Source organism: Dendrobates tinctorius, unplaced genomic scaffold (assembly GCF_039654945.1).
Source record: "Dendrobates tinctorius isolate UK_male_01 unplaced genomic scaffold, ASM3965494v1 ptg000029l, whole genome shotgun sequence".
NCBI lineage: Eukaryota > Metazoa > Chordata > Amphibia > Anura > Dendrobatidae > Dendrobates > Dendrobates tinctorius.
The window spans coordinates 26,714,608-26,786,696 of NW_027361697.1; positions in this window are offsets into that span (position 1 = coordinate 26,714,608).

Sequence of the window (72,089 nt, forward strand, 5' to 3'; positions counted from 1 at the left end):
ATACACTTTATTGTTACAAATTCATAGATAATTGTACAAAATACAGACAAATGACAAAAGTGCTCATACAAGGCTGACATGTGGTAACCGCTAACAACACCCTATATAGCATATTGGGTGATATACATATGAAGCATTGAATCTCAATGTTGCCAATACATTCATATCATAAAGATAATGTATATGCATAGTGCATAGGCCACCATATAGAGAAAACAGAGCTATCACACTCCAAAAGATTAATTTGATAAAACACAGTGAAAGAAGTTAATATCATACCCATAAAGTGACTGCAGGTGAGCGCGGCACTAGAAGGAGCAGCCCCGACGCGCGTTTCGCGTGGGCTTCCTCGGCATAACACAGCCAGCATATACTGACCCTTCTGCATAAACTAGCACACAATTTGTTGAGAAGAGGTTGACTTAATATTATTGGTCTTCTCGTACAGACTAAATGGACCTATTGTGCTCCATAAGGCTAAAGAGCCCAGGGGCAAGTTGCAGCCCTTACACCGTGACCCACAATAATTATGCCCCTACCAAGAGCTAAAACTTTATTTTTCTTCCTATAACCATGGCTTTGCAATAATTTCTTCTTTTGGGAGAGAAACTATTTTTTTTTAATTAAAGTTCATTAAACTTTAATTCTCACTGAAAGACTGGAAGCTGCAATTGTTTTATCCTTTACATAATGTTTTTGCTTCAGTCATCCTTATTTTTCAAGAAAGTTTTCTCTAGCCGCAATATTTGCTTTTAGATGGTCATACCTACTTCTAAAAAGTTTATCGATCAATATTGCTTTCAGTGATTTCTTTTCATAAATTGGCAAAGAAATGTAAATACGGTACCTTCTGTTTGGAGAGATCTGTTACAGCATTGGTTGAGTAAAGTAAGGTATTGTAACACATTGAAGAGCAAATTACTTGAATCTATCATAACAAAAACATTGCAGAATCAGCAAGTCATACACATGTTCAGCGTCTGCTTCCTGTCTTTAGCATTATGATTATCATTGATGTTTTCTTCTAAGGCCTTATATTTTTTTAGTATTTGTGTTTTACTTTTATTACTACGTAGATGCATAATGCAGACACTTGAAATCCCTTTGGAAATGTCTTCAATTTCCTAAGTGTTGCAGCGGTTACGTGTGAGAATAGAATTGCTTTATACCATTTGTATCACTGAAGTTAGCACTCAGCCCGAGATGAGGACTTTGTAAATATACTATACCAGGATTAGAAACAAAGAGACTTTTTTCAACTCCAGTATTTAAATTTAGCAAAGCTTTTTACTTATACCAGGGCTTTCAGCTTTTAGCCTAAAGCTGGTCACATCTTAGGTAGGGCCAATGGCGTAACAAGAGTCTGATGGACCCTGGTGCATACTTTGGACCAAGGACATTCCATTCTGATTATATATATACTGTACATACAGTACAGACCAAAGGTTTGGACACACCTTCTCATTCAAAGAGTTTTCTTTATTTTCATGACCATGAAAATTGTAGATTCATTCTGAAGGCATCAAAACTATGAATTAACACATGTGGAATTATATAATTAACAAAAAAGTGTGAAACAACTGAAAATGTCTTATATTCTAGGTTCTTCAAAGTAGCTACCTTTTGTTTTGATTACTGCTTTGCACACTCTTGGCATTCTCTTGATGAGCTTCAAGAGGTAGTCACCAGAAATGATCTTCCAACAGTCTTGAAGGAGTTCCCAGAGATGCTGAGCACTTTTTGGTCCTTTTGACTTCACTCTGTGGTCCAGCTCACCCCAAACCATTTCGATTGGGTTCAGATCTGGTGACTGTGGAGGCCAGGTCATCTGGCATAGCACCCCATCACTCTCCTTCTTGATCAAATAGCCCTTACACAGCCTGGAGGTGTGTTTGGGGTCATTGTCCTCTTGAAAAATAAATGATGGTAACAATTAAATGTTTCAGATCACCAAACAGATTTAAATATTAGACAAAGATAGCATAAGTAAATGTGGTGCCCCTGAGGGTTCGGTCGCCACAGAGGTACTGCACCTCATCCAGAGGTGTGGCATCCCACCCTCAGGTAAGGAGGGATCACCATGCAGGACTCCTAACACTGCACTCAACACACACACTAGGTAGTCAGGGCACCTGGGCGTACCCTTCGGGAGGATGGCCTCATCCCAGACTGGCTAGGAAAGGGTGTGGGGGGTTAGTGTAGATGGTAGGTAGAGTGGGAGGAGCTTAAGTAGTGGAGTGATGGTTGGGCATCCAATCAGAGTGAGTAAGGTGACAGTTGGTGGGAGGAGTTAGCTCTGAGGTAAAGAGATCCTTCCAGAAACTAGTCAGTCGGTGACAGGACCAGCGAGAGAGCAGGATTGCTGTAGAGGACTGTGGGTGGAAAAGAGAGAAACATCTTAACCACGCTCCTGGACTGGGAAGAAGGGGTCGTAGGGGCACAGGTAGTGCGACTGGCCACCCGTGGTGCCCGCATCCTAGAAGGGAAGAACCAGGCCAGAGCGAGGGAGCCGGCCCCTGAAGCTAGTTGAGGACTACAGGACTCAGCTGGGAAGCCAGAGGCTGAGGTAACTTTAAGTGCCTCAGCCACAGCCACAAGCACCCTCCAAAAGGCAACGGTATGAGTAATGGGCCTCGGGGCCTGACCCACGTCGCCTGAGGAGATCCGTGGCTGCCAGCTAGGGGCACTACTTGTGAAGGCGCAGGGCAGGGAAAGAAAGGAGAATTCAGCGCAGCGACACGGCCTTGAGGGAGACACAAGGAGGAGTCCTGAAAGGTGTACCCAATCTGCCTGGGAGTTTGCCGGACCCCTCCCTCGGAGGACGCAGCATTAAGTGGACCAAGGTGTACACGAAACTTGTGAGTAAAAACCCAGAAACTGCACCTAACTGTGTCCTTGGAGTTATTTTACAACTGCCTGCCTCACACTGCAAACACCATCACCGTCACCGGCTCAACTGCCCTGGGACACAGCTCTACCCATGAAGAGCTTCACCATCTTAGCTGCTAAATCATCATCCCAGGGGGTCTGCATCGCAGCCTTGGCTATCCTAGCCGAGTGCCACGGGTGGGGTCACGATTCCCCTTTTCCCCTATTAATTATCCTACCATCTTCCCCCTTCATCTGAACTTCCATAATTTACATTGGACCCCCAGGGCCACGGACCGGGTCACCATCACCACCGTGACACACTTTCCTTTGAAAGAGCCTGACCGGCCGGGCACCGAGTACCCCCCGGCCCTGCTGGGCATTCCATAAACACAAAAAAACAGTTTTTAAAAGAAGGCCTTTATTATTAAGGGAAAATAATTCCAAACCTGCAGGGCACTGTGTGAAAAAGTGATTGCCCCTAATAACTGGTTGGGCCACCCATAGCAACAACATCTGCAATCAAGTGTTTAATTGGCAATAAGTCATTTAAAACTCTCTGGAGGAATTTTGGCCCACTCATCTTTTCAGAATTGTTGTAATTCAGCCACATTGGAGGGTTTCCAAGCATGAACTGCCTTTTTAAGATCATGCTACAGCATCTCAATTGGATTAATGTCAAGATTTTGACTAGGCCACTCCAAAGTCTTCATTTTGTTTTTCTTAAGCCAATCGGAGGTGGACTTGATGGTGTGTTTTGGATGATTGTCCTGATGCATAGCCCAAGTGCACTTCAGATTGAGGTCACAAACAGATGGCTGGACATTCTCCTTCAGGATTTTTTGGTAGACAGCAGAATTCATGGTTTCATTTATCACAGCAAGTCTTCCAGATCCTGATGCAGCAAAACAGGTCCAAACCATCACAATGCCACCATATTTTACTGTTGATATGATGTTTTTTCATGAAATGCTGTGTTATTTCTATGCCAAATGTAATAGGACATACACTTTCAGAAAAGTTCAACTTTTGTCTCGTAAGTCCAGAGTATTCTCTCAAAGTCTTGGGGATCATCAGTATGTTTTCTGGCAAAACTGAGACAAGACTTTATGTTTTTATTGCTCAGTAGTGGTTTTTGTCTTGGAACTCTGCTATACAGGCCATTTTTCCCAAGTCTCTTTCTTATGGCGGAGTCATGAACACTGACCTTAGCTGAGGTAAGAGACACCTGCAGTTCTTTGGATGTTGTTGTGCACTCTTGGGGTAATTTTGGTCAGCCGGCCACTCCTGAGAAGGTTCACCACTGTTCATGTTTTCCCATTCGTGGATAATGGCTCTCACTGTGGTTCATTGATGTCCCAAAGCTGTACTTCACTTTATCAGGCAGATCCTATTTAAGTGATTTCTTGATTGAGAACAGGTATGGCAGTAATCAGGCCTTGGTGTGGCTAGGAAATTTGAACATCTCAAAGATGTGATAAACCACAGTTAATTTATGTTTTAAGGGGGGGGGCAATCACTTTTTCACACAGGTTTAAATTTCTTTCTCCCTTAATAATAAATACCTTTATTTAAAAACTGAGTTTTGTGTTTAGCTGTGTTATTTTTGTCTAATATTTAAATTTGTTTGGTAATCTGAAACATTTAAATATGGACAAACATGCAAAAGAACAGCAAATCAGGAAGGTGGCACCACTGTATATATGTGTGTGTATATATACTGTATATATATATTACATATTTCCCATCCTGGTATATGTCTCTTATTCTGGACCCATTCTGGTATATACTGTATGTACACTCACTGGCCACTTTATTAGGTACACCTGTCCAACTGTGTGTTAAGTCTTAATTTCTAATCAGCCAATCACATGGCGGCAACTCAGTGCATTTAGGCATGTAGACATGGTCAAGACAATCTCCTGCAGTTCAAACCGAGCATCAGTATGGGGAAGAAAGGTGATTTGAGTGCCTTTGAACGTGGCATGATTGTTGGTGCCAGAAGGGCTGGTCTGAGAATTTCAGAAACTGCTGATCTACTGGGATTTTCACGCACAACCATCTCTAGGGTTTACAGAGAATGGTCCGAAAAAGAAAAAAAATCCAGTGAGCGGCAGTTCTGTGGCCGGAAATGCCATGTTGATGCCAGAGGTCAGAGGAGTATGGGCAGACTGGTTCGAGCTGATAGAAAGGCAACAGTGACTCAAATTGCCACCCGTTACAACCAAGGTAGGCAGAAGAGCATCTCTGAACGCACAGTGCGTCGAACTTTGAGGCAGATGGGCTACAGCAGCAGAAGACCACACTGGGTACCACTCCTCTCAGCTAAGAACAGGAAACTGAGGCTACAATTTGCACAAGCTCATCGAAATTGGACAGTAGAAGATTGGAAAAACGTTGCCTGGTCTGATGAGTCTCGATTTCTGCTGCGACATTCGGATGGTAGGGTCAGAATTTGGCGTAAACAACATGAAAGCATGGATCCATCCTGCCTTGTATCAACGGTTCAGGCTGGTGGTGGTGGTGTCATGGTGTGGGGAATTTTTTCTGGGCACTCTTTGGGCCCCATGGTACCAATTGAGCATCGTTGCAACGCCACAGCCTACCTGAGTATTGTTGCTGACCATGTCCATCCCTTTATGACCACAATGTACCCAACATCTGATGGCTACTTTCAGCAGGATAATGCGCCATGTCATAAAGCTCGAATCATCTCAGATTGGTTTCTTGAACATGACAATGAGTTTACTGTACTCAAATGGCCTCCTCAGTCACCAGATCTCAATCCAATAGAGCATCTTTGGGATGTGGTGGAACGGGAGATTCGCATCAGGGATGTGCAGCCGACAAATCTGCGCCAACTGTGTGATGCCATCATGTCAATATGGTCCAAAATCTCTGAGGAATGCTTCCAGCACCTTGTTGAATCTCTGCCACGAAGAATTGAGGCAGTTCTGAAGGCAAAAGGGGGTCCAACCCCTTACTAGCATGGTGTACCTAATAAAGTGGCCAGTGAGTGTATATATATTACATATTTCCCATCCTGGTATATGTCTCTTATTCTGGACCCATTCTGGTATATAATGTATATTTCCCATCTGGGTACTGTGTATGTGCCCCATTCTGCTGCTGTTCATTAATGTACAGAAAAAAATATATACTCACCAGGGATGAACATAGAAGTCATGGTCCCCATAGCAGAAGTATAATTCACAGCCCATAGTCCTCCCTATAGTGTAATGGACCTCCATATATAATGCACAGCCCATAGTCCTCCCTATAATATAAAGCACCCCTCATAGTCCTCCATACATTGTAATGCACAGCCCATAGTCTTCCAAATAGTATAATGCACAGCCTATAGTCCGCTATATAGTATAATGCACAGCCCATAGTCCTCCATATAGTTTAATGCACCCCATAGTCCTCCATATAGTATATTACATAGCCCATAGTCATTTATGTAATATAATGCACAGCCCATAGTAATCCATGTAGTATGCACAGTCCATAGTTATCCATGTAGTATAATGCACAGCCCATAGTAATCCATATAGTTTAATGCACCCATAGTCCTCCATATAGTATAATACACAGCACATAGTCATCCACATAATATAATGCACAGTCCATAGTAATCCCTGTAGTATAATGCACAGTCCATAGTCATCCATGTAGTTTAATGCACAGCCCATAATCATCCATGTAGTATAATGTACAGCTCATAGTAATCCATATAGTATAATGCACAGCCCATAGTCATCCATATAGTAAAAGACACAGCCCATAGTCATATATGTAGTATAATGCACAGCCCATAGTCATCCATATAGTAAAAGACACAGCCCATAGTCATATATGTAGTATAATGCACAGCCCATAGTCATCCATGTAGTATAATGTGCAGCCCATAGTCATACATGTAGTATAATGCACAGCCCAAAGTCATACATGTAGTATTATGCACAGCCCAGGCAGCGTGACTTCAGTGTGCAGGAGATGGAACTGCATGACATCACTGCTGTATGCCACTGGTCACGTGCATGGCGATGTCAACTGCTAGGCCTCTGATTGCACAGCCCATAGTCATACATGTATTATAGTTCACTACTATAATGCGCAGCCCATAGTCAACCATTTAATATAATGTACAGCCCATTGTCATCCATATAGTATAATACACAGCCGATAGTTATATATGTAGTAGTATGGCCACGAGCACATGTACTCACGAATTAAAAAAATAAACCATTATACTCACATTCCCTGTGCTCTCCCCTGCGTGGCATCCCCTACTGAAGCCAGCAGCTGACTTTAGTAGACATATTTGATGACGTCGGCAGGTCCTTCACCCTTCGGCCTCGGTAGCAGCGGCGACTGCTGTGACCGCGGTCATTACGCCAATAGATAGGGTTCATATAATGTTTGCCCCCCTACATTCAATGGCTCCATAAGAGCTTATGTCCGAACCCCTGCAAAACAGGTTTCAATCATGTGCTCTGTTGGGGCTTTTGACTATTGTGATGCACATGAAGTCACAGTGTGCTCTTTTGCACATCATTTTCTGCTGTATATGCCTATTAAAGGTGGTCAACAATAGTCTAGAGTAGCATGAGAGTAGTCTATGACATCTTGCAGCCCACCTCCAATAGGCGTACATAGCCAAAAATGATGTACGACAGAGCACTGTCTGGATCATTATAGTCCATGGCTTCATCAGTGCATATACTCGAATCCCGTTTTGCATGGATTATGACATAAGCCCTGATAGAGCCACTGAACATAGAGTCAAACGCTTAGCGTTAGATAATTTTCTCTGAGATTCACCATCAATCTGGATTAAGGGGCATTTTGGCGATAAGAACAGAGGTGTTCACCTTGTGGCTATAGGGGCATATCCAGCAATTCCTTCCTTAAAGGGAGTCTGGTGAAAATAAGTTATCACCTCTCCACAGAAGAGCTGATACCTTGTAGGTGCGTGAGGGTCCATCTGCTGTGACCTCCACTGATCGCCAGACCAGGGAACTCTTATCTCCATTAGAATAGAGGTGTGCATGCAGTGGCATGTGCACTGACCCTCTTTTCTAACAAGGATGAAAGTAACCTGTTCTGGTGGTCAGTGAGGTCCCAGCAGATGGTCTCTAACAAATCTATAAGTTATCACCTCTCCTGTGGAGAAGTGATAACTTTCTTTCACCAGACAACCCATTTAATCTACTCCTTTCCTTTGATTTGGTCTCTCCCTGTAATTAAAATTAAAATGAAAATTATATAAAGAAATATTTTCCCATGAGATCAGCCATTTTCCACCTCCTTCTCTAGGATTTTCTGCATTGTCCTAAAAAACCAGTAGCTGTTGTTTTCTGCAGAGATCTCAGTTTCTTTCTAATGTGTTAAAAAAAAATTACTGGTGAATGGCCTTGGAGTTAAGGGTGGGAAGTTATGATCTTTGTGGTTATTTTATACAGAAAAAAGGGGGGAGGATCCTGCTGCAGCCAGTTAAATTACAGATAGATATAGGGCATCTGTAATTTAACTGGCTGCAGCAGGATCCTCCCCTCTTTTTTCTGTATAAAATAACCACAAAGATCATAACTTCCCACCCTTAACTCCAAGGCCATTCACCAGTAATTTTTTTTTTAACACATTAGAAAGAAACTGAGATCTCTGCAGAAAACAACAGCAGCTAGTTTTTTAGGACAATGCAGAAAATCCTAGAGACCGACAAACATTGCACACAACTTTCTCATGTTATACTTTTATTGTTTTTTATCATACATTTCTAAATTAAATTATTGAAATTATTATTATTAATTATATGTTAAAAAAAACATTTTAAAAAATGACCTTACCATGTGATGACTTTTTTTTTTTTCTGGACTGGCATTTTCTGCAGAAATACTATTAAAGGGTTAAACAACAAGGAATTAATACTGACGTGTATCATCTTTCTAATAGGCAGTAAAGACAGATTATTTTCTTTTTAATCTGCTCATAATACTGTTGATTTCATGTCTGTTTTTTTTTTCCTTCAAAGATAGCACACAAAAGAAAAAGTCTTCGGTTACCTTGTTAAAATGCAAGAAACATCCTAAGTATCATTTTTGAAATTGATTTTAAAGTCTAATTAATGCTCATCTTCTCAGGATATATGCAAACATGTATGCTAATAAGCAGAAAAATATGCAAACATATACAATGTTTCGGAATTGAAAAGCCCTAAAAGTTGTAATGAAATCAATATTTTATTCATATTTGGAATCTGTATTTCATCTTCTTACTGTAGTGAGTTTTGTACATGAAGCTTACAATGAACACTTTGCCTGTAAGCCCCCTAACGTATCAGTTAAAAACCAGGTTCTTTGTTGAAATTCTCATCCAAAATACTTTTGTTTTTCTCTTGATTTTTATGAAAAGGGTTTTCTGAGCTGCAGAGAAATTTCTGAAATCATTCTTTATGACTGAAGATGGCCAAGTTGTGACAGTGTGCAATGTGCACTGTCAGAATTCCGCTCCCATTCCTGTGTGACATGTCTGTCATGTGACAGCAAGGACTGGATTTGCTTGTGGTCAAGTGCAGTCTTGATTCTCATTTGCTCCTCTGACTGTTCTTTAATAATAATAAAACAATTGTAGATAGAGAATGGGAAATGTGGAAAAGATCGTTTTAGGGTATGTGCTGTAATAGATCTGCTCACTCAGCTGCTCAAAGAGGTAGCCACATAAACACTTTCCATTTAAGTCATCAACTGGTTTATTAAAATATACTGCAGTTGAATCCAAGGAGCTCCCTGCTGTTCACCTTTCAACCTTCTTGCAGATATCTCAATGCAGCAGAGGTTTCCAGGTTGAGTCCAGACTCGTTTCTAACTTGTGGCAGCTCTGGTTCCGCTCACATAAAAAAATTTTTTCTTTCAGGCCAGAGGGGGTTAAATGCAGTTTTTCCCCACTGGCTTGTTGGTGTTACTGCAGTGCTGCTGGATCAGCTGATGTTGCTGGTGACCACTCTCACATCCTTTAAAAGGTCACCTGATGCATCAGCTGACTGTTGGTGATACAGTTCCTCTTTGGAGACCAACGTTTGCAGAAGCAGCTCTCTGGTGTCAGCCAAGTCCGGTCTTTGGAGTCCTGTTGCTGTGCTATCTGTGGTGTGGAGATAAGCATCGGTGTGCATAAGCTAAGTGTTGTATTTTTGTTACCGTGTCCCTTTGGTGTCTGTCACTTCCCCCTGTGTGTTTTATCTGCAGAGGTGAAGCTAGAGCTCCTTGCCGGCCAGTGCACTAGCCAGGGCAGATCTAGGTGACAAATACGGACGAGGTATCCTGACGCCGGCAGGGGGAAGGACCTGCATAGGGTGTGAACAAGAACAGACTCAGGGTGGAGCTCAGGAGGTGACCGTCCCTGATTCCCTATTGTCAGGGCCTTCCTCTCCCCTATTCCATCGTCGCTGTGTTGTTGTGCCGTTTGGTGACCGACCAACCATTGGGTCATGTCACACTGGTCAGTCACTCCGTGACACTGGAGTGAAAACCAGAGCATCAATAGACAATGACTGAAACACATCCTAAAAACCTAGACCAATAAAAGCTGGTTTAAAGCATGTAGGCCAGACACATGGCAAAAAGAATCTTTTATATCCTATTGATATGATGATTTCAAAATGAGTTAATTAGTCAATCATAACTATCATACCAGTATATCAACAATGCAACAGCCTCTCCCAGGTGTCCCCTGTATTTCAAACTCCCAAGCGCAAGGCACAATGGTGCATCTCTGTGCCGGGCACATTGTTTTAGGAAATTTTAAATTGTAGACTTTGGTTTGGGTAAATTCACATTATCACAGCGCTAATAATTTTGTTTAAATTACACCATCCCATTTGCACAAAAGTAGGGTAAATGCTGCCAGGTGACATCATTGTGTAGGTACTAGTTGTAATGTTAGGCTACGTGCCCACGATCAGGAATAGCAGTGTTTTGGATGCAGCGTATTTTTGCTGCTTCCAAAACACTGCATTGTACAGTACAAGCAGAGTGGATGGGATTTATAGAAATCTCACGCCTACTGTGCTTCTATTTAATGCTGCGTAAACTCCACCTTGGTGTGGGTTTATGAGCCACAGCATGTGAATTACTGCATATTTTCAACAATAGACTATCATTGGATGCGGTAAATTCGCATGTGCGGTAATTAGAATGAAGCGTTTTGGATACAGCAAAAATATGCTGCATCCAAAATGCTACTTTTCCTGGTCGTGGATACGTAGTCTTAAAGTATAGGTACATTTCTTCCTATGTCTTATTCCTTTTTTGCTTTTGTGATTATAAGTAAGGCCACATGCGGCTTATTTCTCCAGTACGGATTTGTCTACTGACAATTTTGTGCAAAATCTGTGTGTGATCCATGCAGACTATGATACACATTTCCTGAAGGCTTGCTGCAGATTTCTACCCAACCTGAGAGAAAAAAAGTGATTAAAGGGGATGTCTGGCCTTGGGGGGGTACAAGTCTGCAGTCACTCCAAGTGACTGCAGACTTGTGACTCCTCACAGTGCACTGTTGGTTTCTCCAGTTCATGTGCAGGGAGTGGGCAGTCATGTGACTGAAAGTATGTGATATGCATACGTCCAGCCACATTCCAACTAGACATGTCCACACTCGCTTAGTAAACTTGTGTGGCGCCCCTGAGGGTTCAGTCACCACAGAGTTACTGCACCTCCTCCTGAGGTGTGGTACCCCACCATCCAGGTAAGGTGGAGACTCCTGACCACACTCCAACACCTGCACCCCACACCACAAAGTAGTGTAGCAAAGTACCTTCGGCGGCTCCCTGCTTGGAGTGTAGCATAGCACCCCTTGGTGGCTCCCTGCTTGGAACACAAAACATGCTGGGAGGTGGGTGGAGTTAGTTCACCTAAAAGAGCGGGAAAAGTTGAGTTCAGTCAGTCCAGTCACTCAGTCAGAGAGTGAAGATTTAGACGGACGGAGTGTGAGACAGAGAAGATCACCGGGAGAGGGATGGAAGAAGGAAGTGCTGCAGCAGGCCACAGTGATCTGGGTCTGCTGGCACAGGAAAGAGACAGAGAAAGGAAGCTTGATTCTCCATTGGAAAGAAGGATTAGCACGGAATGTAAGGAGAATAAGAGAACAAGGACCAGGGTTAGAGGAGAACCCTTTTCAAGTTCTAAGCGCAAGGCCGGGGTCCGGTTCCGAGGTTGTACAGATACTAATGGTCCTGCAGCAGACACCGGAGGAATAGAAGTAGTGACCACTTTATTCCCACACAAGACTTGGGGGCACAACAGCAACATATTAGTGAGCCGGGACTTAGTAGCAAGGAGTCCCCGAAGCAGGCTACAGCTGTCTGCCGTACAAGTAGAGTTCATAGGAACATCTGACAGGAGGCACTCCAGCGTAACTCAGTACTGAGAGTACTTCACTCAAAGACGCTGTAAGAGGAGACGTTCAGAAAAGGCACATATGTTGGCGGAGTGTTGGAAAGGAGTACTTCATCTTGCCAGGAAGTTGGCTGAGCTCCTGACCCGGAGGACACGGCATGGATGCAGGCACCTGTACCTGCAACAGACTGTGAGTAAAGCTTTGGAACGACATGCCCTGGTGTCCTCCGCTTATTCCGGTGCCCACCTGCCCAGCACTGCTACATCCCTCCTGCGCCTGACACTACACCAGTTACGTGTCACTTCACCTACACTGCCCTGGGACTACAGCTCTGCCTGTGGAGGGCTACAACATCACTGCTGCACCACACCATCTGTCCCAGAGGATCTGTCTGCAGCGTCGGCTTACATCTCAATTGCCGAACACCACAGGTGGCGTCACGAATCACTTATAAACTTTCACCACCATAAGCACTCTGAAACAACCCCCTTTGAAATGGAGCCCCAGGGCCACGGACTGGGTCACCGCTGCCATGACGACCCCCCGTTGAGAAGATCAACCGGCCCGATACCGAGTACCCCACGGCCCTGGTGAATGAGGGTGCTCCACTTGCACTGAGTGAGGATGCACCCATCTAATTGGCATGTGATTGCATGTATGCAAATTGTATACTTGCGGTCATGCTCCTGGCGCCGGCACCGGAAAATCCTCACAGAGCGCAGAGCGTGAATTGTGAGGATTGACAAGTCTGCAGTCATATAGAGTGACTGCAGACTTGTACCCCAAGGCCGAACAACCCCTTTAACCTAGGAAAAAATAATTTCCAACTTCCAAGTCCAGACACTCCACAGAATTTTGTACTTTCTATTCAGTACTACTAGTCCTTTTGCAGAATTTGAAATGCCGGTGCTCTCCATATATTTATTGACGATATACACAGCCTATTTCCTCTTCGCTTTCACATGAACACAGTTTCACTATGATTTACACAGTGTCTAATTTAATTAATGGATTGGTTATCCGCTTTGTCCTTTGGGTAATGCATAGTACGAGTGAGCCAAACCTGGTCATGTTTCTCATATAGTCAATCAGTACCAATTTCTACTGAGTGTTCACCCCGAGCAGATGGCAGAGATAATGTTTAATAAAGAGAGAGGATTACTGGGAGCAGGAATATCATTCAAGAAGGGTATCATTTTATTGAAATCCAGGCTTCCTATCGCATTATTTATTCAGACTGTGTCAATATTAGAAAACATGCTACGGTCACCTTTCCCGAACTTTGCCCTTTTTTTTTTAATGAACTCACATAACATGTGCATGGTATATTATTTAGCATCTTTCAAAACTAAACTGGACACTCTACTGTACAACAGGTCATAGATATTAATAAGCAAGTAGATTTCTAACCTCACAAATATGTAGATAGTAGCAGAAAATTTCCTACTTGTGCTTGCGTGTATCAATACTGTGTAGAAAATGAGTATGAATCACTTGCGCTATAGAAATGAATAATTTGTGTGTCTGATAAAACTAACGAATGTGAACTATGGGAATTCACTCATTAAAGAGGTTGTCAGGACTTACCTATTTATGACCTATCATTTTCTAATAGAAAAAGAACCTTGTGTTGCACAGTCCTAAAAAAAGTGGGGACATCCGTTTTTTAAGAAAGTAATAATTTTTAATGTGATTTTTCTCTAAAATGAAAGGATATGTAAAATTATTAAATGTAAAAACTGGTGTAATGTTTTCACTGTTAAGATTCCTCTCTGTTTCACATGCCCAGGGGTCATCACCTATATGCAGTGTACCTACTTGCTCACATACTGACCAGTGCAGGAGTGGACACAGACAGAAAAGGGTTCCTGTGCAAGCAAAATACATGGGTCCTTTTCAGTCCCATAACTCATAATGCACAATTCCACTTATTTTAGAACTTAAAGTGGGCCCCCTTACCCCTTGAACCCCCGTGAAGCTGCACATGTTTCACCAACGGTTTATCCACCGCTAGTACAGTGGTCTCAATAGAGAGAATTGGAAGAGAAAGTTGATGGAAGGACAGTCTTTTATATAATTACTTGTCAAATATTGTCTTTAAGTGGTCAAAGTAGTCCAAGGTTGATGTAGAGGGCAATGTTATATTATTTTACAGGGTCCGAAGTCACAATATCACATTTGGGACATTGAGTTGCCTCTCTATAATCCATTTAATCATAGATTGTAAGCTTGCGAGCAGGGCCCTCATTCCTCTTGGTATCTGTTATGATCTATGTGATTACTGTTATGCTGTAATATCTATCGTCTGTACAAGTCCCCTCTGAAATGTAAAGTGCTGCGGAATATGTCGGCGCTATAGAAATAAAATTTATTATTATTATTATTTAAACATACATTTTGGTGTAGAATATGGCCTGTGAAGGTTATACCAATTATATGCAGTAAGTTATCTTCTATTATCGATAGGCTAGGGGATAGCTTATTTATTTCTGAAAGGCCAACCTCTGAGATTGCACCAATCTTGAGAGTGGGGGCTCTGTAGACCTTCACCTAAATGAGACTGACGGATATAGCCGAGTGCAGTGTTCAGCACTTTCGTGCAGTTCCATCAAAAATGAATACAGTAGAGGTGCAAATTCTCCTCTGCTCTATTAAAACGGGGCTATATTATCAATTTGAGATAACTTATACACTTGCCACAAACCTTTTAACCCAGATTGTAAAATACATTGTTATTGATTCAAAGAAATTTATTTCACATCATTAAAATATTGAAGATGTAAAGAATTATTGCAGTGTAGGGTACTTGCAATCAAGCAATAGTAAGTTTACATCCCTTGACAGGAATCTGCTTTCATCAACCCCTTCTCTATTGTCACATCTCCACCCAAAACTGGTCCTGCAACATCTGGCTCTGTCTAGCGATGCTGGTGATGGATGTCACAGGCAGTTTCTTTGAGTGGCGCAGACATTGTCCTGCCAGAGATTCTGTTACACCCAACCAGGCTAACTGGGAAAGTGCTGTTCAGCAACTTAGCAGAAGAAACTAGCTCTCTGTTGTGGCCAATGGGGCAGCACCAAACCCTACTTAAACTCCTAGAAGTCTGCTGAGAGTTGTCAGATATTGTGCTCAGTTTACCTCTGTCACCTCAGGTGCTATTCCTGTTGATATCCTGTTACTGATCTGGCTTTATCGTGACCTTGTCTGATCTGTTATCACTATTCTAAAGCCAAATTGGTTCAGAGATGAAAATAGTTGAACTCAATTTTGTGAAAAGAAAATGTTCAGCTCACTCCTTAGCGTCCTTGGACAGCAGGATCCACACCGTTGCACGGAGCCGCCCTGGCCTGGTGGATACAAGTCCAAATACACAGTAATCTCCAGTGATCTCAGGCAGGAAGGTAAGTATAAAAATTATTCCTTTATTTCTTTTGTTAAAAGGACATATTACAGGCAGTGGATACCCCAGTGGATGGTAAAAAATCCCACGTGTTTGAACTCAAAAAAGTCTTAATCATGGATTGTGGGGTTGTTGTCACCTTTCTATTGTCTGGTGACATCAAGCCCATGGCTTAGCATTGGAGAGGCATCTATAAGACGCCTATTCATTACTAATCCTATAGTTATATTGTAAATAAACACAGCCAGAATAAAGTCCTTTATATGAAGTAAAAAATACACTTTTACTTTTTTATTGAAAAATAATAAACACAGTTATACGTTCATTACACTGAATCCCACGTGTCCTGTAATAAAATAAAAATAAAAAAACAACCATATCCCTCACCTGTCTGTCAGTCTGTCCCACGCCATAATCCATGTTTGGGATAAACAGTTTTCAACCTGGATGGTGCCAAAATGTGTCCATTCCGGCTGAAAATCACTGAGAACTGAGCTACTGTGAGCTCAACCTCAATGACTAGCATTGATGTCATCAAGGTTACCGCAGGTCACTCAGGCTGCATTCCCAACTGGGCCAGTGAACTGCAGTGACCTCGGTGAGATCACCACTAGCACTGTGAGAAAAAGTCATGGTGAAGCAGTGCAGAAACTGTGATACTTTTTTTTCACTGTGCTAGGAGTGATCTCATAATGGTCACAGCAGTTCAGGAGCCCAACTGAGAACGCAGCCTCAGTGATGTCACCGTCCAGGTTGAAAACTGTTTATCTCGGACATGGATTACGACGTTGAAAGCAACAATAATAATCTTTATTTTTATATAGCGCTAACATATTTCGCAGCGGTTTGCACACATTATCATCACTGTCCCCGATGGGGCTTACAATCCAAATTCCTGTCTTTGGGATGTGGGAGGAAACCCACTCAAGCACAGAGTCACCCTGGCCTGGCATACAAACTCCTTGCAGATGTTGTCCTTGGTGGGATTGAACCCAGGACTCCAGTGCTGCAAGGCTGCAGTGCTATCCACTGTGACGCCGTGCAGCCAATGAACAGGTGAGGGATATGGTTATTTTTTATTTTTTGCTTTTTTACAGGGGACCATGGCTTTAGTGGAATAAGTGTTAGGCAAGTATTACTGTGTTTGTTATTTTTAAATAAAAAAGTGTGTTTTCTTTTTTTCAAATAAATGATTTTATTCTGAGTGTGTGTTTATTTATAATACAACAGTAGGATTAGTAATGGAGAGGCATCGTATTGACCTATTTCCATTACTAAGCCATGGGCTTGATGTCACCGGACAATACAAAAGTAACATCAACCCCACAAATATGAACCCAACTTGCCACCGCCACAGAATCAAGTGAGAATAGTCGGCAAAGCGCCAGAATTGGCGCATCTAATGGATGCGCCTTTTCTGGGACGGCTGCGGGCTGCTATTTTTATGCTGGGGAGAGTGAATATCCATGGTCCCTTACGAGCGTGAGAATACTAGCTCCCAGTTGTCTGGTTTAGCTTAGCTGGTTGTCAAAAATGGGGGCACACCATGCCATTTTTTGAAATGATTTATTTAAATAATAATAAAAAAAAACGGCTTGGAGACCCCTCTATTCTTGATAACCAATCTTGCAAAAGATGACAGCTGAGGGTTACAGCCTGCAGCTGCCAGTTTTGCCTGGCTGGTTATCAAAAATACAGGGCTGACGCCAGTGACCAGAAGTAAACTTTTTACCTCTGATTACAGCTGCGGGCTCACACTGTCACTTGACAGTGTGGGAACCGCAGATCTCTGCCTGGAAGTAATGATTTTACCAACCAACAGAGGCAGTGTTTGCCGCGTTATCACGCACATGATAGAGTTGCAAACAATGGATGGTCGGGACCCCCATTCAAGTGATTGGAGTCCTGGTTCAGGCTTTGGTACCCAAACCAAACTTTCTTTAGCTGTTCAGCTGGACCCAAGCATCCAGTGGTCTCCCCATCACCACTCCCCTAAACACTAGCTAAAAACAGCCAGGTCAATAAAAAAATTATGGCTCTTGTAAAGCGGGAATGAAATTTGTTTTGTCAGATTTTTTCCAATTTGGAAATTGGATTTGTGTCAAACTTATTGGCGCAAATCCAATTGCTATTAAAAGCTGTTTATTATGGTTATTGTTATTTATGTTATTTATAACATTAGAAGACTGGAGAAGGGCAGTGTGGACAACCAAGATGGATCAAGAGAGGACCCCCGATGCGCGTTTCGCCCAGCGTCTGATAGCTTTCTCATCTTGGTGGTCCACACCGGGTCCTTATTGGTAAGCACTAGAGTTGAGCGACTTTTGGTTTTTTAGGGTCGAGTTTCGTTTCGTGAAACCCGACTTTTCCAAAAGTCGGGTCGAGCAAGATCGACCGATTATAGGGAAAAGTCGGGGTCGTCCCGAAACACGAAACCCAATGTACGTCAATGGGGAATAAAAGTCGGCAGTGAGAGGAGGACAGGAAACACACCTACAGTGCCCATTTGAATGCCAAAAGCATCAATTCTTCTTACTTAAGCTTGTCAACCTTAATTAACTTCATAATACAAGTTATGCACTGAAAAATGGGGGTTATTTGGCTAAAATTGTGGGGGCGTAGGGCTGGCTCCAGGTTTTCATGTGCCCTGGGCGAAAGAGCGCCCCTTTAACACATACCACAACTCATCATGCTCCGATACGGCAGAGAAATAGCGGTATAGTACAATGAAAAATACTTCACTTTTTACATCTCATGACGAGGCCCATCTATTTCTCCATACAGAATCATTGGTCCCATACAATGTTTGAAACAGTATATGATGAGCTCCACATAATGCTACAGTATATGTTAGTCCCCATGGATGAAGCTCCACTGTCTTATGGGCCCAAATAATGCTCCAAACATAATGGGCCCCATTTCTAATGCTCTAGTGTATAATGGGCCCTGTAAATGCTGCTCCAGTGTCTGATGTCCACCTTTGGAATGTTCCAGTGTATGGTGGGCCCCATCTATCATTCTCCAGAGTATAGTGCTCCCCAAAAATTGCTGTCCCAACATTGAAAACAATCAAATAAGTCTCCTCGCTAGGGAATCCCTGTACTAGTCTGGACTCCTCGTCGTCCCCATCTTCCATCTCACTGCACAGTATTTCAACCTTGCAAGTGCTGTGATCCTGAGAAAGCAGGGGGGCCCCACTCGTTGGCGACGGCACTGGCACAGGGCCCCTGATAGTACGGTGGTGTGTCTGATGGCGGGTGGGCCGAACCTGCACTTTCATCTGCAGCTTCCTCTTTGTCACCGTGTAAGATGGAACTGTATATGGGAAGGGTAACCTGAGTTTCATCAGGGTCAGATTCAGGCCGTGTAGCGTGCGAGGGGAATGTAGTGGTCTGGGTCAATGTACCAGCAGATTCATCGAGCAGTGGCTGGGCATCAGTGCACCTGTGTCGCCCCCAGGAGTACGGTCGTCACAGTGGCATTACCTTCCTCCTAGGGAGTGTGATGTCAATGCTTGGGAGCAACGAAGGATCTCTCTAGCAGGTTAACTGATTGGGCGGCGTTATTCCCACGAGTCATGACCCTCCAAACAGCGTTCATGAAGGCAAAGTGTTTGTTTTACGTGGGCAGTATGGTTGCAAAGCTGAACCTTAAAGGAATGTCCAGAAGGGCACCACCAGGAGTGGAGCCTACGGTTAAATTCGACTCCACCTGGGAAACCTCAACCATGCCAGCTACAGAAAAGATGCACACATTGCAAGCTTAATTCCGTTAACGAACGAGACTCCGTCATGCCCCGTGGTCCGAGTCCGGCTTACTAGAGGGACACGTGAGGCTCTGGCACATGAGATTGGCCAATAACTGGTGTGTCATGCCCTTACATGTCCGTGGCTGCATGTGCGCTACACTGAAAAGGCCAGCGTTTGTCGCTTACAGGTGCAGATAACCAGCTGAACAACGTTAGTGATGGGGATCACTGATTACAATTATTACCCGCGAACGATGATTTCCCAGTAAGTGCAGGTCAACCGCAGTTCCGGAAATAGGCCTAACTGTCATTCCTGAAAAAATGAAAAACTTACGTGTGCTAACCACAGGTGCTTTAGCTTGCTTAACAGCTCGCCAGCAGTTCTCATGCCCAGTATGGATTACATGTGATTGCACAAAGGTGAGAAAGGGTACCGTATCCCCGGATAACATGTATGGATAGCGTACACATTCAAAATATATGTCTATACATCAGGAGGCAGGCTCAGATGGTGTTAGGCCCAGTATGGCTTGCACGTGATTGCACAAAGGTGAGAAAGGGTACCGTATCCCCGGATAACATGTATGGATAGCGTACACATTCAAAATATATGTCTATACATCAGGAGGCAGGCTCAGGCGGTGTTAGGCCCAGTATGGCTTGCACGTGATTGCACAAAGGTGAGATAGGGTACCGTATCCTCGGATAACATGTATGGATAGCGTACACATTCAAAATATATGTCTATACATCAGGAGGCAGGCTCAGACGGTGTTAGGCCCAGTATAGCTTGCACGTGATTGCACAAAGGTGAGAAAGGGTGCCGTATCCCCGGATAACATGTATGGATAGCGTACACATTCAAAATATATGTCTATACATCAGGAGGCAGGCTCAGACGGTGTCAGGCACAGTATGGATTTGACGGCCCAGACTACACAGCGGAGGAGCAGGGAGAGGTAAAGATTGCAAATGCTGGGGCCCTGCCCAAGCAAGGGGGGCCCACTCGTGGGCGTCGGTACTGGCACTGGGCCCCTCATAGTACGGCGGTGTGACTGACGGCGGGTGTGCACCACCACTGTCAGAGACACTTGATTGCACTATGAGGGACCCTGTGCCAGTGCCCGCGCCCAAGAGTCGGCCTACCCACCTGTCCAGGGCAACGGCTTAACAGCTCGCCAGCAGTTCTCACGCCCAGTATGGATTACATGTGATTGCACAAAGGTGAGAAAGGGTACCGTATCCCCGGATAACATGTATGGATAGCGTACACATTCAAAATATATGTCTATACATCAGGAGGCAGGCTCAGATGGTGTTAGGCCCAGTATGGCTTGCACGTGATTGCACAAAGGTGAGAAAGGGTACCGTATCCCCGGATAACATGTATGGATAGCGTACACATTCAAAATATATGTCTATACATCAGGAGGCAGGCTCAGATGGTGTTAGGCCCAGTATGGCTTGCACATGATTGCACAAAGGTGAGAAAGGGTACCGTATCCCCGGATAACATGTATGGATAGCGTACACATTCAAAATATATGTCTATACATCAGGAGGCAGGCTCAGACGGTCTTAGGCCCAGTATGGATTGCACGTGATTGCACAAAGGTGAGAAAGGGTACCGTATCCCCGGATAACATGTATGGATAGCGTACACATTCAAAATATATGTCTATACATCAGGAGGCAGGCTCAGGCGGTGTTAGGCCCAGTATGGCTTGCACGTGATTGCACAAAGGTGAGATAGGGTACAGTATCCTCGGATAACATGTATGGATAGCGTACACATTCAAAATATATGTCTATACATCAGGAGGCAGGCTCAGACGGTGTTAGGCCCAGTATGGCTTGCACGTGATTGCACAAAGGTGAGAAAGGGTGCCGTATCCCCGGATAACATGTATGGATAGCGTACACATTCAAAATATATGTCTGTACATCAGGAGGCAGGCTCAGACGGTGTCAGGCACAGTATGGATTTGACGGCCCAGACTACACAGCGGAGGAGCAGGGAGAGGTAAAGATTGCAAATGCTGGGGCCCTGCCCAAGCAAGGGGGGCCCACTCGTGGGCGTCGGTACTGGCACTGGGCCCCTCATAGTACGGCGGTGTGACTGACGGCGGGTGTGCACCACCACTGTCAGAGACACTTGATTGCACTATGAGGGACCCTGTGCCAGTGCCCGCGCCCAAGAGTCGGCCTACCCACCTGTCCAGGGCAACGGCACTCGCACGGTGTCGTGCGCTTGGTGCTGACCCCGGCTATGGGGGGGAGGCAGCACAGTTAGGGAGTTTTAGAAAGTGGCATATGTTGATGTTGGACATTCAGCTGATGCAAAAGGCGAAATAGGTCAAGTCCCAGGAAGAGGTGGACCAAAGCAAGCCATTTTTCTGTCACCCTATGTGTCATCAGGGGAAGGTGGGACAAAATCCTTGGAAACCCATGCATGGTTCATTTTAATGAAGGTTAGATCATCCACATTTTGGGTTGACAGACGGTTCCTTTTTTCTGTCAGAATTGATCCAGCTGCACTGAAGACTCTTTCCGATAGCACACTTGCAGCTGGGCAAGCGAGCTCCTGTAAGGCATATTGTGCCAATTCAGGCCAGGTGTCCAGTTTAGTGGCCCAATAGTCAAAGGGGAATGACCTGTGTGGGAGAACATCGATATGGGAGGAAAAGTAGTTTGTAACCATAGTTGACAACTGCTGTCTCCTGTCACTTTCCATCGATGCAGTATTACCAGTTGTGTGAGCGGTACTTGAAAAATCAGTCCACAACATTGTCATGAAACCCCTGTCTCCAACGCCACTTCTGCTGTGTGCACCATGAACACCTCTACCAAGCTGCCCCCGGCCCGTATGGCTCGTGTGAGAACCATCACCGCTGCTGTGTGCTGGGAATGCCTCAAGCAACCGATTTACCAGAGTTGCTTGTTTATTAGCCAATATTAGGTCAAGGTTCTCCTGTGGCATGATGTTTTGTAATTTGCCTTTATAGCGTGGATCCAGGATGCTGGCCAACCAGTAGTCGTCATCGTTCATCATTTTGGCAATGCGGGGGTCCCTTTTAAGGATCTGCAAGGCATAATCTGACATGTGGGCCAATGTTCCCAGTGTCAATGATGCACTGCGAGTGCTGGTTGGAGGAGCACTTTCTGGCAAATCCACATCCCTCCAGTCACGCACAAACCCTGTACCAGACCTTGCCACGCCAACATTTTCACTTGCCCCACGAGATGCATCCTCCTCCCCTAAGTAATCATCCCCATCATCATCCTCCTCCTCCTCTTCTTCCTCCACCTCATCCAGGAGAGGTCCCTGAGCAGACAATGGCTGAATGTCATCAAGGATTCCCTCCTCGTCAACATTGGCTGCAGACGCCTGCTCCTTAAGGTGCGTCAAAGTTTGCATGAGCAGACGCATAAGTGGGATGCTCATGCTTAGGATGGCGTCGTCTGCGCTTACCAGCCGTGTGCATTCCTCAAAACACTGAAGGACTTTACAGAGGTCTTTCAGCTTCGACCACTGCACACCTGTCAACTCCATGTCTGCTCTCAAAGTGCCTGGCCGTGTATCCTCCCACAAATGCATCATGGCCTGCCTCTGCTCGCACAGCCTCTCCACCATGTGCAGGGTGGAGTTCCACCTTGTTGCAATGTCGATAATGAGGCGGTGGTTGGGAAGGTGGAGCAATCGCTGCAGCTTCTGCATACGAACGGAGTGTACAGGCGACCGGCGTATGTGCGCGCACAGTCTTCGCACCTTCTGGAGCAGGGCTGTTAACTCCGGATAATTTTTGAGGAAGCACTGCACCACCAGGTTCAAGGTTTGAGCCAAGCAAGGTATGTGGCTGAGTTTTGAAAGGGCTATGGCTGCCACAAAATTACGGCCGTTATCACTAACTACCTTGCCTGCCTCAAGATGTACACTGCCCAGCCATGACTCAGTTTGTCGCTTCAAGTACTCGGCCAGCACCTCGGCGGTGTGTCTGTCGCCCAAACACATCATCTGCAACACAGCCTGCTGACGCTTTCCACTAGCTGCTCGATAGGGGGACACCTCGTGTGCAACAGTGGCAGCTGCAGATGGAGTGCTAGTACGACTGCGCTCTGTGGACGAGCTTTCGCTTCTGGAGGAGGAGGAGGAGGGTCGAACGCCTACAGCCAACTGTTTCCTATACCGTGGGCTAGGCAGCACTGTCCCACCACCGCTGTCCCCTGTGGACCCTGCATCCACCACATTAACCCAGTGCGCAGTGATGGACACATAACGGCCCTGGCCATGCCGACTGGACCATGCATCAGTTGTGAGGTGCACCTTTCCACTCACTGACTGCTTGAGTGCATGGACAATGCGGTCTTTTACATGATGGTGGAGGGCTGGGATGGCTTTGCGAGAGAAGAAGTGGCGACTGGGTAGGTCATAGCGTGGTACTGCATAGGCCATGAGTTCGCGGAAAGCTGCGCTTTCCACCAACCGATAGGGCATCATCTCAAACAAGATTAGTTTGGCAATGTGGGCGTTCAAACCCAGTGTACGCGGATGAGAGACTGAGTACTTTCTTGACCTACTCATAGTGTCTGGGAGGGTGAGCTGGACTTGAGAGCTGCATATGGTGGAAGTAGCGGTGGACAGGGCGGACTGAGAGAGGGTTGATGATGGTGATGGAGTTGGTGTTCTTTCTGATGGCCTAGATTCAGTATTTCATTGATATAACAGTGGGATTCCCTGACTGCTGTGGCCTTGCAACGACACCTCAACATTTGCTGCTGTGCTAACCGGTGGGCTTACAGTGGGGGAAACAATGTAGCGATGCTGACTACCTTCTTTGTGATCAGTTGCACATGTGGCACTTGAGGTTTGGTGTTGTGTCCACGCTTGCAAGTGCATGGTGGTTAAATGTCTAAGCATGCAACTGGTATTCAAATTTTTCAGATTTTTCCCTCGGCTAAAGGTCTTTGCGCACTTCTTACAGATAACCTTGGCCTGATCATGAGGATTTTGGTAAAAAAAGTGCCACACTGCACTCTTCCTACTTTGGCAGACATTTTGCGGCCTAGCACGCTGTGATCTTTTGACCCTCTGGACAAGCTGTCCAGCAACTCTTTTGATTTTTGGAACCTGTCTTTGGAGTGCTCCAGGCCTGCCAGATAACAGCTGTTGCGATGTCGATGTCTGCTGTGGATGCTCCTCATCTGAGCTATTGGAAGCAGCACCCTCTTCCCCCAATGGATGCCAATCTGGGTCAACAACTGGGTCATCCATCACCTCCTCTTCAATGTCATGTGCACCTTCCTCTGTGTCACCGTGTATGGTGGTATAGTGTGCGGGAAGGGGCACCTGAGTCTCATCAGGGTCAGAATCTGGCTCTGTACACTGCGAGGACAATGTAGTGCTCTGAGTGAATGTACCAGCAGAATCATCTATCAGCGGCTGTGCATCAGTGCACTCCATGTCAGATTCATCTTGACCTGGGTAATTCACCATTTCACTTGATAATCCAGGCATGGTATGTGAAAACAGCTCCATGGAGTAATCAGTAGTATGGCCTGCGTCATCCTTCAATCTTGGTTGGGGTGAAGGACACAAGGAAAGGTGTGGTTCATGAACATGAGCCTCCAATGATGACTCAGTGCTTTTACTTTTTACAACTTCAGAAGAGGAGGCGATAGAGCTGGAGGCTGAGTCAGCAATGTAAGACAAAACTTTTTCCTGATGCTCTGACTTTAAAAGCGGTTTGCCAACTCCTAGAAAACTAAGCCTTCGAAGCCTTATGGAGCCAGATGATGACGCAGGCTCAACACCTCCTGCATTCGGTCCTATTTTGCTCTTGCCACTACCATCAGATCCACCACCAACACCATCATTACCAGCTGCCAACCCCCGCCCAATTCCACGGCCTCTTCCACCAGCCTTCCTCATTTTTTGTAGAAATGTAGACAAAATCCAACAAACTATATAGTAATGTAAAACAAGGTACAAGGTGTCTATAGGACAGGGGAGATTTTGAATTTCTGCACACACTTGTGGACACTGGACACTTATGGATTGTGTGAGGCCCACTGAATATCAGAGCGCTATGTCACAGGCTCGATGGCACAGGTGTGAAAAAAGTGACTACAGGATAAGGGAGATTTTGAATTTCTGCACACACTAGTGGACACTGGACACTTTTGGATTGTGTGAGGCCCACTGAATATCAGAGCGCTATGTCACAGGCTCGATGGCACAGGTGTAAAAAAAGTGACTACAGGATCACAGAGATTTTGAATTTCTGCACACACTTGTGGACACTGGACACTTATGGATTGTGTGAGGCCCACTGAATATCAGAGCGCTATGTCACAGGCTCGATGGCACAGGTGTGAAAAAGGTGACTACAGGATAAGGGAGATTTTGAATTTCTGCACACACTAGTGGACACTGGACACTTTTGGATTGTGTGAGGCCCACTGAATATCAGAGCGCTATGTCACAGGCTCGATGGCACAGGTGTGAAAAAAGTGACTACAGGATCACAGAGATTTTGAATTTCTGCACACACTTGTGGACAATGGACACTTATGGATTGTGTGAGGCCCACTGAATATCACAGCGCTATGTCACAGGCTCGATGGCACAGGTGTGAAAAAAGTGACTACAGGATCACAGAGATTTTGAATTTCTTCACACACTTGTGGACACTGGACACTTATGGATTGTGTGAGGCCCACTGAATATCAGAGCGCTATGTCACAGGCTCGATGGCACAGGTGTGAAAAAAGTGACTACAGGATAAGGGAGATTTTGAATTTCTGCACACACTAGTGGACACTGGACACTTTTGGATTGTGTGAGGCCCACTGAATATCAGAGCGCTATGTCACAGGCTCGATGGCACAGGTGTGAAAAAAGTGACTACAGGATCACAGAGATTTTGAATTTCTGCACACACTTGTGGACACTGGACACTTATGGATTGTGTGAGGCCCACTGAATATCACAGCGCTATGTCACAGGCTCGATGGCACAGGTGTGAAAAAAGTGACTACAGGATCACAGAGATTTTGAATTTCTGCACACACTTGTGGACACTGGACACTTATGGATTGTGTGAGGCCCACTGAATATCACAGCGCTATGTCACAGGCTCGATGGCACAGGTGTGAAAAAAGTGACTACAGGATCACAGAGATTTTGAATTTCTGCACACACTTGTGGACACTGGACACTTATGGATTGTGTGAGGCCCACTGAATATCAGAGCACTATGTCACAGGCAGAAATTGGCTAGTGTATCACAAACTACAAGGTGTATGTAGAATTGGGCAGAATAGGAATCTCCCTAGAGTGTAGGTCTGTAAGAACGGAACAAGTCCTCCACTTATCCTTCCACAGTGACACACAGATAGCTTCACTGTGGCCGTGATAACAGCCGTTACACGGTACTGAGAGGAGCGTGCACGTACACGGCTGTCCGGTGTACGTAAAATTGTCAAGCTCCGTTTTTTTTAAGTATACGGACTGGCACACGCTGTCTCTCTATAGTTTTGAATGTGATCAAACAGCAAATATATTTAACTGTTTGAAAGCTAGACAAAACTAGTAGGTGCAGGTCTGTAAGAACGGAACATGTCCTCGACTTATTCTCACAGAGTGACACACAGATAGCTTCACTGTGGCCGTGATAACAGCCGTTACACGGTACTGAGAGGAGCGTGCACGTACACGGCTGTCCGGTGTACGTAAAATTGTCAAGCTCCGTGTTTTTTAAGTATACGGCCTGACACACGCTGTCTCTCTATAGTTTTGAATGTGATCAAACAGCAAATATATTTAACTGTTTGAAAGCTAGACAAAACTAGTAGGTGCAGGTCTGTAAGAACGGAACATGTCCTCGACTTATTCTCACAGAGTGACACACAGATAGCTTCACTGTGGCTGTGATAACAGCCGTTACACGGTACTGTGTGAGGAGCGTACACCGCTGTATGGTGTGAAAAAATGCACGCTCAGTACCTCAGCAGGACAAAAAAAAAAATTGGGATTGCTTTTAAAAAAGCAGTTTGCAGAGCAGTGGGTAAACAGCAATGCAGCTGTCAGGAAGCCTTAGAAGGCAGCTGTTAAATATTAATAATCCGTTAATTTCTTATTACACCCAGTTCTGTACATTGCTTTAGCTTACACGACATAGGCTATTTTTAAGCTTGGCTCATGGTAGAAAGACAGCTCCATATATGTAGAGACCACGTGCTTTAGGAGACGTATATAATTCATGGCTAACTGTAGAGGTCGCTCTTCTTCCCTCACCATCATGAGAGACAGACACGAAGATGTCGCCTGTGTTGGGCCATGACATGACATAACAGCTGGTATATTACTTGACGGCGATGTGAGAAGCCGAACTGAGACACAGCAGCCATTTGCTATTCAGGATCTCGGAGAGAAGAAGAATACATGTTGCTTTTGCCATGTGGGATCTCAGAGAATGAAGATGGAAAGCTTTTGCTATGAACAATGGACAATATCTCACCTCTTTTTATTCACCTGAATTATTTTGTAATAACCTTTCTTTGATGGAGAAATCCAAATAAACCACTATATTTTTATCTGGTAATTAGTCCTGAGTATTTTACAGGATAAGCATTATTTTACAGCAGCCTAACAACCAACACCGCTGATCCACCACAATATAGCCTCCCCTTGCACTGCACACACAGTGACTGGTGTGTTGTACAGGCAAAATCGCTAGCAGCAGAAGCAGTTTTTTTTTCTTCTTCCCTGCCTAACGCTCTCCCTACAGAATCAGCAGCAGCAACCTCTCCCTATGCTAAGATCGGCAGAAGTAAGATGGCGGTCGGCGTGCACGCCCTTTTATAACCCCTGTGATGCCCACCAAAGCAAGCCAATCACTTGCATGCCCTTCTGAAAGATGGTGGTGACCCCTGCCTATGTCATCACGTTGCCCACAGTGTCCATGGATCCTGATTGGCTGAAAAAGAGCGCAAAACAAACTTTTGAAACGCGACTTTGGCGCGTAAGTCGCCGACCTCGTGGCCGACCTCATCCTAAGGTCGGGTTTCGTTTCATGAAACCCGACTTTGCCAAAAGTCGGCGACTTTTTAAATTTTTCGACCCGTTTCGCTCAACTCTAGTAAGCACCGCTCCACTTCTCCTCATCCCACTATGGGCTCTATATAGCGTTGTGGGCGGTCCACTGCCGGGACCCCTTACCTGCTGGTGTGGTACACCCATGCTTTGAGGTATTTTGAGCATCAGGGTTTGCACTTTTGAACTCAGTGTCGGCACTTTTTTCACAGTGGCCTAGAGCCGGCCCCCATTATGATACTCTATACATACCCTGTTATTTTTCAGGGCTTGCAGCACATCATACATTTGCTTGGGGGTGTAAATATACAGGCCTATTGAGCAGTATACTGTTTTTGCTGACACTGTGCGCTTTGATACTTCCTTGTCCTTGTGTCTTTTCCTTCCCTTAAATTGTATCTATTATTATGTATTTTTGATACTAATGTTTACTATTTTGACTTGATGTGATTTATATGACATTAATAAAATATTTTTGCTATTTTTTATGCTCCTTTGTAGAGTTGAGCGAAACGGGTCGAAAAATTTCAAAAGTCGCCGACTTTTGGCAAAGTCGGGTTTCATGAAACGAAACCCGACCTTAGGATGAGGTCGGCCACGAGGTCGGCGACTTACGCGCCAAAGTCGCGTTTCAAAAGTTTGTTTTGCGCTCTTTTTCAGCCAATCAGGATCCACGGACACTGTGGGCAACGTGATGACATAGGCAGGGGTCACCACCATCTTTCAGAAGGGCATGCAAGTGATTGGCTTGCTTTGGTGGGCGTCACAGGGGTTATAAAAGGGCGTGCACGCCGACCGCCATCTTACTTCTGCCGATCTTAGCATAGGGAGAGGTTGCTGCTGCTGATTCTGTAGGGAGAGCGTTAGGCAGGGAAGAAGAAAAAAAAACTGCTTCTGCTGCTAGCGATTTTGCCTGTACAACACACCAGTCACTGTGTGTGCAGTGCAAGGGGAGGCTATATTGTGGTGGATCAGCGGTGTTGATTGTTAGGCTGCCTTCTAAGGCTTCCTGACAGCTGCATTGCTGTTTACCCACTGCTCTGCAAACTGCTTTTTTAAAAGCAATCCCAATTTTTTTTTTGTCCTGCTGAGGTACTGAGCGTGCATTTTTTCACACCATACAGCGGTGTACGCTCCTCACACAGTACCGTGTAACGGCTGTTATCACAGCCACAGTGAAGCTATCTGTGTGTCACTCTGTGAGAATAAGTCGAGGACATGTTCCGTTCTTACAGACCTGCACCTACTAGTTTTGTCTAGCTTTCAAACAGTTAAATATATTTGCTGTTTGGTCACATTCAAAACTATAGAGAGACAGCGTGTGTCAGTCCGTATACTTAAAAAACACGGAGCTTGACAATTTTACGTACACCGGACAGCCGTGTACGTGCACGCTCCTCTCAGTACCGTGTAACGGCTGCTATCACGGCCACAGTGAAGCTATCTGTGTGTCACTGTGGAAGGATAAGTGGAGGACTTGTTCCATTCTTACAGACCTACACTCTAGGGAGATTCCTATTCTGCCCAATTCTACATACACCTTGTAGTTTGTGATACACTAGCCAATTTCTGCCTGTGACATAGCGCTCTGATATTCAGTGGGCCTCACACAATCCAAAAGTGTCCAGTGTCCACTAGTGTGTGCAGAAATTCAAAATCTCCCTTATCCTGTAGTCACTTTTTTCACACCTGTGCCATCGAGCCTGTGACATAGCGCTGTGATATTCAGTGGGCCTCACACAATCCATAAGTGTCCAGTGTCCACAAGTGTGTGCAGAAATTCAAAATCTCTGTGATCCTGTAGTCACTTTTTTCACGCCTGTGACATAGCGCTCTGATATTCAGTGGGCCTCACACAATCCAAAAGTGTCCAGTGTCCACTAGTGTGTGCAGAAATTCAAAATCTCCCTTATCCTGTAGTCACTTTTTTCACACCCGTGCCATCGAGCCTGTGACATAGCGCTCTGATATTCAGTGGGCCTCACACAATCTATAAGTGTCCAGTGTCCACAAGTGTGTGCAGAAATTCAAAATCTCCCTTATCCTGTAGTCACTTTTTTCACACCTGTGCCATCGAGCCTGTGACATAGCGCTGTGATATTCAGTGGGCCTCACACAATCCATAAGTGTCCAGTGTCCACAAGTGTGTGCAGAAATTCAAAATCTCTGTGATCCTGTAGTCACTTTTTTCACACCTGTGCCACCGAGCCTGTGACATAGCGCTCTGATATTCAGTGGGCCTCACACAATCCAAAAGTGTCCAGTGTCCACTAGTGTGTGCAGAAATTCAAAATCTCCCTTATCCTGTAGTCACTTTTTTCACACATGTGCCATCGAGCCTGTGACATAGCGCTCTGATATTCAGTGGGCCTCACACAATCTATAAGTGTCCAGTGTCCACAAGTGTGTGCAGAAATTCAAAATCTCCCTTATCCTGTAGTCACTTTTTTCACACCTGTGCCATCGAGCCTGTGACATAGCGCTGTGATATTCAGTGGGCCTCACACAATCCATAAGTGTCCAGTGTCCACAAGTGTGTGCAGAAATTCAAAATCTCTGTGATCCTGTAGTCACTTTTTAACACCTGTGCCATCGAGCCTGTGACATAGCGCTCTGATATTCAGTGGGCCTCACACAATCCATAAGTGTCCAGTGTCCACAAGTGTGTGCAGAAATTCAAAATCTCTGTGATCCTGTAGTCACTTTTTTCACACCTGTGCCATCGAGCCTGTGACATAGCGCTCTGATATTCAGTGGGCCTCACACAATCCAAAAGTGTCCAGTGTCCACTAGTGTGTGCAGAAATTCAAAATCTCCCTTATCCTGTAGTCACTTTTTTCACACCTGTGCCATCGAGCCTGTGACATAGCGCTGTGATATTCAGTGGGCCTCACACAATCCATAAGTGTCCAGTGTCCACAAGTGTGTGCAGAAATTCAAAATCTCCCCTGTCCTATAGACACCTTGTACCTTGTTTTACATTACTATATAGTTTGTTGGATTTTGTCTACATTTCTACAAAAAATGAGGAAGGCTGGTGGAAGAGGCCGTGGAATTGGGCGGGGGTTGGCAGCTGGTAATGATGGTGTTGGTGGTGGATCTGATGGTAGTGGCAAGAGCAAAATAGGACCGAATGCAGGAGGTGTTGAGCCTGCGTCATCTTCTGGCTCCATAAGGCTTCGAAGGCTTAGTTTTCTAGGAATTGGCAAACCGCTTTTAAAGCCAGAGCATCAGGAAAAAGTTTTGTCTTACATTGCTGACTCAGCCTCCAGCTCTATCGCCTCCTCTTCTGAAGTTGTAAAAAGTAAAAGCACTGAGTCGTCATTGGAGGCTCATGTTCATGAACCACACCTTTCCTTGTGTCCTTCACCCCAACCAAGATTGAAGGATGACGCAGGCCATACTACTGATTACTCCATGGAGCTGTTTTCACATACCATGCCTGGATTATCAAGTGAAATGGTGAATTACCCAGGCCAAGATGAATCTGACATGGAGTGCACTGATGCACAGCCGCTGATAGATGATTCTGCTGGTACATTCACTCAGAGCACTACATTGTCCTCGCAGTGTACAGAGCCAGATTCTGACCCTGATGAGACTCAGGTGCCCCTTCCCGCACACCACACCACCATACACGGTGACACAGAGGAAGGTGCACATGACATTGAAGAGGAGGTGATGGATGACCCAGTTGTTGACCCAGATTGGCATCCATTGGGGTAAGAGGGTGCTGCTTCCAATAGCTCAGATGAGGAGCATCCACAGTAGACATCGACATCGCAACAGCTGTTATCTGGCAGGCCTGGAGCACTCCAAAGACAGGTTCCAAAAATCAAAAGAGTTGCTGGACAGCTTGTCCAGAGGGTCAAAAGATCACAGCGTGCTAGGCCGCAAAATGTCTGCCAAAGTAGGAAGAGTGCAGTGTGGCACTTTTTTGAACAAAATCCTCATGATCAGGCCAAGGTTATCTGTAAGAAGTGCGCAAAGACCTTTAGCCGAGGGAAAAATCTGAAAAATTTGAATACCAGTTGCATGCTTAGACATTTAACCACCATGCACTTGCAAGCGTGGACACAACACCAAACCTCAAGTGCCACATGTGCAACTGATCACAAAGAAGGTAGTCAGCAATGCTACATTGTTTCCCCCACTGTAAGCCCACCGGTTAGCACAGCAGCAAATGTTGAGGTGTCGTTGCAAGGCCACAGCAGTCAGGGAATCCCACTGTTATATCAATGAAATACTGAATCTAGGCCATCAGAAAGAACACCAACTCCATCACCATCATCAACCCTCTCTCAGTCTGCCCTGTCCACCGCTACTTCCACCATATGCAGCTCTCAAGTCCAGCTCATCCTCCCAGACACTATGAGTAGGTCAAGAAAGTACTCAGTCTCTCATCCGCGTACACTGGGTTTGAACGCCCACATTGCCAAACTAATCTTGTTTGAGATGATGCCCTATCAGTTGGTGGAAAGCGCAGCTTTCCGCGAACTCATGGCCTATGCAGTACCACGCTATGACCTACCCAGTCGCCACTTCTTCTCTCGCAAAGCCATCCCAGCCCTCCACCATCATGTAAAAGACCGCATTGTCCATGCATTCAAGCAGTCATTGAGTGGAAAGGTGCACCTCACAACTGATGCATGGTCCAGTCGGCATGGCCAGGGCCGTTACGTGTCCATCACTGCGCACTGGGTTAATGTGGTGGATGCAGGGTCCACAGGGGACAGCGGTGGTGGGACAGTGCTGCCTAGCCCACGGTATAGGAAACAGTTGGCTGTAGGCGTTCGACCCTCCTCCTCCTCCAGAAGCGAAAGCTCGTCCACAGAGCGCAGTCGTACGAGCACTCCATCTGCAGCTGCCACTGTTGCACACGAGGTGTCCCCCTATCGAGCAGCTAGTGGAAAGCGTCAGCAGGCTGTGTTGCAGATGATGTGTTTGGGCGACAGACACACCGCCGAGGTGCTGGCCTAGTACTTGAAGCGACAAACTGAGTCATGGCTGGGCAGTGTACATCTTGAGGCAGGCAAGGTAGTTAGTGATAACGGCCGTAATTTTGTGGCAGCCATAGCCCTTTCAAAACCTTGCTTGGCTCACACCTTGAACCTGGTGGTGCAGTGCTTCCTCAAAAATTATCCGGAGTTAACAGCCCTGCTCCAGAAGGTGCGAAGACTGTGCGCGCACATCCGCCGGTCGCCTGTACACTCCGTTCGTATGCAGAAGCTGCAGCGATTGCTCCACCTTCCCAACCACCGCCTCATTATCGACATTGCAACAAGGTGGAACTCCACCCTGCACATGGTGGAGCGGCTGTGCGAGCAGAGGCAGGCCATAATGCATTTGTGGGAGGATACACGGCCAGGCACTTTGAGAGAAGACATGGAGTTGACAGGTGTGCAGTGGTCGAAGCTGAAAGACCTCTGTAAAGTCCTTCAGTGTTTTGAGGAATGCACACGGCTGGTAAGCGCAGACGACGCCATCCTAAGCATGAGCATCCCACTTATGCGTCTGCTCATGCAAACTTTGACGCACCTTAAGGAGCAGGCGTCTGCAGCCAATGTTGACGAGGAGGGAATCCTTGATGACATTCAGCCATTGTCTGCTCAGGGACCTCTCCTGGACGAGGTGGAGGAAGAAGAGGAGGAGGAGGATAATGATGGGGATGATTACTTAGGGGAGGAGGATGCATCTCGTGGGGCAAGTGAAAATGTTGGCGTGGCAAGGTCTGGTACAGGGTTTGTGCGTGACTGGAGGGATGTGGATTTGCCAGAAAGTGCTCCTCCAACCAGCACTCGCAGTGCATCATTGACACCGGGAACATTGGCCCACATGTCGGATTATGCCTTGCAGATCCTAAAAGGGGACCCCCGCATTGCCAAAATGATGAACGATGACGACTACTGGTTGGCCAGCATCCTGGATCCACGCTATAAAGGCAAATTACAAAACATCATGCCACAGGAGAACCTTGACCTAATATTGGCTAATAAACAAGCAACTCTGGTAAATCGGTTGCTTGAGGCATTCCCAGCACACAGCAGCGGTGATGGTTCTCACACGAGCCGTACGGGCCGGGGGCAGCTTGGCAGAGGTGTTCATGGTGCACACAGCAGAAGTGGCGTTGGAGACAGGGGTTTCATGACAATGTTGTGGACTGATTTTTCAAGTACCGCTCACACAACTGGTAATACTGCATCGATGGAAAGTGACAGGAGACAGCAGTTGTCAACTATGGTTACAAACTACTTTTCCTCCCATATCGATGTTCTCCCACACAGGTCATTCCCCTTTGACTATTGGCCGCTAAACTGGACACCTGGCCTGAATTGGCACAATATGCCTTACAGGAGCTCGCTTGCCCAGCTGCAAGTGTGCTATTGGAAAGAGTCTTCAGTGCAGCTGGATCAATCCTGACAGAAAAAAGGACCCGTCTGTCAACCCAAAATGTGGATGATCTAACCTTCATTAAAATGAACCATGCATGGGTTTCCAAGGATTTTGTCCCACCTTGCCCTGATGACACATAGGGTGACAGAAAAATGGCTTGCTTTGGTCCACCTCTTCCTGGGACTTGACCTATTTCGCCTTTTGCATCAGCTGAATGTCCAACATCGACATATGCCACTTTCTAAAACTCCCTAACTGTGCTGCCTCCCCCCCCATGGCCGGGGTCACCACCTAGCGCACGACACCGTGCGAGTGCCGTTGCCCTGGACAGGTGGGTAGGCCGACTCTTGGGCGCGGGCACTGGCACAGGGTCCCTCATAGTGCAATCAAGTGTCTCTGACGGTGGTGGTGCACACCCGCCGTCAGACACACCCCCGTACTATGAGGGGCCCAGTGCCAGTACCGACGCCCATGAGTGAGCCCCCCTTGCTTGGGCAGGGCCCCAGCATTTGCAATCTTTACCTCTCCCTGCTCCTCCGCTTTGTAGTCTGGGCCATCAAATCCATACTGTGCCTGACACCGTCTGAGCCTGCCTCCTGATGTATAGACATATATTTTGAATGTGTACGCTATCCATACATGTTATCCGGGGATACGGTACCCTTTCTCACCTTTGTGCAACCACGTGCAAGCCATACTGGGCCTAACACCGTCTGAGCCTGCCTCCTGATGTATAGACATATATTTTGAATGTGTACGCTATCCATACATGTTATCCGAGGATACGGTACCCTTTCTCACCTTTGTGCAATCACGTGCAAGCCATACTGGGCCTAACACCGTCTGAGCCTGCCTCCTGATGTATAGACATATATTTTGAATGTGTACGCTATCCATACATGTTATCCGGGGATATGGTACCCTTTCTCACCTTTGTGCAATCACGTGTAATCCATACTGGGCGTGAGAACGGCTGGCGAGCTGTTAAGCAAGCTACAGCACCTGTGGTTTGCACACGTAAGTTTTTCATTTTTTCAGGAATGACGGTTAGGCCTAATTCCGGAACTGCGGTTGACCTGCACTTACTGGGAAATCATCGTTCGCGGGTAATGATTGTAATCAGTGATCCCCATCACTAACGTTGTTCAGCGGGTTATCTGCACCTGTAAGCGACAAATGCTGGCCTTTTCAGTGTAGCGCACATGCAGCCACGGACATGTAAGGGCATGACACACCAGTTATTGGCCAATCTCATGTGCCAGAGCCTCACATGTCCCTCTAGTAAGCCGGACTCGGGCCGCGGGGCATGACGGAGTCTCGTTTGTTAACGGAATTAAGCTTGCAATGTGTGCATCTTTTCTGTAGCTGGCATGGTTGAGGTTTCCCAGGTGGAGTCGAATTTAACCGTAGGCTCCACTCCTGGTGGTGCCCTTCTGGACATTCCTTTAAGGTTCAGCTTTGCAACCATACTGCCCACGTAAAACAAACACTTTGCCTTCATGAACGCTGTTTGGAGGGTCATGACTCGTGGGAATAACGCCGCCCAATCAGTTAACCTTCTAGAGAGATCCTTCGTTGCTCCCAAGCATGACATCACACTCCCTAGGAGGAAGGTAATGCCACTGTGGCGACCGTACTCCTGGGGGCGACACAAGTGCACTGATGCCCAGCCACTGCTTGATGAATCTGCTGGTACATTGACCCAGACCACTACATTCCCCTCGCACGCTACACGGCCTGAATCTGACCCTGATGAAACTCAGGTTACCCTTCCCATATACAGTTCCATCTTACACAGTGACAAAGAGGAAGCTGCAGATGAAAGTGCAGGTTCGGCCCTCCCGCCATCAGACACACCACCGTACTATCAGGGGCCCTGTGCCAGTGCCGTCGCCAATGAGTGGGCCCCCCCTGCTTGCTCAGGATCACAGCACTTGCAAGGTTGAAATACTGTGCAGTGAGATGGAAGATGGGGACGACGAGGAGTCCAGACTAGTACAGGGATTCCCTAGCGAGGAGACTGATTTGTTTTCAATGTTGGGACAGCAATTTTTGGGGAGCACTATACTCTGGAGAATGATAGATGGGGCCCACCATACACTGGAACATTCCAAAGGTGGACATCAGACACTGGAGCAGCATTTACAGGGCCCATTATACACTAGAGCATTAGAAATGGGGCCCATTATGTTTGGTGCATTATTTGGGCCCATAAGACAGTGGAGCTTCATCCATGGGGACCAACATATACTGTAGAATTATGTGGAGCTCATCATATACTGTTTCAAACATTGTTTGGGACCAATGATTCTGTATGGAGAAATAGATGGGCCTCGTCATGAGATGTAAAAAGTGAAGTATTTTTCATTGTACTATACCGCTATTTCTCTGCCGTATCGGAGCATGATGAGTTGTGGTATGTGTTAAAGGGGCGCTCTTTCACCCAGGGCACATGAAAACCTGGAGCCAGCCCTACCCCCCCACAACTTTAGCCAAATAACCCCCATTTTTCAGTGCATAACTTGTATTATGAAGTTAATTAAGGTTGACAAGCTTAAGTAAGAAGAATTGATGCTTTTGGCATTCAAATGGGCACTGTAGGTGTGTTTCCTGTCCTCTCATTGCCGACTTTTATTCCCCATTGACTTACATTGGGTTTCGTGTTTCGGGACGACCCCGACTTTTCCCTATAATCGGCCGATCTTGCTCGACCCGACTTTTGGAAAAGTCGGGTTTCACGAAACGAAACTCGACCCTAAAAAACCAAAAGTCGCTCAACTCTACTCCTTTGTCCTCCGATTCTTATGCTTAACATGGAGCTTGAACTTCTGTTCTAGTAATTGTGTGCCAATTGGCACTGTTTGCCTCTGGTATTAACATGCTGCCTGGTGTTGCTATTCTGTTTTTAAACCAAGTATTGGTACTTTTGGCAGTGTGGACAAGAGCCAAGTCCTGGGGAGAATGAAATTTCCATCTCCAAAATGCATGTTGTCAGAGGGAAGCATGAAGTGCTCTAAAATTTCCTGGTAGATGGCTGCGCTGACTTTGGTCTTGATAAAACACAGTGGACCTACACCAGCAGATGACATGGCTCCCCAAACCATCACTGATTGTGGAAACTTCACACTAGACCTCAAGCAGCTTGGATTGTGTGTCTCTCCACTCTTCCTCCAGACTCTGGGACCTTGATTTCCAAGGTCTAATGTGAAATATCCACAATCAATGATGGTTTCGGGAGCCATGCCTACTGCTGGTGTAGGTCCACTGTGTTTTATGAAGACCAAAGTCAGCGCAGCCATCTACCAGGAAATTTTAGACACTTCATGCTTCTCTCTGATGACAAGCTTACTGGAAATGGAAATTTCTTTTTCCAGCAGGAATTGGCACCTGTCTACACTAACAAAAGTACCGAATCCTTGCTTACAAACAACAGTATCACAGTATCACTGTGCTTGATTTGGCGAGCAAACTCATCTGTACTATAAATGAGACAGCATGGGGTCATTTTTTGTTTAGGGAGCACAGTGAAGGACAATTATTTATTTAGGAGCACAACATAGGGCTTATTTAGGCCACAGTGTGGGTGGTTATTTTTATTCAGGAACATTATAATGACACTGTTAATTTTAAGGGCACCGTGTTGGGATATGCTGCACAACACCAGAGAAGATGGATGCCTGCAGAGATGAGCTGTGGATGTGAGAAGTCACCATGGAGTCGGGTACTTAGCGCTAAGGTGCATTTACATTGGTCAGTTGCAGCCTTTAAACGATTGCTGAGCTACATGTGTACAAAGGACAATGTGTTGCTGAGAACAATGATTTTTAAAAGGAGTTTTTCTCCCCCACAATGCCAATTATTCTGCATACACATTTATATAGGGGACATAGCCCAGGCATATATAATTTTAACTACTTAACGTATTATTTTATTTTGTTTATGCAAATGAGGGCGCTTCTATACACCCTTGGCGAGACCTTATGCCTTGGTGCACCGTTACACCCTCCTATTTCCATTTTAAAGCCATTCCCTTGTATAATTGACAGAGGTCCTTTAGTGAGAGTAAGGGCTGTCTAAAATAACTTTGCATTTTTTCCATAGTGCCCTGACACAGTAGCGCTGCAAGTGTCTGTGTGAGAGTGTACACAATGTGACTGCAGGCATGTTCTGATGCCCGGTTGCTGCCTGTTTTTGCCTGCAGTCTCAATGAGGAGGAAGGGCATTGAAGTGAGCAGACAGCACATCAAAACGCCTTGTCCCCCTCCTCACTGAAACCGCTCGCTACTTCCAGGTGCACCGAGGGGATGTCGCAGACAGATAGGATCCAGGCGTCAGTACGCGCCAACAGCCACGTAGTGGACACACCCGCTCTGACACTTGGAGCGTGCTGCTGTGCTCCTCCAGTGTGGGTGTGTAAGTGCAGACAGGTGAACTGATATTAGACTGTGCTCGCTCTTACCAATGGATCATTATCAAGACAAGGGACTGGCTTTAAAGGGAACTTGTCACCAGGTTTTCCCCATATAAAGTACTACCAGCACCTATAAGCCTCTTTCAGCATTCTGGTATGCTGTCTGTTTGTCACCAACCCCCTATATAAGGCACAAAACAGAGCTTTTTTTGCACCCACAGATGGTGCAGTCTGGTCTGATGGCCGTCTCTGGTTTTGATCCGGCGCTTCCTCTCTTCTTACAGTCGTCATCCTCCTTTCCTGCTTTGTGTGGATGACATGTCCTATGTCATCATCACGGTGTCCCCTAATCTCACCTCTGCGCAGCCATACTTCTCTCTTCTCTGCAGTCACCAGCTTTACCTACATGCCATCAGTGCTCTTTTGCCTTTATTGGCTCATGCATACTACAGTACATTGCTCTCCCCCTGGTATGGCAGAGAGAAGTGCGGCTGCGTAGGAGCATGAAGAAGAACACTGTGTGGATGGCGTAGGATGAATCACCAACATGAAGCATGGAAGAAGGACGATGATTGTAAGAAGAAAGGAGGTGCTGGATCAAGACCAAAGTTACCCAGAGGACCAGACTGTGCCATCTGTGGGTATAATAAAAGCTTTTTTGTGCTTTCCATATGGGAATTGGGACATATATACAGCTTTTAGAATGCTGTAACAGAGGGCTTACAGGTGCTGTCAGTACTATATATGGAGAAAATCTGGTGACAGGTTCCCTCTAATTTTCAGATGTTAGGTCATAACGGTGAACCAAGGCTTAGGCCATTCCAAGGGTGCGTAGAAGTGTCTTTATTTGCATATTAAATAAATTACGCTTTTTCAGTAAATGTTTCTCTAAACTGTATATGGCTAGTATTATTTTAGTAGGTGCTACATCCCCTATATAAATCTTTATGCAGTTTAATTGTGATTTTGGGGTGACAGACTCCCTTTCAGTAAGCTTAACATTAATTTCACCCAATAAATGAACGTTTAGCTTGTGCATCGGGTGATTGATGCCTGTTTAAATAGATAGATAATCAGTTTCCCACTATCGGCTGCAGTGTCAATGGGGTTGTCCGGTCTAAAACTACAAATCTGCAGTCACTCTGACTGCAGACTTGTGAATCCTCACATCATGCACTGCTTGCTGTGAGGATTCTCTGTTGTCAGCGTTGCGAACGGCAGACATGTGATGGCAAGTCAGTGATTTTCATACTTCTGGCCACAGTCCGACTATGCAAGTAAATTGAGCGAGGTCGCCACCATCTAGACCGATTGTTGCCGGGAGTATGCATAATGCATGACTGCTGTTCCCAATGTTGACATTGGAGAATCCTCACAGCAAGCAGTGTGTGCGCTGAGAGGATTCACAGCTCTGCAGTCACATACAGTGACTGCAGATTTGTTGCTTTAGACAGACAACCCTTTAATGCTCCTTAAAGGGGTTGTTTCAAGTTGGAAAGTTATCCCTTCTCAGCAGAAACTGAAAGAAAAAGAGCGCAATAGGGTCTTACCCGAGAAAACACAGATATAAGTCAATGGTTTATACTCACCCTCTGCAGGAGAGTAACAGGCATAAAGGAACAAGGTCAGCTTGCTGCACATCCAAATGACCATGCCGTGGCCATAAATCTTCAGATTCAAGGAAGGAATTTTTATGGATTAAACGTGCGCTACCAGACCATCACTCCTCACAAGTTGTGTAGTTAATACATTTATTTCCCTACGCGTTTCAAAGTTAAAAACTACTTCCTCAGGGGATGATATGTACAGACAGGTATAGACAACGCCGGTTTTATACATACACAATTCAAAAATTGGCGCCCAGTTTTTAACTTTGAAACGCGTAGGGAAATAAATGTATTAACTTCACAACTTGTGAGGAGTGATGGTCTGGTAGCGCACGTTTAATCCATAAAAATCCCTTCTCAGCAGGTAGTTGGACTCCCACCGTTTCCAAAAACAGGAGCAGATATCGATCATTTGCAATACTGCTCCATTCATTCTTAACGGTAGCACCAGAGATTCCTGAGTACAGTGCTCTGCTGATCTTTTGCATTCCCATTAGAATAAATGGAGGAGTAGTACGGATGCCTCTGCTCCATTCAACTGGAGCTGTTCAGATCCCCGGTTTCCATGATCTTTGGGAATCGCGGCAGTTGGACCCCCAGTGATTGGAAAATAATTCCCTATTCCGTGGTTAGGGAATAACTTTCAAACTTGAGATATCCGCTTTAAAGAGTATCTGAACTTTTAGGATATTTTTTATATTTTATACCCATTCTGAACAGATCGGCCAGTCACCTAGTGGTCAGGGCCCTAGCAGTCACTAAACAAACACTTCCTAGAAAACCGCAGCTCAGGAGACAGGATTGCATACACTCAGCACAGAATTGATCAAGTCAGCTGAAAGTCACAGTCCTGTCTTCTGAGCTGTGCACTTCTAAGAGGTCTTTTGAGCACACAGTGGGGGTCTCAGGTCCCACCTCATGATGCTCCTTCTCCACACTGAGCCAACTTCAGACTCACACCAATCCGCTGAGAATTAATGGGCCTAAAACATGTTGGATATCTTCCAAAATTTAAGTTACTCTTTAAATGTTAAAAAAGCTCCTGCCTAGGACCAAGCAGTAATGTAGTTCCTGTATGGTCCGCAGTCTGGTGATGGCTGGTAACAACAAATTCAAGCATCCCCTTACCATTGTTAATTGGGGATGGGAGTTGTAGGGAAATGCAATACAATTAAATAGTGGGTTGACCTGACACTTCAATTGATTGCTGTACTAAACTTGGCAATGTACTCATGTACTGATGGAGGTTTTGGTCATGTATTACTATACTGATGGTGGTTGTGGCTATGTATTACTGTTGATGGTGGTTTTGGTGATGTATTACTGCACTGATGGAGGTTCTGTTGGTGTATTACTGCACTGATGGAGGTTCTGGTGGTGTATTACTGCACACACAGTGGTTCTGATGATGCATTACTGTATTGATAGTGGTTCTGTTGATGTTTTTCTGCACTGACGGACTTTCTGGTGGTGTATTACTGCATGGACTGTGGTTCTGGTGATGTATTACTGTATTGATGGTGGCTCTGGTGATTTACTGTACTGATGGTGGTTCTGGTGATGTATTACTGCATTGGTGGCAGTCCTGGTGATGCATTACTTTATTGACAGAGGTTGTGTGTGCACATACAGTACCTTTAGTCAGACTGATCAGTAGAGGGCGTGACCACTTAAAGTGCCCTGGGCAGCATGAATGCCAAATACGGCCCTGCCTATGACTGAACGCCAAATGAAGCTGGGAGGAATAAAGTTTATTTCCACCCAGCATTGGGGCTCTAAGTGAGGGTGCCGGATAAGTTCAGAACTCTATTAGCCTGCAGAGTAACTCAATATCTTTAGGGTAATAGCGCTTTTTCCCATGACAGGTTCCCTTTAAACAAGTCATTTTCTGTTGACACATTCTTTTTAAGTCATCTAAGTGGTACCTCACAAGAATTACAAAAATAGTTACAAGATTAAAAATATGGGTAATAGAACAGCAAACAATACCAACGCAATGAAATTTCTCACTGGCATGTGCCAAGTATAAACCTTACATTCTGTGCCCATTTATTATTACTTGATATAGAGCGTTTCTGCATGATTAATTGTTATGATTAATTGTTACAATGGGTTGCATGCATAAATAATAGTCAGAAGTCTATATTAATTAATTTTTGCATATCTTAAAATGTTAATGAATTCTGGATTTACCAAAATGTTCTTTTAATACTGATGATCTGCCAAAGTTGTTTCAATGTTGCTTCCTACAAGCCGTATGAACAGCATGTGTCACTTGGGTACACGTATGTTATACAATGTGTTTAATAAAAACGAGGGGGAGTAGCTTACGTAGATAAGGGTTTGAGTTTATTAATTCAGTCTAGAGATCCTGTTCATGCAAAAATGTACATTTTCTGATGTATGATGGAGCCGATGTTTCAATTCCTGTAGAACAAAAAGTAAAGTCAAAACCATTTCTTACTGGTCAAAAGGGCCACGGAGAAACTCCTTGCCATGCTGTATTGTTGAGGATTAATTGAGTTCTAGTCATTTAAGTCCATTTAATTTGGACTCTTTTACTGATTACTCTCCCAATTATTAAAGTTGAGGCAACCTCTTCCCCACTTTGCAATAGTAATTAACCCAGAAGAAAAAAAAAGATTTCTGTTGGTTCGGTGGTTCTCATTTGTTATTATAAAGAGCACCATTTACTGCTGATGTTTAGGAACTGAAAATTGGAATCAACACTAGAAGACTCCGTAGCGCCACCATGATTAGGGCGTGGGGAGCAGATGTAAATAGCTATAAGGGCAGATCCTTTTCCAACAAAAGAGGTGTGAAAGGTTTTGCAGAGATGGTGGTCCAGATAAAATACTTATGGGGACCTAGTAAGCATGAGAAGAATGAGAATAGGGTCAGTAATGCCTCCTAACAGCTCATGGATACCTACACTGGGAAGAGGTAAAGCTTGTGACTGTGTAAAGTTCCAGAGTAACATAACACTGATGGAAGCCATGAATCTTCTTCGATCACTGGCTCGCTCTTGTCATCTGCACCTCAAAAACATTTCTAGAATTCGACCTTTTCTTACTTTTGACTCCGCAAAAACTCTTACTGTTTCTCTTATTCATTCTCGTCTCGACTATTGTAAGTCTCTTCTAATCGGTCTCCCTCTTACCAAACTCTCCCCTCTCCAATCTGTCTTGAATGCTGCAGCCAGGATCATATTCCTCAACAATCGTTACACCGATGCCTCTACCTTGTGCCAGTCATTACACTGGCTACCCATCCACTCCAGAATTCAGTATAAACTTATTACCCTCACCCACAAAGCCCTCCATGGCTCAGCACCACCCTACATCTCCTCCCTTGTTTCAGTATACCACCCTACCCGCTCCCTCCATTCTGCTGATGACCTGAGGTTAGCATCCTTAATAATCAGAACCTCCCACTCCCGTCTCCAAGACTTTACATGTGCTGTGCCAATTCTTTGGAATGCACTTCCCAGGTCAATACGATTAGTCCCCAATCCCCACAATTTTAAGCGTGCCCTGAAAACACATTTATTCAGACTGGCCTATCGCCTCAACACATTAACCTAATCTATCCCTGTGTGGCACAGCCAAAAGTTTTACCATAACCAGGTTTCCTGCATCATGTTCCCACATGCTTTATGCATCCATTAGCCCTCTGTGTCTGTACTGTTACACACTTAACATTATAGCTGGTCCATACAATCAGGGCAACTGTTACCACCCACCTTTTGTGTCTACCTCTTTCCTCATAGACTGTAAGCTTGCAAGCAGGGTCCTCATTCCTCTTGGTATTTGTTATGATCTATGTGATTATTGTTATGCTGTAATGTCTATTGTCTATACAAATCCCCTCCGAAATGTAAAGTGCTGCGGAATATGTCGGCGCTATAGAAATAAAATGTATTATTATTATTATCTTCTTCCAAAAAGTAATGAACAGCAAATAGCAACACTTTTGAAGACCAACTCTGGACCAACCAGAGTGATATCTGTTACCTACCTCAAAGAAACCACTACCAGTGCCAGAGATGTCCAAAAAGTGGCAGAAGTTGTAACATCAGCTGTAAGGCTGGTTTCACATTAGCTCCCCTATGTTTAACATGGCGGGTGCATGGTCTAGCGCTTGTACGCATTCATCAGTGTTTTCTTGCCCTGCGCTTTTTCCAGTTGTGCGCCCAGACGCGCTAGACGCTACATGTTGCATTTTTTGTTCCGCCCAACCTCGTCAAAAAAGCGCATGCGCACGCGTGCGCACAGAATGCGCCCAAAAAAAAAATCACATTACAGTCTATGGGATCACTGGCATGCGCATGGATGTGCGCACGTCTGCGATTTTGAGCGCATGCGATTTTTGAGTAAACAATGTCTAGACACTGGTTAAACCACCTCCTACACAAAGCAACATTGTTTGTGGGTTGTAGAGATAAAAGAACCTGTTTGCACTGGCAGAACAATACTCAACAGACAGCCTGGAGGAGAGCAGACATCAACACACAAAGAGACAGAATTTTGATCCAAGCTGCAGCAGCAAGAATGTGAGTATTCTTAAACCTATTGTCTGCCTCTCCTTTAATGTATTATGTACTAATGCCTTTTATTTTTTTTATTGCAACATGTCTTCTGGATCATTAAATACACCATCCAGGGAAGAAGTGGCCCAAGCAAAGTGTGATGTGAGTATGTTCGTGCCCTAGATTTTGGGTAAGTATAGCTGCTTTTATATACACATGTGTACAATAATTTGTGTTCTTTTTCAGACATCTTCGACACGACATCAGAGTCAGCAGTGCAGGAGCAGCCACGCCAAGTCCCGGCGGGGAGACGGCAAGTAAGTATTGACTTATTTTATCATTTTATTTTTTATTTTTCTCCTGCCTCTGTCTTGATTTTCAACTTCAATCTTTCTTCTTTTCTGTCTCTTTTTCTATCTTTTTCCTTCTCCAATTTTTTCAAGATTGTAATGTTTTTTTTTTTCTAGGTTCCACAACGGGATGAAGATGTCTATCTTGACAACAACGCCCTGATTCGCCTGGTCCAGGAGCGTGTCCCGTTGTGGGACAGCCGTGATCCGCAGCACGCGGAAGCGACGGTGACCCGGACGCTATGGAATGAGGTGGCCGCTGCGCTGATGGAAGACTGGGACCATGCCTGTGCCAGGGTCCGCAAGGTTTTTCATAAGTATTTCAATGCTCTGTGATGCCGCAGTCACCTTGGGCGTTATGACACAGTTGTGTGGCATGCTGGATATTTTCCAGCATGGTACACGATTGTGTTGTGAGTTCATTTTCCCCTTCACCATTGAGGTCTGATGAACTCCCTCTTATGGTGAAGGAAGGTAGTGAGGCTGATTACCAAGCACCTGAGCAGGATGATGATGACTGGGTGACTGGAATTGCTGACTGGATATAAGGGAGCCGACGTCCTTCTGCCTTGCTGGTGATTTCTCAGAGGGATTCTAGGAGACCAGTCTGATTCCTGCTCCTCAAAAGCTAAGTTTTCTGCTCTGCTTTTTGCATTTGTGTTTTGGTTTTGTTTTGCCTTGTTTTTCTGGATGTCTGCCATTCCCTGCTGGGGTGAGCTGAATTCCTTTTTGCTCTGTCTTCAGAAAATACCTGAGTACTGATATAGTCTTTTTGAAGCCTAGCGTCTTCAGGGCTTTTTTCCCTATCAGTCTGTTGGCTCTTGTTTTGATAGGGTTTTGGCGGATTGCAGACAGCAGCTTTTCTATCCTGTCCTATTTAGTTAGCTTGGGCCCCATCATTTGCTCAGCCTATCTTTCTATCTGTGTGAGTGTTTTTTCATCTTGCTTCACCGTCATTATATGTTGGGGGCTGCCTATTGCTTTGGGGTCTGCTCTGGGGCAGTTTAGATTTCCCTTTCTGTCTTTAGGCTATTTAGTTCTCCGGCTGTGATCGAGGGGTCTAGGGCACCGTAGGAACCCCCCACGGCTACTGCTAGTTGTTGTTGATAGGTTCAGGGGTCTGCAATCCGATAGCTGCCAACTTCTCTGGTTTTCTGGACTGTGCTAGTATTTCTGTTTTTGCCTCCTACGGTGACTCATTCATAACACAATTGTGTTATCATGCCCCACAGTGAGTGCATTGTGTATTGTATTGCTCTGTTGTGCCACATTGACTATTGGGCATGATAACACAGTTGTGTGGCATGCTGGATATTTTCCAGCATGGTATACAATTGTGTTATCATGCCAACAGTGAGTGCATTGTGTATTCTATTGCTGTATTGTGCTGCATTGACTATTGTCCCTGATGACACTGTTGTATTTCCTGCTAGATATATTCTAACATGAAACATAACAGTGTTATCATGGTCAACAGTGTCTGCATTGTGTAATGTATTTCTGAATTGTGCCACATTGACTATTGTCCCTGATGACACTCTTATGTTTCCTGCTAGATAAATTCTAACATGAAATATAACAGTGTTATCATGGTCAACAGTGTCTGCATTGTGTATTGTATTGCTGTATTGTGCTGCATTGACTATTGTCCCTGATGACACTGTTGTGTTTCCTGCTAGATATATTCAAACATGAAACATAACAGTGTTATCATGGTCAACAGTGTTTGCATTGTGTAATGTATTGCTGTATTGTGCCGCATTGACTATTGTCCCTGATGACACTGTTATGTTTCCTGCTAGATATATTCTAACATGAAACATAACAGTGTTATCATGGTCAACAGTGTCTGCATTGTGTAATGTATTGCTGTATTGTGCCGCATAGACTATTGTCCTTGATGACACTGTTGTGTTTCCTGCTAGATATATTCTAGCAGGAAACACAATTGTGTTATCATGGCCAACAAACCTTGCATTGTCCATTGAATTGTTTTGTGATGATGCACTGAATGTTTGCCATGTTCACTCAGGTGTGTGTGATGATACAGATTTTGCCTTCAGCGCATTGTTTAATTTTTTTTCTTTGTTTTTTTCCCACAGTGAACAAAGTCAGAACCCGTTGGCGCTCGATAAAGGACCGCTTCTACAGGGATGTTCATGCTGAGGGACAGGTTCGCAGTGGTTCAGCGGCAAGGACCACAAGAAAATACCAATATCATCAGGAGTTGGCATTCCTAAGACCGGTCCTTGCCAGCAGAGCATATTTTTTTTCCTTTTTTTTTAATCTGTGCTTTTCTATTCCACAGCAGTTGCTTTTTGTAAATGCATGATAGTAATGTTTTTCTTTTCTTTCCACAGCACCTGGAGCAGCACCCTGCAACCTGTCCCTGGAGCGGTCCTTCATTGAACGACCTCGGACCTGTCCCAGCCATCCGACAGCCAGGAAGCATCTTGCAGGTCAGCAACATGGACAGCTGGTGACCAGGAAGCTGGTCAATCAGGTGTTCCCCTGTCCCAGGTCTCTGCCACTGGTTATGCGGGCACTTCCTGCCAGCGGCAGAGAGCCTTGGACAGGAATGTCATGCCCGAGTTCGTGCACTTGGGCTCAGTCTTTCAGACGAGCCTCAAGGCACTGTCAGAGTGGAAAGCGGTTTTGACCTAATGGAACGTGGTTTTACCCACATGGACCACCGCTTCCACTTTGTCGACATTCGCCTTGACCGTCTGGAGGCCGATCTCAACACACCTGCGCACCATTTTTTAAACAAAATTGAATGGGCCATGGCAGATGTGACGAGCGTCAGCTTACGCTGCGTCATTTTTCCTTTTAGAGTGGACCCTCTGGGCCGTGGCACCCACCCGCCTAGGGCGAGCTGACCTAGTGAGAACCCACCCCCTGTACAGGGAGTGTCAGGAGAAAGACCAAGGGGGTGAGCCACCACGGCAGCTGGACCAGATGGCTGGCTCAGGGAGACACAATTGAGTGTCTAGCAACAGGACGAACAGGATACGAAACATGAAGCGAGGTCACAGGGTTTCTTCAACAAACATGGTTTCACACTTTAATCAGGTGCAAGGTATAAACAGAGAATCAGGTGCAGGGCACAAACAGAGAAACACGGCAAGGTGCGTGCAGGGGCACGCCAAATGTTCCAAACATAACACGTGCTAGAAAACATACCAGGGTCCAGGGCAGGGTACGTGTTAGGGGTCACACCAGAGTTCCTAGGAAGGATACATGCTAGGGCATGCCAAAGTTCAAGACAAGGTGCGTGCTAGGAGACACACCAGGGTCCAAGGCAGGTGCGAAGGCATCGGACTCCGAAAGACTGGCAAGCACTGACAGGATCCAGGCATCAGGATGTAGTCATCTGGTTCCGGACCTCTGGCAGTGGTCGGCAGGCTTTGGGAATCCGGCAGACAAACCAGGATACGAGGCAGGGTGCGTGCTAGGAGACACGCCAGGGTCAGATTCAAGGACGGAGACCTGCGCATGCAGTGGGCACGCCAGGGACAGGTACAAGGACGGAGGCCTGCGTGTGTAGAGGGACACGCCAGGGACAGGTGCAAGGACAGAGGCCTGCGCATGCAGAGGGCACGCCAGGGACAGGTACAAGGACAGAGGCCTGCGCGTGTAGAGGGACACGCCAGGGACAGGTGCAAGGACAGAGGCCTGCGCATGCAGAGGGCACGCCAAGGACAGGTTCAACATGCAAACAAGGTGCATGTATAGAGACACGCCAAGGTCAGAGTTCAAGGCAGAGTCCTGCGCATGCCGAGGGACATGAGGTGCAGGAGGTGCAAGGAAGCACAGAGAGCACAGCTGGGGCACTGGCTAGCTGATCGGGCTGCGGCACTGACAGACGGGCAAGACTCCAGCGAACCCGGCTGAGGCATGGCAGGCAACACAGCTGTCACTGACCGACGAGCACGGCTGAGGCACAAGCAGGCGGGCATGGCTAGGGTGGGCATGGCTGAGGCACAAGCAGGAGGCTAGGCAGGCCAGGCGCATGCAAAGGGCACACGGAGAAACAAGGCAAGGCTAGGCGATAAACAAGGCAAGACAGGGTACAGAACACGGAGCGGAACATAGGCAGAAACAGAGCCAGGTCAGAGCGAGAACAGAGCTAGCAGCGGAGCGTAGGCCGAAGCCCAGAGCCAGGCCAAGGCAGAGCCTTGGGACTAGCGTGGAAATGTGCAAGAGAGCACGATAGGACAGAGTCTAGCAGCGGAGTGTAGGCCGAAGCCCAGAGCCGGTCAAGGGAGCACCTTGAGACTAGACATGGAAATGTGCAAGAGAGCACCATAGGGCAGAATATGGAAAACCAGGCAGAGACAAGAAACATGAGAAGTACTACAAGGCTCAGAATAGCAAAGACCAGACATGGCGAAACAGGCTAAGGCAGAGAACAGCGGAAGTACTACACGGCAAAGCAAGGCAAGGACAAACATGGCACGAGAGACAACACAAGACAGGGCACGAGACAAAAGGCAGAGTACAAGCACAGAGCGTGTGCAGAGGTGCACGACAGGGCAGAGTGCAGGGGCACAGAATATAGGGAGCAACCGAGCAGACCAAGCAGCCATGGAGGGAAGTAACACGATACTCAGGCCCTGACCATAGGGAGGGGCAGTCTGATATAGCACCATAGCACCAGTACTTCCGGGTCAGGACAAGGGAGGGACTTTGGGTTCAGATCCTCCAGGATCATAGAGAGCATCGCTAGAACATAGAACCATAGAGGAGGTCACATGATCAGGGGTTTCCAGGAATACAGTGGAATGCAGAATCAGAGCAGGGCTGGAACATAGGAAAGGTCACATGATCAGGGGTTTCCAGAAATACAGCGGATTGCAGAATCAGAGCAGGACTGGAACATAGGAAGGGTCACATGATCAGGGGTTTCCAGGAATACAGTGGATTTCAGAAACAGAGCAGAACTGGAACATAGGAAGGGTCACATGATCAGGGGTTTCCAGGAATACAGTGGAATGCAGAATCAGAGCAGGGCTGGAACATAGGAAAGGTCACATGATCAGGGGTTTCCAGAAATACAGCGGATTGCAGAATCAGAGCAGGACTGGAACATAGGAAGGGTCACATGATCAGGGGTTTCCAGGAATACAGTGGATTTCAGAAACAGAGCAGAACTGGAACATAGGAAGGGTCACATGATCAGGGGTTTCCAGGAATACAGCGGATTGCAGAATCAGAGCAGGACTGGAACATAGGAAGGGTCACATGATCAGGGGTTTCCAGGAATACAGTGGATTTCAGAAACAGAGCAGAACTGGAACATAGGAAGGGTCACATGATCAGGGGTTTCCAGGAATACAGCGGATTGCAGAATCAGAGCAGAGTCAGACAGAGATGGATGGTTACCCAGCAACAGCATGCAGCCATGAGGTAAGGCACGCGTGCACACTGCTCCAGGCATGACAGACATGGCGGACATGACAGACATGGCAGACATGACAGTGGAACACCTTAGTCCTGATCAACAGCTGCAGGTGATGCAGGCCTGCAACAATGCTTACTTGCAGGCTATGATGCAGAATCAGTACGTGCAGCAGTCAGTGGTGTCATTTCCAAATGTGCCACCACTGACTCGCTTCACCACACTACCGATTTCTGCTGCATACCACTGCACGGCCACCTGCATTCCAAGCCAAACCGGACACCACTACACCGCCCCGAGTGCTGCTAGATACTCCCCCGCAACCACCATGGTAAGTGCTGCTCCTGTCTGGAGCACCACCACCGCCATCGCCATCACTCCACCTGCTCCACCATCTTTGAGCACCACCACCGGCACTGCACCACCTGCTACTGCATCTTGGAGCACTGCCACTGCACCACCTGCTTTTTAGCTCCGCCACCGCACCACCTGCTTGGAGCACCACCACTGCACCATCTGCTTGGAGCAATGCCACAGCACTGCCACCTATTCTCCTCCTAGGAGCACCGCCACCACTCCTCCTAGGAGCACCACCACCGCCACCGCTCAACCTGCTTTGAGCACCGCCACAGCACCACCATCTTGGAGCACCGCCACCGCACCACCTTCTGGGACCACTGACGCATATTCTCCGTCTAGGAGCACTGCCACCACTCCTCATCCTGATCAGAGCACCGCTACCACTTCTCCTTCTAGGAGCACCGCCACCACTCCTCATCCAGATCGGAGCACCGCTACCACTTCTCTGACTTGTATCACCACCACCACTCCTCATACTGCTCGGAGGACCGCTCAGAGGACCGGTAGCACTCCTCCTCATAGGAGCACCGTCACTGCCACTACCGTGCATCAGCATCAGAGGGATGACCCTCATTCCCTCTTTTTTGAGTCAAGGCCAAGGTCCAGCAGCTCCACGCGGTCAAGCACTTTAAGTCATTCCAGCCAGGAGACTCCAGTGACAAAGAAAATTAAAAATATAAAAAAATGACTTTGTCTGTGACTCCCCCTCTCCTCCTAATGTGTCTCACCCTGCCTCCAGTTCCATCCCTGAGCTCCATTGCCCCACTACATTTGTCGCCCCTTCCCCTAGAACCCCTTCCTCATCTTCCAGCCGTTCCTCATCTCTCCACACCCCCAAAGTGCACCCATCTTCCCCCAACTGTCATTCACAATAAAACTTATGTTTTTTATTTTTTCAAATAAAAGTCAAATTATGGTTTACCATAAAACTGTTTGGTTACTGAGTCTTTCACTGCCTACACACACTGCGCCGTACACACACTGCACCGTACACTTTGCATTTTTGACACAACATACCTCCAGGAATGACACATGTTTCTTGTGTCATTCCTGGAGATATGTGTAGTCAAAAACACAAATACATGACTTGTATTTTCACCACCATTACTGTCTTCAGTCTGCTAATATTGCACAGACTGAATAGAGGGTGGTGTTGATTGCAAGGCATATCTATTGTTACCTTGCCAGGTATTATAAAAAGTTAATTGAGGATGGTGTGTTTTTACCATCATCAATTGATTTTGTGACACAAGGGGATTCTAGATATACCTTGTAATTAACCACATCCTCTATTCAGTGTGTGGTGAATGAACTGAGGAGATGATGGGAAAATACACGTCATATCTACAATACCGTGGCCTCGTATCATAACTATTTATCACACGTGGCCAGGTGAATACAAATACGAGTTTAACCTGCAGCATCACTTCAGTCTGCATTATCTATTTCACGCAGACTGGAACAATGCTGCAGTTTAACTCATATGTGTATTCACCTGCCCATATGTGATAACATTATGAATTCAGGATGCGTTATTTTTTCCGTCCTCACTTAAGCATGACACCAGGCCTGGGTATTGTAGAAGTTGTATAACCTTTATCATCTCTCCAGTCTGCGTTCAATCTCAAGTCACAGTGGTGATCCTACAAATAATATTTATAGTCACATGGTCAGGTGTTATAAAGAGTGAAGGATGCTAGTGCATCCCCACATCACTATTTGTAACATCAGACCAGGTGACACAAATATTAGTTGTATTATCTACACCATCGCTGTAAATTGAACACAAACTGTAGAGATGATAAAGGTCATACAACTTGTGTGTATGTATAGTCACCTGGTCAGGAGTACTAGTAAATTCATGATGTAAAAAACACAGCATCATGATTTTACTGGTACATCTGGACAGTTGATTATTGTATTGGAGTGTATAAAAAAAGAGTGCACTCGGTACAGGTATCAAAATAGGATTTTTATTAACAAACACACAAGAAAAAATCTTCACAACATTTGATCTTGCCAGTCCACCTGTCCTATAGCTGGGATAAAGTAGGCTGCAAATTTGTCACTCATTTGGCCAACTTCAACGGATGACCTGAGAGGATGCTGATTGAATTCAGGCAATGGGTTTGCAGCAGGTTCATCTAGTTCAAAGTTAGGATGCTCTTTAGCCATTACAAAATTATGAAGAACCACACACGCCTTCACCACCTCATCCACTGATTGCAGTTTCATATTAATGGCTGTGGCGAGAATTCGCTATCTGGAGACAAGAATACCAAAGGCACACTCAACAGTTCTTCTTGCCCTGGTCAGTCTGTAATTAAAGATTTTTTTGGTGTGGTCCAAGTCCCGGCTGGAGTAGGGTTTAAGCAGGTTTTGGCACATTTGAAAGGCCTCATCCCCAACCATTACAAATGCTTGTGGCGGACCTTCGGTGTTGGGAAGAAGCCGTGGCATGGGGAAATTGAAATGATTGCCATACAACCTCCGGCCCATGTCCGAGTTCTTAAAAGCCTGGGAGTCATTCCCACGGCCAAATGACCCAATGTCCACTGCAACAAACACACAGTCTGCATCCGCAATGGCCATGAGTACTGTAGAAGAGTACTTTTTGTAGTTGTAGTACTCTGAGCCTGTTCTTTTGGGTTTGATTATCCGGATGTGTTTCCCATCCACCGCTTCCAAACAGTTGGGGAAATTGCAGACTGTCCAGAATTTTTCTGCTATTTTCATCCACTTTTCGGCGGTGGGCAGGGGCATAAATTCTGGACAGAGAACATTCCACAAAGCCCGGCAGGTGTCCGCGACAATTCCCGACAAGGTGGATATTCCAATCCGGTACTGGAAGTGGAGGGAAGAGAGGCTCTCTCCAGTAGCCAGGAATCTGTGAAACAGAGAAAGAACAAAAATTATTATTTATGTATTTGGTTTAAAAAAAGAAAAAAAAAATGTACATGGCATAAAAATAATTCTGCAGGCTTTTGTTTACTACATGGCAGAACAATAATTCTGCCAGCTTTGGAATAGTACATGTCAGAACAAAGAAAATTATGCAGGCATTGGTTTTGCAATACGTGCCGTAAGGTGACCAGGAGCCGTTCCTCCGGAGGAATCGCACGACGGAGCTGTGTGTCCTGTCTCTGGATGAATTGTTGAACACGAGCAAGTAAATCCCTGAAGCTTTGTTGGGACATCCGGTTATAGTCTGTAAATTTCTCTGGGTTTGCCTGGAGCTCGCTGTAGAGGGTGTAGTACGCTCCATGGCTCTCCCAGAGTTCAATAATTGGGTGTATCCACAAACGCCCCCGCTGCCGTCTTCGCTGTCTCTCTCTCTCCCTTTGATGATGGCAAGCAAATGCATAAGCCTGAGTCATCGCGATGTCCAGATCCAAGTTGAAGTGAAAACTCTTCCAGCGCAGATCCATGTTGACAAGAGAAAAAGCAAGCAAATGTGAAGAATTTGGCTGTAAGCAGGGTATATATAAAGAATTCCCATAACACACGCCCACCAATGACCTATTGGTGGAGTCTGTTGCAAGAATTTTTCAAGGATTTTTCTCCTGTGAAATGTGACACTTAGGACAACCCATGCGCATAAAAAACGCAAACGCATGGAAAAACGCTTGAAATCGCATAGAAACGCTGCGTTTTTTTGTCGTCATGCGCACGCTGATGCGGCAAAATATTGCAGCATTTACAAGCGTTTACAAGCTTTTACAAGAGCTTTTTACATGCGTTTTATGTGCGCTCCAAACGCTGCGCAAAACGTTGCAAATGTGAACTTTGCCTAAGAAATCTATCACACATAGAAAGTGTTAATTGGCAAATAAAACTGAATATATGGAGATCTCAAACACTCATGAACACCACCAAGCTTGCTCAGTGTGTGAGGGACTTTATTGCCTTAGTGAAATGTGTCGCATGCAGTGGTGTAACATTAATATGTGCAATTGTTGCAATAGTACCTTGGACCTGGAGAATTGGAGGCCCCAAAGGTCCCTTTCCCACATATCAAATAGCTATTACTATTCTAAGATCTGTGTTATTTGGGGGCCCTGTTGGAGATTCTGCATTGTGACCCATAAGCTTCAAGTTATGCCACTGTTAGCATCACTCTCCTATGTGACAACTCAATCTAGTGGCATAGGGTTTACCGAGTCGCACTCAGTCACTGGTCATTCAACTACAATGTTTTACTCAGGAGATTTCTTTGGAATAGCTACAAGATTATACAGTGGAAAAAAAGTATTTAGTCAGTCACCAATTGTGCAAGTTCTCCCTCTTAAAAAGATGAGAGAGGCCTGTAATTGACATCATAGGTAGATCAGTCCGTGTTGCCCAACGACAGGCCCAAAACATCACGGCTCTAGAGGAGATCTGCATGGAGAAAAGGGCCAACATACCACCAACAGTGTGTGCCAACCTTGTGAAGACTTACAGAAAACATTTGACCTCTGTAATTGCCAGCAAAGGATATATAACATAATATTGAGATGAACTTTTGTTAATGACCAAATACTTATTTTCCACCATAATTTGCAAAATAAATCTTGCCGAATCAGACAAGGTGATTTTCTGGATTTGTTTTCTCATTGTGACTCTCATAGTTGTGGTCTACCTATGATGTCAATTACAGGCCTCTCTCGTCTTTTTAAGTGGGAGAACTTGCACAATGATCCCAAGCACATCACAAGGGCAATGAAGGAGTGGCTTTGTAAGAAGCATATGAAGGTCCTGGAGTGGCCTAGCCAGTCTTCAGATCTCAACCCCATAGAAAACCTTTGGAGGGATTTGAAAGTCCGTGTTCAGCCACAAATGGTGGCTGACTAAATACTTTTTTCCCCCACTGTCTATAGGAGAATGTCAGCCACAGATAAATTAATAAAAATACATCAATCTATCATTTAATGACAGTTTTATTGTAGAAATTGTTATTCAAAATGTATGTTGGAGTGAGCATAAAATTGGGAGTGTAATGTATTGCCTGTATATTTAGTTGAAGGTGCATGTACAACAGCTACAATCCCTTTCGGGGCTCTGGCGCAAGCGCAAAATTAATATTGTTAGATCCTTATGAGTTCAGCTACTGAACTGTCCATTGCTAATTTGCTTAAGTATAGGTCAAACCGTGCTCTCCAAATATACAGAAAGGGTTTTATTCAGCTTCCCTAGTTCGGTGTCATGAGTCAGAGTCTCTAACTAATACTGAAGGAAAAAGGTTTTGATCCAGACCCAAAGGCCTTTGAAAATTCATGGAAATCTAGAAACACTAGCAGCAACCATAAAAATTCAAAGAATGATTGAGTTATTTGTGGAAAAACAATCTGTCAATGCATTTTAGATGACCATCCTTAATTACAGAGCCTTGCGAAAGTATTCGTCCCCCTGGAACTTTTCAATCTTTTCCCACATATCATGCTTCAAACATAAAGATACCAAATGTAAATTTTTGCTGAAGAATAAACAACCAGTGGAACACAATTGTAAAGTTCAACAAAATGTATTGGTTATTTTAAATTTTTTTGGAAATTCAAAAACTGAAAAGTGGGGCGTGCAATATTATTCGGCCCCTTTACTTTCAGTGCAGCAAGCTCACTCCAGAAGTTCATTATGGATCTCTGAATAATCCAATGTTGTCCTAAATGACTAATGATGAGAAATATAATCCACCTGTGTGTAATCAAGTCTCTGTATAAATGCACCTGCTCTGTGATAGTCTCAGGGTTCTGTTTGAAGCAAAGAGAGCATCATGAAGACCAAGGAACACAACAGGCAGGTCCGTGATACTTAAAGCCGGATTTGGATACAAAATGATCTCCAAAACTTTAAACATCCCAAGGAGCATGGTGCAAGCGATCATATTGAAATGGAAGGAGTACCATACCACTGCAAATCTACCAAGACCCAGCCATCCCTCTAAACTTTCATCTCAAACAAGAAGAAGACTGATCAGAGATGCAGCCAAGAGGCCCATGATCACTCTGGATGAACTGCAAAGATCTACAGCTGAGGTGAGACAGTCTGACTATAGGACAACAATCAGTTGTACACTGCACAAATCTGGCCTTTATGGAAGAGTGGCAAGAAGAAAGCCATTTCTCAAAGATATCCATAAAAATTGTTGTTTAAAGCTTGCAACAAGAAACCTGGGAGACACCCCAAACATGTGGAAGAAGGTGCTCTGGTCAGAAGAGACCAAAATCATTTGTTGCACTGTATGTAATACTTACTGCTTTAGATCTGTGACTGGGGCCTCTCTAGATCTTATCAGGTGGAAGGTACTATAGCATATTGACACAGCCTGGTCTAGTGCCTTTGATCATCTAACCATCCCCTGGTGTGCTGGCCCCAGCTGCCAAATTATACCCAACCAGCTTCCACAATCCCTCTCTCCTGACTCTGTAGTGTGGCCTATATATGTAGTAGTTCCTAAGGGGAAGCACGCAGTGTGGGGTGCAGCACGCAAGCATCCCATAAGCAAAGCATCACAGAAGCTAAGTATCAGGAAAATGGCAGTTATACATGGCAGTTAGTCAGGGCAGGAGTCAGGTAACCCACACTTTGCTCTCTCCTTTAACCATGCGCTTGTCATCCACATTCACCACCCTATCCCCCCTCCATCACGACTCATACACATCAGCCCCTCTATAAACTGTGCTCCAAATTATTATGCAAAAAGAGTTTAGGAGTGATAAGGTTAGAATTTTTTTGTTTGTCATTTAAACTCATTGATGGTGATGTGTGTCAGGGCTCTTTATGTCACTGAAAGCAATTGCAGATACCTGTGCAAATTAGTTTGGCAGGTGTGTCCAAATAAAGGCAAGACTACTTAAGAAGGCTATTCCACATTATTAAGCAGCCTACATTTTTTGCCAAAATGGGAAAGAAAAAGGATGTGTCAGCTGCTGAGAAGCAACAAGTTGTGGAGTATTTAGGTCAAGGCATGACTACAATCAACATTGCAAGACACTTCATCATGATCATAGCACAATCAAGAAGTATGTAGCTGATTCCCAGCACACACGTGTGCGTGCTGATAAGGAAAAATTGAGGACTCTTTCCAACAGGCAATTGCATCAGGTTAAAAGAGAAGCTGCAAAAATGCCTTGTCATAGCTACAGACAAGTTTTTGAAGCTGCTGGTGCCTCCAACGTCTCCAGAACCACAAGATGCAGGGTCCTTCAGAGGTTTGCAGCTGTGTGTAAGCCATCCTGTCGACCACCTCTATCCACTGCACACAAGCAGAAACGGCTCCAGTGGGCCAAACGATACATGAAGACCGACTTCCAAACTGTTTTGTTCACCGATGAGTGCCGTGCAATGCTCGATGATCCAGATGGATGGAGTGGAGGATGGCTGGTTGATGGACACCCCATGAAAACACGGCTAAGGCGCCAACAAGGAGGAGGTGGAGTAATGTTTTGGGCTGGAATCATGGGGAGAGAGATTGTCGGCCCCTTTAGGATCCCTGAAGGGGTAAAGATGAACTCCATAATCTATGTGGAGTTTCCAAAACATCACTTCCTGCCATGGTTCAAGTGGAAGAACCGTGCTTTCCGCAGCAAGATCATTTTCATGCATGATAATGCACCGTCTCATGCTGCAAATAACACATCTGCATCTCTGGCTGCTATGGGCATAAAAGAGGACAAACTTATGGTGTGGCCACCATCTTCCCCTGACCTCAACCCCATTTAGAACCTCTGGAGCATCATCAAAAGGAGTGTCTATGATGGCGGGAGGCAGTTCACATCTATGCAACAGCTCTGGGAGGGTATTCTGTCCACATGCAAAACAATTGAAGCACAAACCATCCAAAAACTGACAAATTCAATGGACGAGAGAGTTCAGAAGCTTCTTTCGAACAAGGGGTCCTATGTGCAAATGTAACATCACCTAGAATAAAGTTTTGACTTGAAAACAGTTTGATTTCATTTTGTAATAAGCTGATAATGCTTCTAATTTCACAATTGACCATTTTTTTGTTCAAAATAAAAATAAAAAGGTTGAAAACTCTGCTGTGCATAATAATTTGTAACATGCATTTTGAGTGTTTCTTATTTTTAAAAGTATACTGTTTTCATAGGCAGTTTGTTCAAAAACATTGCAATTATACTAGAATATTAGATGACTGGAAAATAACAATGACTGCAATTCATATAGGTAATTTAGAGAAAATATGAGGAAATATTTTTTGCATAATAATTTGGAACACAGTGTACTTCCCTTTCCCATGTACAGCTCCCATGTACTCTTCACCTTCCTGAGAAACCTCATCCCATCTTGCCCAAACACATCGCAGAAAAAAACTACTTACAATTCCAGCAACTATTTGCTCTTTATCTTCCTACTCCTACTGATTTCAGGGGACATCTCCCCCAACCCTGGCCCACCATCCCCCAACCTCAACCCCTACCCTACCAAATATCGAAACCATAATAATCTTTATTAATATTACTTGCACTCCCTCATCTCCATCTTTTAATTGTGCCCTCTGGAATCCACGGTCTGCTTGTAACAAGCTTCCCTTCCTACACAACTCCTTTCCGAACAACTCTCTTAATCTGTTGGCCCTCACTGAAACCTGGATTCAGGATTCAGACACTGTCTCTCCTGCTGCCATTTCCTATGGTGGCTTACAATTCTCTCACTCCCCGAGACCCACAAACAGACATGGTGGTGGAGTCGGCATACTCCTGGCCCCACAATGCACTTTCCAGGTCATCCCCCCAGTTCCATCACTCTTATTCCCTTCTTTTGAGGTTCACACTATCAGGCTCTTCCGTCCCCTCCCCCTCAGGGTAGCAGTCATATACCGGCCCCCAGGCTCACCCACCCACTTCCTTGACCACTTTTCAGCCTGGCTGCCGCACTTCATGTACTCAGAACTTCCAACCCTCATCCTGGGAGACTTTAACAACCCCATTAACAGCCCTACTTCCACATCTGCATCCCAGCTTCTGTCACTAACCACCTCTCTAGGCCTCTCGCAGTTTTCAACCTCTGAGACACATAAGGACGGTAACACCCTTGATCTGGTCTTCGGCCGGCTCTATTCAATCTCCCACCTAAATAATTCACCGCTTCCACTCTCTGACCACAACATTCTCTCCTTCATGCTCACAAATCCTCGCCCACCCCAGCTCACTCCTACCTACCACACAGTCAGAAATCTACAAGCCATTAACCCTCAGACACTTTCAGATTCCTTACACTCATCACTGTCCTCAATCTCCTCTTTTTCCTGTCCTAATCTGGCTGTTCATCACTACAATGACAATCTTAGAAGCACCCTTGACCAAGTAGCTCCCCTCACCCTCAGAACCTCTAAGCACAGAGTAAAACAGCCCTGGCTCACATCGCAAACTAAACTTCTCCAGCGATGCTCTAGGAGTGCTGAATGCCTATTTAGAAAAACCTGCACACCAGAAGACTTCATCCACTTCAAATTTATGTTAAGAACCTATAACGCTGCCCTTCACCTCGCCAAGCAGACCTACTTCACCACCCTGATCTCCTCACTAGCCAACAACCCCAAGAAACTTTTTGACACTTTTCACTCCCTCAGGCCAAAAGCACAAGCCCCTATCACATACATTTGTGCTGATGACCTGGCCTCCCACTTTACAGAAAAAATAGATACTATCCGTCAGGAAATCTGCTCCCAACCACCAAGTGCTGTGACTCCCATCCCTTCCTGCATCTCCCCTGGCTCACTTTCCACATTTGATCCCATCACAGAAGAAGAAGTCTACAGACTCCTCTCTTCTTCTCGTACAACTAAATGCACTATCGACCCCATTCCCTCACAACCCACCTAACTACAATCTTTAATCTCTCCCTCTCCTCGGGCATTTTCCCATCCTCCTTCAAACACGCCATTGTTACTCCATTACTAAAGAAACCCGCTCTCGACCAATCCTGCACAAACAACTACAGACCAGTCTCCAATCTCCCCTTCATCTCTAAACTTTTGGAACGCCTAGTTTACTCCCGCCTTACCCGTTACCTCTCCACTCACTCCCTTCTAGACCCTTCACAGTCCGGCTTCCGCCTCCTACATTCGACTGAAACTGCACTCATCAAAGTGACCAATGGCCTTCTGACAGCAAAATGTAACGGTGACCACTCTCTGCTCATTCTTCTTGACCTATCTGCAGCTTTGGATACTGTTGACCACCATCCCCTACTCTCTAGGCTCCAGTCACTAGGCATTAAGGGCACTGCTCTCTCCTGGTTCTCTTCCTATCTCTTTGACCATCTCCTTCAGTGTTTTGTTCTCTGGCTCCATGTCATCTCCTCTTCCTCTTGCTGTCGGGGTACCTCAGGGCTCAGTCCTTGGCCCCCTTCTTTTCTCTCTCTACACGGCCCCAATTGGACAGACCATCAGCAGATTTGGCTTTCAGCACCATCTTTATGCTGATGACACACAACTATATACGTCTTCACCCGACCTTACCCCTGCTGTACTACAGAATGCCAGTGACTGTCCGCAGTATCCAATATCATGTCCACTCTATCTGAAACTCAACCTCTCCAAAACTGAACTTCTTCTGCTTCTGCCGTCTACTAACCTCCCTAAATCTGACATTTCCCTCTCCGTAGGTGGTACCACAATAACACCCCGGCAGCAGGTGTGCTGTCTAGATGTTCTGTTTGACACCAATCTCTCCTTCACATCCCATATACAATCTCTTGCCCGCTCTTGCCGCTTACACCTTGTACGGACCGGTGACGTCACCGTTTACACCACACGCCCCCCGCTAATCACGCACCCCGCCCGCCACGCCACTGCTCGGTGGCGCCATCGGCCGAGGCTGCCTGCCGTCCCGTGGGGTGCGTTCTCCAGTGGGAAGTTTGGTGCCTTTTTTTGAGCAAACGTGAGGACGCTCCCTGCATTGTTTGACTCACGTGTGGCTTCATGAGTTCCGCCTTCACGGGCAGCCAGCCTTCACATGAGTGAGTATTATCATTTCGCTTTGTGGCTGCATACTATTGCATTTTTAGTTCCATTGTATTCTTAGTTCCATTGCATTTTATGATCACACAGCACTTTTAGCGAGGCCACTTTCTGTTTAGTTCTATTTTGTGAATCTTGTGGCAGAGAGCACACTTTATCTGCCAGGTGTGCCGGCGGCTTTTAGATCCTACTGTGTGTCCATCCCAGCGCCGGTGTGATTATTGGTATTTCAGCCTGCCACAAAAGTTGGTGAGTTCTCCTTCAATGGAAGTCTTCAAACAGAGGACAGACATCTCTCTGAGATGGTTTAGTGAATCCTGCATTGAGCAGGGGGTTGGACATGATGACCATGGAGGTCCCTTTCAACTATAACATTCCATGATTCTAAGATTCTGTAAGTCACGACACTCTACAATAGCTCTACCTTAGTTTCTTTTTGGTCTGTGTGCTTATTATTTGTGATTAAGACTATTGAATTGCAACCCAAATGAGATTGCATCTTTCAGAATCATTCCTACGCAGTCTGTGCCACAGTGATGATGAAGAGGCAGAGCAGATGTGGGATAGTAACTAATTTTACTTGTTCAAACTTTCATAAGCCGCATTATGATAAACAGTGTTGTAACGTGTACATTTTCCATGATTAACAGCTTATGCAATCTTCCAAGTTCTTGATTAGAGGTACCCATATGCACAAGGGAATTTCCAAAGCCATAATCAGTTTTTGGGGTCTTGTCTATTCAGTCATCATGGAGCTTTCGGAAATATTATACATACCGGTACTAGAAGTTATTTTTTCTTTAATATAACATTAACTTTGTGTTTGCTATTTTAGTTGATTTCTTACAAGTAAAGAATTCAAAATATCTAATGTTCTCAATCTTTTAACCAAACAGTTGTCAAAATTTATTTTATTATGTCTTGGATTCAGATCTGATAATATTTTCTGCATTTAGTGATCACAAGATTGTCAATCAGCCTAGAGATATTATTTGTTTATACAAGGTTCCACAACTTGGTGATATAAATAAGGTTTACGTTGGGCGTTAATTGAAGGCGAAACAAAGTCAGCTTTGGTTTATACAGGATCATCTGACACAAAAATAGAGGAAAATTGATGATTTGCACCACATTGGCTGACTGTTAGGCTATTGCTCTCAGTTTGCGCTCCCCTAATTAATGCTCCAAGGTTGCCAACTCAACAACCCCCAGCATGTCCTGTGGATACTCCCTGCATAAGCGCAATCAGTCACTCCGACAGACCCATCTGTGCTTTTATGGTGTTTTTAATTTAATATGGTAAAATTATATATGACACGCTTCATTTGTGGCAAAATTAAAGTTTTATATATTTTGAACCAAACTTAAAGCTTTTATCACAGAGAATGAGAATAGCTAACATATGGCTCAACTGTACCTACGTATTTCCAAAGATAAAGTCCTCATTACAGAGTGCTGCATTTGTTGTTATACCAATTTTGTTTTACTCATTTTCAGTTTTACTCCTAGTCATCTTTTCCCAAAAATGTCAGTCTCGGTTAACACAAATTTCTTTTTCTCAGATTTTTTTAAAAACACTTTTAAAATGTGTTCTTTTCTAGATTTTAACTATTTTAAAACAGATATTTGTAAGAAGAAATACAACAAGGCTCCTGGTGTCTAATATGTCATATTCTACAAACACTGCACAGACCGTTCAAAAAAACAACAGAAGGGTTATACTTTGGACAGAGGTGGCATAATAGCTGAGGTCACGACCGACAAGGTTAAGTACAGCAGACAGCACTTACCTACAACGGGATGGAATCGGGTGAGGAAGGCCCTAACCATAGGAAACAAGGGATGGAGGCACCTCCTGAGCTCCAACCCGAGCCTGTCCCTAAACTCCCTTAACACATTAACGGGTCCTTCCCCCCGCCGCTGTCACGTGCCTGGTCCCTGATTGTTACCTCACTAATCCCTGGCTAGTGCACTAGCGGCAAGGACGCTAGCATCACCACAGCAAATGATGAACAACACAGGGAGAGTGACAAACCCAAGACAGACAGATAGAGGGGAACTTATCTTAACAACTGTCTCTGCTGCAAAGCACCATACAGCAAAGGGTAAGGTACCAGGACCACAAACTCCATGAAAACAGCAGATTCACTGCTGCAACCAGAGAGCTCCTTACTCCAGGCTTGGTCAACATAGATTACTCTATCACCGACAGTCAGTTGATGGGTCATGTGACTTTTAAAAGGATGGTGGAAGAGGTCACCACCCACATCAGCTGACTAGCAACAAAGCAGATGCCAACAAAGAAACAGACATTAACCCTTGCTGACTTGAAAGGAAAAAAGTTACATTTAAATTATAGCCAAACCAGCTGTCACAAATCCAAAAATGACTTGTGAGAACACTTGCACTGAGCAAAGCTGCACATGTCCAGTTGGCTCATGACCACACTTATGTAAATTGCATTTTTACAGTCACATGCCTACCGCTCCCGGCACCAGAGAATCCCCAAAGAGTGACATGTGTGTGATGTAAGGATACACAATTCCACAGTCACATAGGGTGACTGCAGACCTGTAGTCTCAGACAGGGCCAGCATCAGGGCATTACTGCCCTTACTGTTGTATGGGGCCCAGTGAGCAGAAGGAGTGGGGGAGCGAACCCAGTCCAGGTCCCCCCTCTTTTGGTTCTGCTCACCGGTGCTGCACATCTCAGTGCAGGGAGCCTTCCTGGAGCTGCGTGGAACAACCGTGCACCTCCAAGGGAGATCCTCCACCTCTTCTGTGATGCACATATATACATGACCAAGTGGTGGTAATATGTGGCCTGGTCATGGTGTGACGGTATTAGTCCCTTGTATGTAGTATTATTTGGTCACTATGTGGTGGTAATATGTAATCTGGTCATTGTGTGATGGTGTTTGTCTCTTGTATTTGGTATTATTGGTTATTTTACAAAGTGTATGTGAAACATTCCCTTAAAGAAAAATAAATAAAAATATACCTAAAAAGAGTATTAGATATTTTAAGACATGTTTAATAGGTTACAGTAGAGTAGGGCCCAGCCAAAAGAGTCTACCTTGTTATGGTGGTAGCTTAAATAATCTTTTGGCCAAAACAAAGCTGATGGATATGTATGTGATATTGGTGAGGATGTGGTGCAGAAATTGAGTTTTTCCAAGAGTGGGCAGTGGGACTGTGAAAGATTCGAGTGGTGTAGGCAGAGCTCAGGTGGAGCCTGGGCGGAATATCAAGGGGGCCTGAAAATGTTGACAGTATGGGGACTTGAAACTCCTGGTGGCATCCCTGGCCTTTTGCCGGACAACCCCTTTAATGCTTTGATACTAACTTGTAATAGTATGGAATACCACAGTCAAATGCAGCGCACAGGACACATGGTGAAGATGATTGTCTTTAATCCACAACGCGTTTCGACTGTAAACACCGTCTTCATTACCACCTGATGAGGATGGTGTTTACCGTCGAAACGCGTTGTGGATTAAAGTCAATCATCTTCAGCATGTGTCCTGTGCATTCCGTTTGACTGTGGTATTCAATACTATTGCTTTTGTTCCTCCATTGGAGGCACCCAGTTGGAGCTGCAGTGGACCCTCTCTCTTTTTTTCCCCTCACCAATCTTGTGTGGACGCAATCTGAGCGCTCCCTTGTGACTGTAATCATTGATAGAAACTTGTGTCATTTACAGTGGGGAAAAAAGTATTTAGTCAGCCACCAATTGTCCAAGTTCTCCCACTTGAAAAGATGAGAGAGGCCTGTAATTGACATCATAGGTAGACCACAACTATGAGAGTCAAAATGAGAAAAAAAATCCAGAAAATCACCTTGTCTGATTTGGCAAGAATTATTTTTCAAATTATGGTGGAAAATAAATATTTGGTGATTAACAAAAGTTCGTCTCAATATTTTGTTACATACAGTATCCTTTGTTGGCAATGTGAGCAGGTTGGCAGATGCAGTGATAGTCAGGAGGCAAACCAAGGATTAGCAAGTTTTTACTTAACAGGGTATTACTCCACACAGAGCGATAGGGAAAACGTGAGGTAAAATGCAGGCTACATAGAAAGTACAGGAGTGTAATAAGGAAAAATCAACGCAGAAATAACAAATAAAGTCATTCTCAATGAAGTCACTTATCAATCAGACATCTTCATGACAGAAAAGTTCCCAGAGTAGAAGATGGCACCAACAGCCGTCATCACTGCGTGAATCCGGTGTGGTCCATAAGGAGGCGACGGTCCGTGCCCAGTCAACAACATTAAGTCTTTGAAGCCTTCTGTGGAGTCCTCAATGCGGAGACTCCTGTGACCTGGCAGAGTGGCAGAGTACGGTCCCCTGTGCTGACAGATTTAAGTGAGTCTCGACTATTCTTTACCGAGGGTTCAAGAAACCGTTCCCGGTAAAAGTCACATTCCATATCAGGAGGCACGAAAGCACCCCTGACTGTAGTGTAGCGGTTTTCACCCTGATGGGTCGGAGTCAACCTACACCCGGCAGGCTTGTGGTCCGATTCCTCGCGGTAAATTCCTGTCACTGCCGGGCGCGAATCTGCGTCACTAACGGTCTCTGAAGCAGGAGTATTCACTCTCCTCAGCCGCGTGCTGTGCCTTCCCGCCAACTCTGTGCTCGCACGCTGTACTGCCCCTGGTAACGCTTAGCCACGCCAACTGTGAGCAAGTGTAAAGATCGATCCGGTTGCCTAAACTTTCCTCCAACAACAGAGAAGACAGCCCCGACAGTTCCGGACCCGGCACAAGAACGGCACCCCCAGCCCGATTTCTCTTCTTACACTAATGACAGACATCAAGCATTTTCTGTAAGTCTTCACAAGGTTGCCACACACTGTTGGTGGTATGTTGGCCCATTCCTCCATGCAGATCTCTTCTAGAGCAGTGATATTTTGGGCCTGTCGCTGGGCAACACGGACTTTCAAATCCCTCCAAAGGTTTTCTTAGGGGTTGAAATTTGGAAACTGGCTAGGCCACTCCAGGACCTTCATATGCTTCTTGCAAAGCAACTCTTTCTTTGCCCTGGCAGTGTGCTTGGGATCATTATCATGCTGAAAGACCCATTCACATTTCATCTTTAATGCCCTTGATGATGAAAGGAGGCTTGCACTCAAAATCTCATGATACATGGCCCCATTCATTCTTTCATGGACACGGATCAGTCGTCCTGGTCCCTTTGCAGAGAAACAGCCCCAAAGCATGATTTTGCCACTCCCAAGCTTCACCGTAGGTATGGTGTTCTTTGGATGCAACGCATCATTCTGTCTCCTCCAAACACGACAAGTTTTGTTTCTACCAAACAGTTCTTCTTTGGTTTCATCAGACCATATGACATTCTCCCAATACTCTTCTGGATAATCCAAATGCTCTCTAGCAAACTTCAGACAGTCCCCGGACATGTACTGGCTTAAGCAGGGGGACACGTCTGGTACTGCAGGATCTGAGTCCCTGGCGGCATAGTGTGTTACTGATGGAAGACTTTGTTACGGTGGTCCCAGCTCTATGCAGGTCATTCACTATGTCCTCCTGTGTGGTTCTGGGATTTTTGCTCACCATTCTTGTGATCATTTTGACCCCACGGGGTGAGATTATGTGTGGAGCCCCAGATCCAGGGAGGTTATCAGTGGTCTTGTATGTCTTCCATTTTCTTATTATTGCTCTCACAGATGATTTCATCACATCAAGCTGCTTGCCTATTGCAGATTCAGTCTTCCCAGCCTGGTGCAGGGCTACAATTTTGTTTTTGGTGTCCTTCAACAGCTCTTTAGCCTTCACCATAGTGAAGTTTGGAATGTGACTGTTTGAGGTTGTGGACAAGTGTCTTTTATACTGATAACAAGTTCAAACAGGTGCCATTACTTCAGGTAATGAGTGGAGGACAAAGGAGTCTTTTAAAGAAGTTACAGGTCTGTGAGAGCCTGAAATCTTGCATGTTTTTAGGTGACCAAATACTTATTTTCCACCATAATTTGAAAAATAAATCTTGCCAAATCAGACAAGGTGATTTTCTGGATTTGTTTTTTCATTTTGACTCTCATAGTTGGGGTCTACCTATGATGTCAATTATAATCTTTTTAAGTGGGCGAGCTTGCACAATTGGTAGCTGACTAAATACATTTTTCCCCACTGTATGTTTTGTGCCACTTTTTGTGCAGAAATAATATATACAAGTGCCTGGTTTTCTTTTATACTATTGTTTATGAAGCTACCAGAGTACTAGTATTTCATATTTATATGCTTTACTATTCCTTAAAGGGGTTGTCCCACAAACAATGTACATTTTAATCAATATATCTTGGAAAAAAAAATAAGTTTCATAATTGGATTTGTTAAAAAAATGTTCCTGTACAGAGATAATCTTATAAATGTGCTCTTTCTGATGCAGATCAGTAAGAAAATCAAAACAGAGGAGTAGGAATTGGCTCTTCAAACCCATTTAGGAAGTCAGAGGACTCTCTCAAATAAGGACTTACTGCAGCATCTAAAAGTTAGACAAAAGAAGGGGCCCAACACTTTATAACAAAAGAAAAAGGGCGGTAACTAGTGTTGAGCATTCCGATACCGCAAGTATCGGGTATCGGCCGATACTTGCTGTATCGGAATTCCGATACCGACTTCCGATATTTTTTCAATATCGGAAGTTGGCATCGGAATCGGAAGTTCAAAGTTGATTGACAGCCTGACGTCATCATGATGCGCGGTGTGTGCGCATCATGATGCGCCGTCATTTCGGGCCTTCCGGGGGTCTCTGCCGGCCTGCCGGGGGGCTGTGCCGGCCTGCCGGGGGGCTGTGTGGACTGCCCGGGGTCTGTACCGGCCTGCCGGGGGGCTGTGCCGGCCTGCCGGTGGTCTGTGCACCCTGTGGGGGTCTGTACCGGCCTGCCGGGGGGCTGTGCCGGCCTGCCGGTGGTCTGTGCACCCTGTGGGGGTCTGTACCGGCCTGCCGGGGGGCTGTGCCGGCCTGCCGGGGGGCTGTGCTGATGTCCGGGGGTCTGTGCAAGCATCGTCCGATGGGACTACAAGTCCCATCTGGCGATGCCTGCTACCATGACAGTGATTGACACATTAGCCAATGATGGGACAGTAGTAGTCCCATCATCCGGCTAATGTGTTAAATGTTAAAAAAAAATAAAAAAAAAAATAAAAAAAAAAAATACTACATACATACTACATGCATGCTACATACATACTACATGCTACATACATACTACATACATACTACATACATACCACATATATACTACATACATACTACATACATAACACATATATACTACATACATACTACATACATACTACATATATACTACATGCATGCTACATACATACTACATGCTACATACATACTACATACATACTACATGCATGCTACATACATACTACATGCTACATACATACTACATATATACTACATGCATGCTACATACATACTACATGCTACATACATACTACATATATACTACATACATACTACATACATACTACATGCATGCTACATACATACTACATGCTACATACATACTACATATATACTACATGCATGCTACATACATACTACATGCTACATACATACTACATATATACTACATACATACTACATACATACTACATGCATGCTACATACATACTACATGCTACATACATACTACATATATACTACATGCATGCTACATACATACTACATGCTACATACATACTACATATATACTACATGCATGCTACATACATACTACATGCTACATACATACTACAAATATACTACATACATACTACATACATACTACATGCATGCTACATACATACTACATGCTACATACATACTACATATATACTACATGCATGCTACATACATACTACATGCTACATACATACTACATATATACTACATGCATGCTACATACATACTGCATGCTACATGCATGCTACATACATACTACATACATACTACATGCTACATACATACCACATATATACTACATACATACTACATACAATACATTCATACAATACATACATAGACATACAGTACATATAACATAGAGTAACATACTTAGCATGTAGTATGTATGTAGCATGCATGTAGTATGTATGTAGTATGTATGTAGTATATATGTAGTATGTATGTAGCATGTAGTATGTATGTAGCATGCATGTAGTATATATGTAGTATGTATGTAGCATGTAGTATGTATGTAGCATGCATGTAGTATGTATGTAGTATGTATGTAGTATATATGTAGTATGTATGTAGCATGTAGTATGTATGTAGCATGCATGTAGTATATATGTAGTATGTATGTAGCATGTAGTATGTATGTAGTATGTATGTAGTATGTATGTGGTATGTATGTAGTATATATGTAGTATGTATGTAGCATGTAGTATGTATGTAGCATGCATGTAGTATATATGTAGTATGTATGTAGCATGTAGTATGTATGTAGCATATATGTAGTATGTATGTAGTATGTATGTAGCATGCATGTAGTATATATGTAGTATGTATGTAGCATGTATGTAGTATGTATGTAGCATGTAGTATATATGTAGTATGCATGTTGCATGCATGTAGTATGTATGTAGTATGTATGTTGCATGTAGTATATATGTATTATGAATGTAGCATGTATGTAGTATGTAGTATGAATGTAGCATGTATGTAGTATGTAGTATGAATGTAGCATGTATGTAGTATGCATGTTGTATGTATGTAGCATGTAATTTTTTTTTTTTTTTTTTTTTTTTTTTACATTCAACACATTAGCCGGATGATGGGACTACTACTGTCCCATCATTGGCTAATGTGTCAATCACTGTCATGGTAGCAGGCATCGCCCGATGGGACTTGTAGTCCCATCGGACGATGCCTGCACAGACCCCCGAAGCCTGCACAGCCCCCCGGCAGGCCGGCACAGCCCCCCGGAGCCTGCACAGCCCCCCGGCAGGCCGGCACAGCCCCCCGGCAGGCCGGCACAGCCCACCGGAGCCTGCACAGCCCCCCTGGCAGGCCGGCACAGCACCCCGGAAGGCCGGCACAGACCACCGGAGCCTGCACAGACCCCCTGGCAGGCCGGCACAGCCCCCCGAAAGGCACGTACAGACCCCAGAGAGGCTGTACAAGGGAAAAACAGGATTTTTCTTATTCCGATACCGGAAGTCCCATAGACTTGAATGGGACTTCCGGTATCGGAATCGGCGATACCGATACTTTTTTTTAAGATCGGCCGATCCATTCCGATCCGATACTTTGAAGTATCGGACGGTATCGCTCAACTCTAGCGGTAACCTGATCAAATAAACCGCCATTGTAGTAGAGTTTCCACTCCATATATATCATGCAAAAAGGAGAACAATAGGAGTAATGGATTCAAAGAAATAATATATAAAAATGTAAATTTTATTCAGCAATTACAAAAACAATTATCGTATAAACAGCATAATAACAAAAATACAAAGACGCAAGCATAGAAAAGGGGATTGGAAAATAGTCCTGTGCACCAAAAGCCATAAACACAAAAGCACTTGCAGTAATAAGAATGTCAAA